The following is a 61,114-nucleotide window of genomic DNA, read 5'->3' as shown; positions in this document are numbered from 1 at the left end:
TATATATATATATATATATATATATATATATATATATATATATATATATATATATATATATATATATATATATGTATATATATACATATATATATGTATATATATATATATATATATATATATATATATATATATATATATATATATATATATATATATATATATATATGTATGTATATATATATATATGTATGTATGTATGTATATATGAAAGTAAGTCATACACTAGACTTTCTCTAAACAATTTAACTACAAGTTTTCATTAATACATACACACCTATATATATATATATATATATATATATATATATATATATATATATATATATATATATATATATATATATATATATATATATACATATACGTATATATATGTATATATATACATATATGATGATTATAATCACTTTTGTACGTGATCAGTTATGGCTGCAACATTCAAATAAGTGTTTTTATATAGTTCTTTTATCTTCATATATATATATATATATATATATATATATATATATATATATATATATATATATATATATATACATATATATATATATATAAATATATATATATATATATATATATATATATATATATATATATATATATATATATATATATATGCTATATATATATATATACAGTATATATATATATATATATATATATATATATATATATATATATATATATATATATAGCTCATGGTATTATATTTTGAATAGTTTTAACCACGTGTTTTGAAACTTTCCACTTTTATTATCATGCATGTTCTTTGTACCCAATACAACGCCTGAAATGGTTATGCTGTTAATCCTTGCCGACCATGCCCAGACTCAAGGTCATTCTCCCACACGATGATATTTGGATTGGTCGAAAGGCCGTATTGTAAGTCAGTAGTCGCTTGATAACCATAAAAACGAAACGACTGTCGCAACAAAAATCAATAAATGGAAGAAAGGTTTTGCATTGTTTTCACCAGAGGCCGACGAACAAGAATCGGAAATACTCCAGCTAGTATGAAGATACCCACAAGAAACTTATTGATGCCAGTAAAGCAATTGCTTTTAACGAATATATATATATATATATATATATATATATATATATATATATATATATAATAATATATATATGAATGTATAACTATGTACTGAAAACACGATATATAGAAATCATACAAGTTGCAAATGCAGATATCATCCATTTATATCCCCACGTGTAAATGCGCTTTACCATTATCTGTAGGAGATCTTCGAAAGGGCTTCAAATACAAGCTAAGGGACATGAGGAATCAGTTGTTTAAGTCTTTGGTATTTCCTTTTTGATAATTCACTACCTGAGATAATCCTGCTTAGGTGAGTCAAGGTTGAAACATCGTCTCTGGTCAGAAAGGAGGAACCACACACCTATTTGTTCTTTCATTTGGTAGCGTCTGTCTCTTTCAATTTATTTTACTTTTTCTTATTTTTGAAATAAGGACTGTACTCTATTTTTTCAAATCGTTGTAGTTCTCTCTCTCTCTCTCTCTCTCTCTCTCTCTCTCTCTCTCTCTCTCGTTGAAGTTATAAATGCGGTCTTTTCGACGGTGTTAGGGAACAAGGGAGATTTCTTATTGCCTGATCCTTCCACCTGGTGTGGCTGGGTGGTGTGACAGGTGCCGTAACCCTCCCCGGCAACTGAAAAATTACCACGGGCCTTTTGTTTACGGGTATGAATGGGGATGACCTGTACATTACAGGAATATGTTATATATATATATATATATATATATATATATATATATATATATATATATATATATATATATATATGTGTGTGTGTGTGTGTGTATATGTATGTGTGTGTGTGTGTGTGTGTGTGTGTTATCATATACCATAAATATTTTTTTCCTTTTGAGATGCATCGTAATAGACAGTATAGTTGGTGTAAATGTTTTTGGGAACTGCATACACTATATATAAATTTCTTATTTTTGCAAAAACTTTTTTAATTGTAATAAATTCATATGTTCACAAAGAGTGTCAAAACAAGGAATACAGTAGTTTGATCATTCTAAAAACAGACTAGCTTGAAGCCTTCTAAACATAGAGATTATATTTTATACCCTTTCAAAGTAAAATGATTTTAAATGAATAAAAGTTCCCTTTTTTCTCTTTCAGAGTGGTCTATATATATATATGTTTAATTTTCAATGAAGTATTCATTCCTCTTAGAGGTGTAAATCATAGACGTCTAATACTTTGTTTAATAATAATAATAATTTATACTAATAATAATAATAATAATAATAATAATAATAATGATATATAATAATAATAATAATAATAATAATATTAATAATAATAATAATAATAATAATAATAATAATAATATTTTAAGTACATAATAACATGTAAAGAAATGTATTTTTATTTCTAATAACAAAATAATAGACAAAGAATTTATTGCAGGATTTATAAAATTAAGTATATTTCTTTTTGTAATCTTTTTGTATGGTAAGCTTCAAAGCACTCGGGGTGCATTGCAGGTTGCCTGGTACAAGTTTTACAATAATATTTTGTTTCTTTCCGGCCACCAGGTCGTCTATCACTACATACACTACATCGACGGAATGTTTTCCTTTCTTGTTTGGCAATTATATGCAGCTTTCCATTTCAACCTTTCTCATCATCAGATGTGCCCCTCTTCTTCCATTTTGAGCCGCATTCCCTTACGTTTCCAATTAATTCTTTTACCAATTTTTTCCGGAATTGAAGATGCGTTAATACCTCCAGCTCTTTTGACTTATGAATACGATGGAGAATGAAACTGTTCACTATGGCTACCCCAAAAGAAAAAATAAACTTCCTCCACCACTTCAATGATTTTGTAAGAAACAGTATGAAGATATGTAATGATCTGCACGATCCACTCCTCCCATGTTAGAAGTATATTCGGAAACCATCACTGGTTTTTCAATAACTTGTTCCATTCCCTTTCGCAATACGGCGATGTTGGGCGGTTTTTTTTGCGGTATGGTACGTAGAGCACACAGTGACGTCCCTCTTATCTTTCCAAGCTTGAATGTGGCACCGCTTGTTTTCACATGGGACCTTACTGCTCCTTCCGATGATCTTTTTCTTTCTTCACTTGAGGGAGGAAGGCCTTTTCCTATTCGTATTTATCGTTCCGGTGATGTGATTTTTTTCTTCAGAAGTTCCGCAGCTAGAGACAGGTTTGTATAAAGGCGGTCTGTATAAACATGGTATCCAGTTTCTCCTGTGGCACGCGTAACGATGTCCACTCAGTGTCAACACGATACGAGTGGTGAAGAGATGACCAGCGTAACCAAGGCACTCGATAGTAGCTTTACCGTAATAGGATCAGACCTAGAATATATCCCGTCTGCGCATCTGGGCAATATCATACATTCTGATGCCCCATTTTGTTGGTTTTTTGCTATCGTGGCATATTTTGAATGCGGTTCTGCCTGAATGGCATATCGTGGACTCGTCAGCGCTTAGATGGCATCCAGGATGATAATAACGTAGAACCGTCCAGAAAAGTATTCATGAACTTGCTTACCTTTGACCTCCTAGATGCCATGAAGCCACTGCCAGGAACTGCTGGAGACATATGAAGTCCCCAGAATATCTGGAACCACCTGTCTCTCCTGAAGATTTGCCGAAAAAACGAACTTTCATCCACCCATTGCTTGGAAAAGAAGTCCCTCGATCTCTTATTTCTATGTAGAGCCATATTAAGTATTGTTCCATGAAAGGCCATCATTTCCTCCACGCTTATTTTTTCCCAGTTTTTCCATATAGAATATTGTTGCAGAGGCCTTTTCCTACTTATCAGTTCTTCTGTGTAGCGATTCGTTTCATCTGCAATCATTTGGAAAAGTTCACGTAAAAAGAGCATGAAAAAACTGCAAAGGAGTGTTGATAGTTTGGTCAGGACAGTTGAATTTTGCCCTTCCTTTGAAAGGAAATCTGGGTAATTCATGCCTTTCTTCATCAAACTCTTCCCAGTTATTTCCATAGGTCCAATTTTCGTCGTTTGTGTCCTCTTCTTCCTCAGGGGGCATAACCATATCGTCGGTGTATTCGTCTTCGTCTTCGTCAGGAGATACTTCTTCCAGGTCTTCATTCATGATGATAAAAGAATTATCTTCATTGCATGTGGAAGGAGCAGCAGACGGTTCATCGTTTTCACTTGAATCATCTTCCAATTCCGAAGGCAATCCTAAAAAGTATTCTAGTATTTCCTCTTCCTTTTCAAGAAACTTCCTGTGCCGGAGAGACATGATAACTCAACAATGCGTTACTAATGACAGTTCAGCGAAACAAGAAGTCTACCCAGTGTCTGGTCATCTGCGTGTTGGGTAACCGGGTTTAGAGGGGTATGGAATCGGATTAGCTGCTTATAGCGACCGTGTGATTGTCAACCCTGAATAACTCGAAATAAACAGCAAATTTGGCTGGTTTACCCATGATTTTACGCCGAATAACATCGCAAAATCTGCTATTCATTTAGCCAGTTTTTTCCAAAGGAAAATTGCTATATAAAACATGTTTTTGTTCATGAAAATAAGGTTTCTTGAATGTTAGAAAACTAAGTGTTATTCTGGGATACTTACAAGAAGGTAACCTTAATTAGCTTGCCTCAAAAGAAATTATATTAAGTGCCGGCTGGGAGCCGGGCTTCGGTCTGAACCTACCATTTGGGAAAGCCGGGTGAGAGCCGGGCTTCGATCGGAAAGGGTTAAATAATTTTCAATAAATGTTATAATACTAAAATTTTTTTTTCCACAAAATATCCTTGTAAAATCTGTTTTTCGTCTATTATGGGAGGCCTCTGTTTTGTCAACTTGTAACCCCCTTAACAAAACACTTAATTTTTATTGCCTCTTTGTGCTTTAAAAATGTACTTATGGTGGATCTCGGTAGCTTAAACTGAGACGCTAAATCAGGCACACGAGTGCCTCTTTCATACTTTTCAAAAATCTCTTTAAGTTCAATTGTGGTTTTTACCATTTTCCTTTTTTGCATGTCTTCAGTGGCTTTCTTGGGACCCATGTTTTTATCAAAATACAGTACAAAAAGCCACAAAAACTAAGGAAATAGATAAAAACACTTGAAGCACAGCTGAGCGGGGTTTAAAAGACGCCTGGGAACAACGCCAACTGAAAACATGAAACACTGTGTTTACAAATATCACATGGCTCATTGGGTCTGATTCCGGTTTTTTGTTTGAACTCAAAAGCAAATTTTACTCGAAATTTCGTTCGAAATCCGATTATGTTGAGTTCTGATATGATAAAGGACTGGGGTTCCACTGTATAAGAAAAAACAGAGTGGCAGGCAGAGTAGAAGAGAGAGCAAAAAAAGTTCCAAAGTGAGGGGAAGCCGAAAAGAAACTGAAAGACAGCGCAAGAAGAAGTGTGCAGTGACTGACTCTCAGAACATCAGACCCCTTAATCAGATGCATTAAGTCTTTCAAACCAGAATTGTAAGTCTCCAACCTGTTAAAAAAAAACCATAAGGTGGAAAACTGTAAGACAAGAAGCGCAAAATAAACCAGAAACGGGAACAATCAATCATTTTCCCCCCTAACCTTAAGTCTTTCTTAATTTAATTAGTTTCAAAGAATCACTCATTCCATCTTAACTGATTACCACACGTCACCTTCCAGACACGTTACCTTTGTGTCATGCCCTGATGAAGAGGAAAGAAATGGGGCATGACAATATATTTACCTAAAAATGTACCAATAACCAAAAATAATCGTAATGTAAACGATGAGAATATTAGGCCGTTAAGTTGGGATTCTACTGTATCTCATTGTAGCAACAAAAAATTATTACCAATCTTAGAGATTCTATTGTATCTCGTTCTGGCAATGTAAAAAATTATTAACAATCGATTTGGGCAAATAACAGAGGTTAATACACGTACCTTTCTCTTCAATTATACTACAGCTTCCTTGACACTCCACTTGACGGTCATGTTTGTCCAAATATTTTATGCAACCTTCAGGCCGTCCTGTGTGTGAATTTGGGAAATATATATAAATATAGCAAATTTTATAAGAAACTTGTATTTTTCCTAACATACAAACCTAAAGTTCTTTACATAGTATATGGCCTGCAAAATGGGGCTGGAATGGCCGTTACCTTTCAAACAAGATCGTTAGCTACCGACAGGTAGGGCAAAGCCCACCCACCTGTCGGTCTGCACTTCACCGTGCCTTCCAGCCTAGGTACGAAAGTTAAGGGTGGCTGATGTGGGACATGAATGTGTAAAGAAACTTGAGTTTGTATGTTAGGAAAAATACAAATTACTTTAAAAATTTGCAATTTGTTCCTACACAAATATAAACCTTTGATCTTTGTATAGGGGACTTATATACCCATTAGGTGGGGGAAATCTGGGTAAATCTCTAAACCGACTAGTTGGTTCTACCCATCCGAGAAATACCTTTCTGGTCTGGAAGAGCTGAGGAAGGAATCCCACACCTCTAGCTTGTTGGACATATGGGATGTTGCAACTGCTGGACTTCTGGGCTTGAAGTAATGAGTTGTGTCATTACTTTGGAAAAATGGCTTGGAAGAACCCAAAAGAAGAGTGTCGGATACATTAAAATTTGCTAAAAAGACCGACGGATTTGTTTTACTGTCTATCCCTCTCTCCTCTTGTCTAGAGAGAGGAGGGACATGTATCCAAACCATCTACACAACAAGGACATCATCCTTTCCTCTCAGCAATGATCTTGGCACTCACTTTATTAAGATCCATGGTTAAAGCTAAGAAATTTTCCAAAATACTGTAAACAAAGTGCAAAAACAAAGCAACAGCGATACGAGAGATGCTTGCATGGCAAGAGAACCAATCTCTCTCTCTCTCTTTTCTTTTTCTCGTATCTATATTTCTTGTTATTGCTGTTAATACTGTATACAGTTTACTGACCACTGCCAACACATGGCATCTCTTTGATCTGAAAACTTGCCAAAATCGGTCTAGTGACATCCCCCCCCCCCCCCCAACAACCTTCCTACAATTCTCAACCTCCCTTGAAGAAGGACAGGATATTCTCGTCAAACTCATTACTACTTCATGTCCATACATCTAGCAGTTTCTACATCCCAAACATCCAACAATCTAGGAAGGTATTCCCGGGTGAGTAGAACCAAACCAGTCGTTTCTTACCCAGATTCCTCCCACTTAATGGGTATTTAAGTCTCCTACATAATGATTGAAGGTTTGTATTTGTGTAGGAACAAATAACAAATTTTTAAAGTAAAGGCAGTCCCCACTTCCCAGCAGCATCGATAATGGAGTTTCAGTGTTACGGTGCTTGGCTAGCAACGCCATTAACTGGATTTTCAGCGCCAATCTCCAGTTAACGGAGCCGTTAAGTGGGGATTTCGGCGCCAATCTCCGGTTAATGGCACCGACATCCGGTTAACAGCGCCATGAAGTGGGGTTCTTGGTTTGCGGCGCTCGGCCAGGGACAGAACTCCCGGTGTTAACTGGGGACTGTCTGTAATTTGTACTTTTCCTAACACAATCCTGAAGGTCTCTTCATTCACACCCCATCTCGGCCAATCCCTATTCAGGTTCCTGGGCCAGAAGGCAAAGTGGAGCAAGCAAATGAGTGATTAACAATTCTATATATCTCTCTCAGGTTTATTAAAGTCTGTTGACTCTGCCTATAAGGGCTTTCAGCGAGAGAGAGAGACTCACCTGTAGAGTTAGCATCAATCTGCACCTTATTGCTCACGAAGCATTTCACGGCTGAACCTGTGGATAGGAAAAGTGACGTAAGTGTTATTCGTGTGGCTTGAAATTTTGCTACAACACTGGGTCTTTGCTACCTAACAGACTTTTTGTTAGTTATAAGAAATCTGGAAAATATTCAAGAAACATAAAATATTCAGGTGCAAGATATTATAATGCTGGATCTTTTGTTACTCTTTGTTCCTTAATAGACTACTCTATTACTTATCAGAAAGGCAAAGCTGAGGTGCTACTTTACACCAAGGGAAGGACAGTTTTGACTTAAAATACACAAGAAACACTGCTACAAAATTCTGGGATGGTTTGAGAGAGAGAGAGAGAGAGAGAGAGAGAGATTATGGAATTTAGGCCAAAGGCCAAGTGCTGGCACCTACGAGGTCATTCAGCACTGAAAGGGAAATGGACAGTAGGACGGTTTGAAAGGTGTAACAGGAGGACAACCTCACACTTACACTGTGAAACAATTGTTAGAGAGGGTGGAAACTCAGATGAAAGAGAGAATATAAACGGAGGTACAGAAAAAAGGAATGAGAGAGGTTGCAGCTAGGCGCTGAAGGGACGAGAGAGAGAGAGAGAGAGAGACAGATACTCACAAGGCTCTGAGGTAACCAAAATGGTAATCATCAACACCACAATGAACTTCATTCTGCAACACGTCAAGACCTGTAAAATAAATGAAATGTAAGTAAAATGTTTGTCTGGGAAAGTATTCGCAAGAAGGCAAATTTTTACTAAGAATAAAAATACATTGCCGAGTATAAGAAAGGTAATTCTGCTTTAGGTGAATGTAAGTATAGTATTGTGGTTATATGCATGTACAGGCAGTCCCCGCTTACCGGCGTCATCGATTAATGGCGTTTCAGTATTACGACGCTAGGCTAGCCATGTTGTTAACCAGATTTTCGGCGCTGACCTCCGGTTAACAGCACCGTTAAGTGGGGATTTTGGCGTCGATTTCCAGTTAACAGGGCCGTTAAGTGGGATTTCAGCGCCAATTTCCAGTTAACGGGGCCAATCTCCGGTTAACGGTGCTGATATTGGATTAACGGCGCCGTTAAGCAGGGTTTTCTGCGCTATTATTGCCAGTTTTGGGTTACTGGTGCTCAGCCAGGGACGGAACCCCCCCCCCATTAACCGGGGACTGCCTGTATATACTCAGAATAGGCCATGTAGTTGTGAGAGAAATCCAAAGACTTCAGACGAGGATCAATAAAAGTTAGTTGGCCACCTTCAGGTTATGAAAATTACGCAACCTGGACATAGCCTACAGAAGGGACCAAAATGTGTTTCTAGCAATGATGTGGTGTCTTTGGAGTTACAAGGTGAAACAATAATTTTGAATGGATACTGGCGCAGACGTTAAGTGTGTTGCCAAAGAACATCCTTGATAAACTAAAGGTTAAGCCAGAGTTAAGGCCTACTCTAAAGTACAGGCAGTCCCCGAGTTACTATGGGCTCAGCTTACGACACTCTTCAAATATATTCATCAAAAATTATTTCCAGGTTACAACACGTTCTGGGTTTACGACACCAATCCAGCAGAAGAAATATGGCCCCAAAAAGGGTAGAATGGTCAAAATTTGGTTTTGAGGTTTTTTATGGAAAACTCAATAAAAATGCAGTTTACGTCGTTTATAAGACATCCAAATGATTAAAAGTAAGGTTTTCTTACTATTTTCTACGATATTTCAGTTATGACGATTTTCAGCTTACAACACGGTGTTGGAACAGAACCCCCTTCGTAAACCTGGGACTGCCTGTACTTACAATAAGAAGAAACACCAATCAATTTTTCTTACTGTGGATGCAAAATTTTGCCCAATATTGAGTAAGAATGCTTGAAAATTATGGGATGTTATTAGGGTTTTGAATGAGATAAAGTAGGATTGTTCCTTAATACACAAGCCTGAGCTTAACAGTGACACTGAACCTCTTGCACTGAATTATCCTGATGTTTTGGGGGGCCTGGGTTGCCTTGATGGCGAGGTTAGGCTTGAAATTGACGAGACCATAAGTCCTGCAGCTCATCCTCCTCTGGTAAAACTAAGGTATACTTAACTTTTTTTTTGCAAGATACCAGCTGCTTTAGGACAGTGGTTCTCAAATAAGGGGGCACGCCCCCTAGGGGGGCGTCAGCAATTTCCAGGGGAGGCAGGCACAAGCCCCAGGGAAAAATTTAAAAATCTCTCATTATATTTGTTATCCTCTTAACAAAGAGCGAGGAACTAATATTCAGATGTTTATGGAAAAATGCAAAAGTATCGCCTTATAACGTCAGTTTCTTCTAATCTACTACTCTGGTTGGACTCGTTGGGCTTACCATGTTTAGTAATTATTTATCTCTCCCCCTATCCCTCAAAACCCCTTCTCTTTCTCTTTTTTTTTTTATTTTCCTTTAAATCTGTGAGGGAATTTTACTCATAGATGCAAGGGGGGCGTGGAGGGAAGGAACAACTCTTAGAGGGGGCGTGGATATAAAAGGGTTAAGAACCACTGCTTGAAGAGAACGGCTGAGGGATGAACTGAACAATATGGAAAGAAATGGAGTGATAGTTAAGGAAACAAGACCCATTGACTAGGTCAAAAGCCTTGTAGTTGTGGACAAAGGTGCTAAACTGCCCATTTGCTTAGATCCACGTGATCTTAACCAATCACTAAAAGACAGCACTTTCCACTACCAACTATAGAAGAAGTATCCACAAGGTTATCGGGTCCTAAGGTGTGTGCTGAGTATTAGATGCAACGAAGGGATTCTGACAGTTGAAAGTAGATGAGGGAACTTCAAAGCTGTTAACATTCAATACATCTTTTGGTAGGTATGGGTACATTCCTTTATCTTTTGGTGTCAGCCCTGCCCCTGAAATCTTTCAAAGGAAAATGCATGAGATTTTTTATGATTTTGAAGGGGTTGAAATTGTGACGGATGATATTCTTCTACGTGGTCATTCAGAATCTGGGCATGATGCTAGATTAGAACGGATATTGCAGAGGTGTAGAGAGAAGAATCTCAAATTGAATCCTAAAAAGATTAAGCTTAAGACTCAAAAGGTCGAGTATATTGGTCACGATCTAACAGAAAAGGGTCTGCAGCCAGACCCTAAGAAAGTAGACTCCATTGTTAATTTTCCTACCCCAGTTGACAAGCATGAGTTACAGTGCTTCTTGGGAATGGTAAACTAACTGGGTAAGTGTATTCCAAACATGTCATCGTTAAATGAACCTCTTCGAAGATAGCTTGAAAGGGATGTTGAATTTAAATGGGACTTTACACAACAAAACTGTTTCAGGGTCTTGAAAGATATGATTATCCGAGTACCAGTGTTGAAGTTTTTTGATGTGAATAAATCTGTAGTACTGTCTGTTGATGTATCTTGTTTTGCTGTTGGTGCATGTCCATATCTGGATGGACATGCTGTAGCTTATGCTGTCAAGTCTATGTCAAAGATTCAGGTAAACTATGTCTTTAACAGCCATATTTGAGAATAAAGTATGATTTTAACATTAAGTATATAAGAGGCAGTGAAATGCATGTAGCAAATGCCTTAAGCAGAATAAATAAAATGGTCTGAGGAATATCTTGATGAAGGAGAAGAATTCTGTGTTAACAGTGTTGAAGTGGGTAGTTTGGTGCATGACAGCTCAGAGGAACTTAAAAGAAATGAGTAAGAAGGGCTTTGTTTTACAGCTAATTAAGAGATTTTACTAGGAATGGTCAGCCCAACATACAAAGGATGCCCCTGTGGACATTCTGTACATGAATTCTGGACAGAGCTATAATTCCTAGGGAATTAAGTGCAAAAGTGTTGAAAGAGCTACACAAGTCACATTAAGGTTTGGAAAATTCACTTGGGTTAGCAAGAGATCTTGTGTTTTGACCTGGTATGACAGCTCAGATCAAGGATATGCTTGCTACCTGTGAAACATGTAATGCTTTTCAAAGGCAACAGACTCCCACTCATTCCTCACGAAATTCCTGAATTACCTCGGACTAGCCTAAGCTGGGTGCTGATTGGTTTGAGTGGAATGGCAAGTCGTACCGTATACTTGTTGATTATTATAATAAATACTTTGAGTTTAACTCACTGGAAAACACACTGTGTAAGACACTGACTGCATATTGTAAGTCTCAGTTCACCCGCCATGGCATACCTATGATAACCCATAATGATAATGGCCCACAATTTACAGCCAAGGAGTTCAGGGGATTTTGCAAATCTTATGGTATAAGGCATACGAAATCCTCCCCTGGTTGTCACTGTGGTGATGGTCTTGCAGAACGAGCTATTCAAACGTTGAAAAATTGACTTAACAAGGCAAATGAAGATGGCAGGGACCCTTACCTTAGTGTGTTGCATTACAGAAATACACAGCAATAGGGAATGTTAGCCCTGCTCAATTACTCTTTGGGAGAAGAACATGAGTACAAGACTCCCAACCGTTCCAAAACTCTTCACCCCTGCAGCTTAATATCCAGTACGAGTTTCAGAAATGCTAAAGAATAATCAGGAGGTGCAAAAGAAGCACTATGATAAGAATGCAAGGGATCTTCCTGAGTTAAGAGGAAGGAAGTGTAGTCTGAATGAAGGGTACAAATAATACAAGTGAGTGGAAAAAAGCTGTGGTAGTGGCACCAAGGCCTTCTGTAGTTCAAGAATTAATAATAATAAAGCCTGAAAGTTCACAATGTCTGGCTCCGACTGTGGACACAGTTATAGCCACAGTCCTGTTATACCAAGTCAGCCAAACAGAGAAAACCAAAATAAGCCTTGTCTGCGCATCTGAGTCATGCATCCCTAATCGCTAACCCAGACATCAGTCTATGGATCAGCTGAGACCTACCCAATACTCATATTTTTTTGTTCCTTTCTGGTTTTTATAAACTTTAAAATCATCTTTTTTTTATGCAGTTAGATAATGGTTGGAAGATGTAGTAATTGTAAATAATGGTTATGGATATGACATTTTTATAATAAAATAAGGTTTTATATATACTTACTAAGTAATTGTATAGCTATACCTGTAGTTTCTACTTTAAACGGCAGCTCAAGAATTGAAAATTCGCAGTAGCGCTCTTTTGTTTTGGTGCAGGCAAGTGCCCCACCCACTTTCGGGGAGGAATAGGTACAACGCAGCTGAAGAGCTCAGTTCATTTATGCTCCATGTCCATGTGCGGGGAAGAGGGACGGGCTCTGTTCATGTAATTACTTGGTAAGTATAAAGTATACATAAAACCTTATTTTATTATAAAAATGTCATTTTTATATATGACACTTACCAAGTAATCACACAGCTGAATCCCACATTGATAGGAGGTGTGAAGAATGGGCATCGTTATAAAGAAATGCATTTGAAATACAAAAGAAAAGCTAGCATTGTGGTAATGCTTGTTGTAACCTTACCTGGGGAGAGAGCAAGAGCAAGAAGATACTGACTCTTGGTCGTTGCTCATCTCGACCCGTAGGGACATGACCGGTAGCGTCAGGATTGTCACTACTTCAGTGGGAGCTCTGTGGTCAGGGAGTGCTTTATGACTCGACAAAGCTTAAACACAACAGTTGCCCTTGTCCTGGGCGAAAAATAGACATTGACTAACACACGACCATAAAATTAAATTTCCTGTAAACCATTTAAAAAACATATATTACCCATCCATTAAGCAAGAAGATTGGAGGATACTCCATGTACTGAGTACCCCCACAGTCCCAAAAACTTGAACAACCTTAATCAAGGGTATGAGACAGAGAAATAGGAGATCACTCCTACCCCTTTCCCTAGTGCCACACCAGCCGTGGAGAACGGACCCAGCGTACTGTAGTCCTCGAACAGTTTCAACGTCACGTAGATAATAGTTGGTGAAGACCGGGCAACACTTCCAACAAGTCGAATGGATTATGGTAGCTAGAGAGAGATTGCATTGAAAAGCCAACGAAGTGGCTACTGCCCGTACTTCATGTCCTTTTACCTTTAACAACGACAAATTATTCTCCGAATTCCCAAATGAGACCCTACAATAATGTCTCTCAAAAAGAAAGAGATAGCATTTTTGGAGAGAGGAAGTAAAGGTTCTTGACAGAACACCTGAGGTTACAAGAATCCCCTCTGATATTCCTGGGTCTCTCGATGTAAAATCTTAATGATCTCACTGAGCATAAAACACTCTCTTGTTCTGATGTTCCTACCAGTTCTGCAAAACTCTGGACTGAAAAAGAATGAGGTCAAGGGTTAGACGGGTACTTGTTTTTGGCTAAGAAGCCTAAAATATATGAGCAAATAGCTGTCTCTTGGGAAAAAGCAACTTGTTTGTCCAGGGCTTGTAACTCACCGACTCTTTTTGCTGTGGCTAAAGTGATTAAGAGAAGTGTCTTTCTAGACAGATCCCTAAAGGAGGACATCTGCATAGGTTCAAAAGGTGGGCCTGACAACCAATGTAGGACTATGTCTAGGTTCCAAGACACTGGCTGCTGAGACTTCCGTCTCCTGGTGTCAAAAAGACTTGACTAAGTCTGAAATGTCCAGGTCTATGGATAAGTCTGAAATTTCCCGGTCTAAGGATAAGTCTGAAATGTCCAGGTCTAAGGATAAGTCTGAAATGTCCAGGTCTACGGAAATGCTCACACCTCTATGCTTGAATACTGAGTTCAGCATGGACCTGTAACCCTTTATCATAGACATCAAAAGGCCTCTCAAAGATCCTGGGTGAAGTAAAAATTCGGCTAGTTGGGCTACAGAGGTAGAAGAAGAGAGGTTACGTTCTTTACACCATCTCCTAAAAACTGCCCACTTAGCCTGGTAGTGCTTTGAAGAGGAGTCACGTCTACATTTTGCGACTGTATTCACAACTCCTCTTGAAAATCCTTTTGCGCTAACAAGCTTCCTGACAGTTTAAAGCCTGTCAGAGTGAGAGCAGATGAACCTTGATGATATCTGTTGAGGTGAGGTTGTCTGAGATCTTTCCTCTGTGGAAGGAGCCGCGGAAAGTCCGACAGAAGTTCCAAGTCTGGAAACCACTCCTTTTGAGGCCAAAAGGGAGCTACTAGGATCATCAATGCGTGGTGATGAGAAGTCTTGAATCTGTTGATCACGTCTCTTATTAGACTGAGCGGAGGGAAGGCATACATTTCCAGGTGTGACCAATCCTGAAGTATTGCATCCGTTGCCCAAGCCTGAGGATCTGGCACCAGAGAGCAATACAGGGGGAGGTGATGGTTCCTGGACATTGCAAACAAGTCTATCGACGGTGTTCCCCACCGTTTCAAGACGTCAGTGCACACCTGTGGATTCAGCAACCATTCCATGGGTAGAATCTGTTTGCAATGGCTCAATTCCTCCGCTAATACACTTAACTTGCCCTGAACACAGTGGGTGAGAATCTGAGTATTGTTGTTGTGCGCCCAAAAAAAGATATCCCTGGCTAACTCGTACAATGACAGAAAGTGAGTGCCTCCTTGGTTTCAAATATAAGCCTGAGCCGTCGTGTTGTCGGAATGAACCGCAATCACTGAGTCTCGAGTTACTGCAGCAAAATGTTGAAGAGCCAGGTGAATTGCTTTCAACTCCTACAGATTTAAGTGCAGTTTCCTCTCTTGAAGGGGCCACTTCCCTGACACTTCCAATTGTCCTAGTGTCGCTCCCCAACCCAGGTCCGAGGCGTCGGAGAACAATGAGAGGTTCAGGTTCGGATGAAATAGGGACTTCCGTGAGTGGAACCTTCCTTCTATGAGCCACCACTGGAGATCTTTTATTTCCTGTGTGATGGGGAATATGAGGGAATCTGAAAGATTCTTCTTCTTCCAACTGGCTTTCAGAAAGAACTGCAAAGGCCTCGCATGCAGTATCCCCAAAGGAACGAACATCTCTATGGAGGAGAGTGTCCATAGCAGGCTCATCCAGTCATTGGCCGAGCAGATCTGAAGACTCAGAAAATGACGGACTTCTTTAAGTGCATGATAGTATTCCTTTCTCTAACGCATATCCTTCCTTGAGAACCTGTAGTACCCATGGTTCTATCGATCTGGCTTCCCGCTGTCTCCAGAAGTGTGGGAGTCTGGCGCCCGCAAGTAGACGGAGGACCAGTCTCACTTGCTAGAGGCTGGTCTAGGAGAGGACTTCTTGCTAACGGGGCGAACTGATCTAGGATTTGTGTGTGGGCACGAGGAAGCTCTTCCTCTGTTACCTTGCTCTTCCTCTGTTACCTCAAAAGGGCCAAGGCTGGAGAGGAGACCTTACCTTACAGACCTTACTGTTCGTTCGGGTTGCCCCAGGTCCCTCAGTGAGAGGCACCTCTGATGTCTACCAGAGAATTGCTAATGCATCTTCTGGTATATTTTGCATCTTCCAATCTTGGATGGTCTGGGATGCATCTTAGATATTTGTCAAGCTTATTCTTAAACACATCTATGGTCACTCCTGATATGTTCCTCAGATGAGCTGGTAGCGCATTGAATAGACGCTGCATTATCGATGCTGGTGCATGGTGGATTAATGTCCTGTGTGCTTTCCTTAGTTTTCCTGGTATAGTTTTGGGCACTAGTAATTTACCTCTGCTTGCTCTTTCTGATATTTTTAGCTCCATGATGTTTTCGGTAATTCCTTCTATCTGTTTCCATGCCTGGATTATCATGTAGCGTTCTCTTCTCCTTTCGAGACTATATGAATTTAAGAATTGTAGTCTTTCCCAGTAGTCAAGGTCCTTAACTTCTTCTATTCTAGCTGTAAAGGACCTTTGTACGCTCTCTATTTGTGCAATATCCTTTTGGTAGTGTGGGTACCATAATATATTGCAATATTCAAGTGGACTACGTACGTACATTTTAGAAAGCATAATCATGTGTTAGGCTTTTCTTGTTTTTAAGTGCCGGAACAACATTCCCATTTTTGCTTTGCTTTTTGCCAATAGTATTGCTATTTGATCATTGCATAACGTATTCCTATTCAACATCACACCAAGGTCTTTAACTGCTTCCTTATTTGTGATTGTCTCATTATTAGGTCCTTTATATGCATATAGCATTCCTTCTTTATCACCATAGTTTGTTGATTCAAATTTATCGGAGTTAAATACCATCCTATTTACCTCTGCCCATTTATATATTTTGTTTAGGTCTCTTTGTAGCGAGTTCCTATCTACATCACACGTAATTTCTCTACTTATTCTTGTGTCATCAGCGAAACTTCTCACTACCGAGTCCTTAACAGTACTGTCTATGTCTGCTATCATAATCACAAACAGCAATGCAGCTAACACCATACCTTGTGGCACACCAGATATTACCATAGCTTCATCCGATATCTCGTCGTTTGCAATCACTATCTGTTTTCTGTTTTGCAAAAATTCTTTTATCCACCTTCCTACTTCGTCCACAATGTTATGTTTTCTAATTTTTTTCGCTAATATATTATGGTCTACCTTGTCAAAAGCTTTTGCAAAGTCTAGGTAAACCCACATCTGTATCTTTTTCGTTTATCATATTTTTATATATACTTTCATGGGTTTGTGTACTTTTTCCGGGTACAAAATCATGTTCTATATTAAACAAACTATTTTTCATTAAATGTTTCCTTATATTTTTTTTCATTACCCTTTCATAAACTTTCATAATATGAGATGTAAGACTCACAGGCCTATAATTACTTGCCTCTAGTCTTGATCCACCTTTGAAAGTAGGGGTAATATATGCTAATTTATGCTCATCATTAATCTTGCCTGTATCTATACTTTGTCTTAATAATATTGCTAGCGGCTTTGCGATTGAATGAACCACTTTCTTTAACAAAAGGGCAGGTACATCATCTGGTCCTGCTGCTGATCCATTTTTAATTTCATTAATAGCCTGCACAATATCGGCTTCGGTAAAATCTATGTCCGATAAATATTCAATATTTTCATCTATTTCTGTATCATCTTCATTATCAATTCTAGGTGTAAATTCACTCTCATATCTTTCTGCTAATATGTTACATATTTCCTTTTTTCCATTCGTTAATTGCCCTTCAATTCTTAGAGGGCCTATTTCTACTCTTATTCTATTAATCTTTTTCGCATATGAGTAAAAAATTTTGGGGTTTTGCTTGATATTTTGTAGGGTATTTTCTTCTAGGACCTGTTTTTCATTTTCTTTTGACTGTATAATCTTTTCTGCATTTTCTATCTTACTTTTTAGTTCCATCACTTTCCATGCATTCTTTTCTTTTGCAAGACTTTTTTTCTACTTTCTGATTTTCTGGAACAAGATCCTTCTGTCTTTTGGTATGCGTGACTGATGTTTACTTTTCTTCTTCGGTATATATTTTTCCACTATTTCCTCTAATATTTTATATAATACATCCATATTTACCTGTATATTATCACTTACGAATATGTTTTCCGTCTTTGTTTAATTTTTCATTTATTTTTTACCAATTTATATTTTTACTATAGAAATTGTATTTTCCATACCCTTCCCATTTTTTCATCTCTTGCTCACGGACCGTTAATTTTATGACATTATGGTCCGAAATACTCGTATTATACACTATTATTTCTTTAACATAGTTCACCTCGTTCACAAACATTAGGTCTTAAAATATTATCCTTTCTTGTTGGCAGGTGATTTATTTGCTGGCTGAATGTTATGTTCTAGTAACATATCTAATAACTTTTCAAATTGCCTCTTATCTTCTGCGCTACTATTACTCTTTTTTATATGTATAAATACAACCACAGTCTCCTATTCGCTCTTTCCAATCTACAAAAGGAAAGTTAAAGTCTCTGGATAGGAGTATGGTTCAGTCTTTGTAATTTCTATATACTGTTTGTAATTTCTATATACTGTACATCATCCAATTTGTCAATTATTATGTCAAACTCTTTAGTATTAGGGGGTCTGTATATTACAATGTTCACTAATTTTTCAGATTCAAATTCTACTGCTAGTAATCCACATTCTGCGTTACTATATTTCTCACATATTTTTCCTTGGTTTACGTCTCTCCCTTGATTCCTATTTTTTCTATCTGATCTATAAGTTTGGAAACCCTTTGTCTGATCATCACTACCAGTCTCTTGTGAGTACCTGGTTTCACTTATATTCATTATATCTATTTTTTCAGTTTGGGTTAGTTCTTCTAAGAACTCTTATTTTTCTTTTTGAGTTACTCGAAACTAAACCCTGTGCATTCATCACTATGATGGTTTGCGTTTTATCCCCATTATCTAATATGGGTAATAATAAGGATTTTCCCATGTCTCTTTCCTGTTCTGATATGTTGTTCTTTTCTTCATTTCCATAACTTTGGTCATTAAAAAAATCCAACTTTTCCAATATAGTTGATCTTCCATCTTCATGATTATTCATTTTGTGTTTGTACCTGCATCTACCTCCATATCTGCACCATCCATTTGCATCGTAGATACATTGCTTTGTTTCACTGTACCTGGGTGCTGATGCCTCATATCGTGGTGCTGATATTTCATAACGTGGTGCCAGCTTGCTTTTTCCCTTCGTCTCATACTCTTTATTCCTTTCTTTATTTGTTTCATTTTTACTTTGATTTTTGATATGTACTTGATTTTGATTTTCGTTCTTCATGGCAACAGGATGCATATATCTGCATTTTTTGCTGAATTTGCACACTTTTCCTTCTTTCAGGTTTCTACATATTTTTAGATGTAGATCGCTGCATTCAATCTCATAGCCATCTAGATATGCACATTTGCCATAAATCTCATAGTTGTGACATATCTTGGGATGTTTGTAGTGACATCTTTCACCGAATCTGCAGTTTCCTCTTTTCAAAAGAGTGCAGACTACGTCTTTCTTTTTTTTTTTTCTTGCTCTTTCACTTCAATATGTATATCAGGATACAACCTCTTTGGGATTTTTTTTTTGTGTTGTCATTTCATAGTTTATTTCTTCGTATGTATGCTGTTGTATTGCCTCATATGTAGAGTCCATGAGTTTCTCTGCATCCATACTCTTATCCTGTTCTTTGTTTTCATTATTGTTTTCATCTCTTCAGTCTTATTTTCTTCTATTTCGTTTTCCTCTTCTTCCAAGGATTAAATGAAACAGCAGGTGTTCAGTTAGACTCCATCGTTCGCTTGGACGACTGTGCAAGCAAGTCGTGAGTATCCTTTTGCAATTCCATAGCTACCCCCTCTAATGTCGTTCAAGGAAAAAGGCTGGTACTGTCCAGATGAGCGAAAAGAAGAGCAGATCTCTAGGACAGTGTCACTCCTTTAGTGGTGAAAGAACACCACGTCTCTTTTCTTCAGTGTACATGACGAAAAAAGAGCAGCTAACTCCTCTGCCCATCTCAATCGCCTTGTCCGCACACGACAGTACTCCGAGCCAGTCTGCATGTACGAATATAGCAGAAACTCCCAAGGAAGGAGCTTCCCTGGTTATATGGAATACATACCTCCTTTTGGAAAACCGAGAAGGAGGAGAACAAAATACATCTTTTCCCAACTCCCTCTTCTCAGACTTCCAAGAGTCAATCCCCGACAACACTTTCTTGGACGAAATAGAGAGGGCCATCTACAGGATTGACGTAACAAGAACGCTGATCCCGAGGAAGAAGAGGCCGCAGTGGAGAAATATGTCGGGAAGCAGAACAGAAAATAATTCAATAATGAGGTATAAGCTGATGGAGGCTGTTCTGGTTCAGGTTCCTCCTCTGCTGAAGATACAGTAAACCCCCCATACTCGCGGTCTCACGATTCTCAGACTCGCCTATTCGCGGATTTCTCTCTGGAACACATACAGTAAACCCCCCGTAATTGGGGGATGCGTACCAAATGCCCCCGTATTCGTGGGGGATGCGTACCACACCCCGTATTCACGGGGGAAGTATACTACACCCCCCGCGAATAGCTACAACCCGCAAATACTTAGAGCCCTTCTAAAAACACTTAGTTCACACACACAAAAACATTACTGCTATTTTACACCAATAAACAATATGTAAAGCTCGTATTATGATGAAATCATGTGAAAATAGCGAACAAATTTTTTTTTTCTTTTACACAAAAACATGCCCCCAAATGGCAAATGTCATCTATTAACGAAAAAAAAGCTAATATTAATTTCACGAGACGTATTTAGGTTATATTTCGACTTAAAAACACTTCATATAACGAAAAACAACCTTTGCCCTATATAAATAGAGTATCTAGAGATTCATCTACGCTAACTAGAAGGACGAAAAGCGCTCTGAACTGAGTTAAATACGGCGAAATAAACTTACCACGTAATCGATTTCCAAACCAAAACACTGATCGCTATGATCACAATTTATAATACAAAAGCAATATAAGAATATATACAATATTATGGGATACAGTGAATTAAAGCATAACATTTTAAAAGATCCATGGAAAGGATGCATATTCGTTATGTTGATGTTTGCATAATACAATATTAATATGCGAATATAGAGTATAGGATAATGTAGGCGAAGCTTACCGCATATGTATATGATATACCAGTGTAGTCTAAGCTAATTCTTGTTTGTTATTCAGTTTCTCTTGTGTTGAATTATCATAAGTCAATCAGCATGAACCTCCAGAATTAGCTGATATTAATAATTACTATACCATACAAGTATAAAGTATACTTTATAGTGTAGGCTAGGCTACCATATACCGTATATTTGCGTGTATAAGACGACCTTTAGATAAGAGGAGGTAAAAAATTAAGACAAAATTTTCATGAATTTATCTCATATCTTTAGTATGAGACGACTGCTAAATTCCAAAACCATCTGTGTATAGGTTAGCTTTTGCAACAACAGGTATCTTATAAAATATTGGTTATGTAAAGATGACGTTATTACAAATGCTGTTTTACTTACTGTATCCTTAAAAATTCAAAATACCATATATACTCTCTCATGTCATGCGACTTTTGAAGACCTAAGTTTGAAGCTAATTTTAAGGGGGTCGCACCATACATGAAATATGAAATTAACGTATGTAATATTCACATATTAGTATCGTATCATAAAATACAAACATAACGAATATGCATCTTTTCCATGGATCTTTAACAAGTTATGCTTTACTTCACTGTATCCAGTAATATCGTATGTATTCACATATTACTAATTGTAATATAAAGTACAAACAGCGATCATGTGTCACTTACTTTGTTTAGGTTTTTGTGAACATGGACAATGATACGTTCCAGGAATTTTTGTTTCGGCATCAGTTCAATTTCAGTTTAAAGATAACTATGGGGGAAGGTTTCATCCTATTTGGCATACACGTTAAAACAACAGTAAAATGTGTGCTTTCTTGCCCAGCAGTTTTGATTAAAATACTTTTCTCCCCAATATTATTTACGGTCTAGTTTGATGGCATATCGAAGTTTAGGAGTTTCATCCATGTTGCCAATGCACAATAATTTATAGTCACTAGCACTTGAACTTTGTTTGTTTTCTCAGCTTTAGCTACGACTTGCAGCTTAAACTTAGCAGTATATTTCCTTGTGATCTTTTCTCCATAGTAAATAAGGGTATATAATGTAAAATGTATATCAGTCCTATTCTCCTTAACATCATTTGTAACACGACTACAGTAATTGTTTACTATCATACAATGGTTGAAATACAAGCAAAACAGCTGTTATCTGATTTGGTTGGTCATAGCCACGGCCTAGACTGTTTTGCTATGAACATGGCCTAGACCATGTTAATAGCAAAACAGTTGTTTCTCGTTCGGTTGTTTATGGTTGTACTTGTTTACTCGAGTATAACATGAACTAACGAAACTTTTATCATTCACTTTTACTTTTTCAGCCAATTTAACTAAAATATGGAATAAAGAGATGAGTAAATGAGGTTAGTCCATAGTAATTTGGTCTCTTAACAAAGGAACTCGCATGATGCACGATACATACAATAATTTATTATGGGTGAAAATTTGGGGGTCTCACATTGCGCGAGATAGCATGTTAACGAGTATATACGGTAAACAGAATAAAGTCGATTCTGTCATGTTTTTCCTTCACACGTCGCCTAAAAGGGAAACATTGTTTTGTTTGCGTTTCATCGCCAATTATAAGCAACACCTACCAACAATACGATAAAGTATGATAATTATCGTTCGTATGACTGAATTGTTCTACACAGTTACAAACAGCCTGAATTTTTAATGAAAAATGAATATTATGTTATCCTAAATGTTATTACTACCGTAATTACACTATGTTACCGAACGATAAAGGTTGCTGTGAGCGCAACCATAACTCGATATTTAGGCTACATTTTGTCAGCTGGGCTCATACAGATAAAAAGTTAATTTCACTGATATGGAATCATTCCTCGAATAGGGTATTTATTATGAAGATATGGCAATAATACATAAGGTAAAAATGGTTTTATTACCTTTATTATCAGTTTATTTCATAATGTGAATCTTTGCATGAATGTTGGTGGTTATCACACCAAGGCCGAGGCTAGCCTACTGATAAACATCACTTAGAATTCAAAGTTTGATATTTAGAATGGTAGTATAAGACGAATGGTAGTATAAGACTACCATCAATTTTTAGGGGTGAATTTTATGATTTAAAGGTCGTCTTACACGTGGAAATAAACGGTATGTGTACATGGTATAGAATACCCTAGTGCAGGCTAGGCTATATTCGAGATATCTTTTCCAACAAACAATGGGTTTTTCCGAACCTAATCCCATCGTAAGTAGGCTAATACCTGGTAAAGCATTTTTTGAGTAGTTTTGTGTGTTTGATCTAAAAATTTAAATGAAAGCGCGATACAGGCCTAATGACATGTTTTAGATAATGCAGTATAACTAGCCAAGAAAGTCACGTGATATAATATATTGCCAATAGTATCTTGGGTATTTGTAAGTATCACCTCTGCACAGACTGTATGGAACAGTTCCGCAAATATGAGACACATTAGGGAGCCATATGTTCAAGAAGGGACTGGCTAAGGAAATCTATTATAAATGGAACCATTCTAACCTAACTTACCCTACCTAACCTAACCTAGTAGGCTGTGTACCCCCTGCTGACAGAAACGCCACTTTTTACCACAAGTTTCACTATAACACTATAGCAAAAATAAAATCAGTTGTGAGGTTAATTACAGGCTAATTACAGTCGAACAATAAAAATAACACTAAAATCTTGAAAAGCAACCAAAATACCATAGAAAAAGTCAATTTCCAAGGCAATACCCAATGCACAGCTTATACTGAGATCTACCTCAATTTTTGCTAAGTGTGAAAATTTGGGTTTTTCAAGTAAATTAATTATGTAAGTAAATTTTCGTTTGTGGCTGGTGGTATTGGGGTTCAAAATGTTAGTTCTGAGGAGCTCTACACAAATGTATAGGTTATAGAGCTCTACCGTACATTGGTCACTCATAGCCTACACCAGTAGCTGTCAACCTTTTCGTGCCCACGGCCCATTTTCGTCATCCCAAAGTGCTCAATGATGATAACAGAAGTATTACAAAGCATTTTAGGACACTTTATCAGTTTTGCATTTTCACTTATGCAATTATTTGTCAGAACACGTTACTAGCTATACATTTTCCCTTACGAAAGAAAGCACTGACCTGCAATTACCGTAACTGATTTCGGAGCGCCTGCTGTCACGCTGACGCGGGTGCCGTCTGCTAGTTTTCTAGTCGCGGAGGGGTACTCCAGCCAGCCATTTCCAAAGGTGCCAGCTAGCCATTTTTGCATGAAAAACCATTTTGGATTTTTCATGCAAAAATGGCCAGGAAATGATAAGGTAGTAAAAGAACCTAAAAATACCAACCTAACGTAAACTAGGGGTGTTTACTGGTTACAATTTTGCCGTATTAGTTATGGAGGGGGGGGGCGGCTGGTATTGTCTTACCTTACAAGTCCTTATTTTTCTCTGCTATTAGGCATTTGCGAAGGTTATGTATTGAGAAGAAATTTTTTGTTTTGATGTGATTTACCCAAGAAAAATATAAATTATAAAGCGGGAGGTGGCTGGAGTCTAACGAAAAATAACCACGCCGGGTTTAGGAAGGGTAACGCCACAATTCTTGCTTATTTCAGCTTTATTTAACCGTTATATAGGACTTATTTAGCCTTCGAATGACAACATTAACCGTTAATTAATTTATATTTGCAATACATAACGTCTACTCACTTATTTCTTGGTTAAAAAGGTGATTTTTCGGTGAGCTGTTAGTGTAAGGGGGGATACATTAGCACATCTCCCAGATGTTAACTTTACGCCTCTCAGGGTTAGGTCTGGTATTTAGAGTAATGTTTCGTAAAATATACCAACTTAAATTGTTATTTTTTCCAATATATACTTCTAATAACTTACTAAAAAGTATCAATAAGCATATTAAGTAACACTAAAAATATCAATTTACATAAGAAATCCATTAATGATGCAATAGAAATTATACTTAGAGTTATAATGCGGGACATTACCGTGAACCAGCTAACATTACCGTGAACCAGCTAATTAAGTATACCTTAGTTTAACCATAGAACCAAACAAGAAGCGACATGCCATTGTGGAAATCTGTCCCACACACGTGAAAAGCGCCATCTATGAACAAATACGGTCAGCGCACAACCAGCGATAATAAAACTACTCTCAGCTCCACGTGACATTCAGACTTTAATTTGGCGTTTTGATATAATTCTAAAAGTAAATTAGACTTAATGCATGTTAAATCGTTTTATAACCTTCTGAGTATTAAATAAAAGGAACTATTCCTGACATAAATATATACGTGTATTGTGTAACATGGTAGTACTGTAGGTGTAGAACAACCTTTTTTCTGTTTTTCTTAAGAGCATCATTCTATGTTTACTATTTAAAGTAACAAGTGACAATAATAACAGAGTTAATGTTTCACTTCCAACATATTCTATTTGCATGGTAAACAAAATAAAATTAATGTTTAAACATATTTTATCAAATTTAAATAAAATAGAAGTACATATTGTATTGTACAAAGATTCAAAATATATATTTGTCTTCAAATGTGTTGCAGCTTTAGCAACTTACGATTTTTTTAACAAATGATTTGTTAAAAAAAACTTTAGAGAATAATGAATAGGCATGGTTATGTAAAGTTTAGTCATTCTTTCTAAGTGAAAGCAGCTGTTAGCAGATGGAATCCAGGAAGTATCTGCGTTTGATAGAATTTTACACATCAACCTTTGACATAATTTGTTAACGTGCATCATATCAAAAAATGAAGTCACAAAACCATCTTCCCAAAGCTGAATGTAATTGTAAAGTTTAGGAGAGGGAAAGGCAAGACCATGATTAGTTGTACCTAATCTAATGACTCATAGAAAGACTTGAATTTCATAAATGTTGCACAAGGTTTGTTAACAGCTGTAGTGTTTTGGTAAGTTCAGCACTTGATTGACACTTATGAGAATCCGAATGCTTATTTGCAGCATATCCTGACACAAAATACAAAGCATTGTCATTAAAATTTTCAACATTTTGTGAAGGATTAGAGACATCATTAACATGTGACTGAGAATCAGAGAAAGTTTCAAAATCCTCCTCAATAATTGTACTAGTCTGAACTGAATGATCACCTAGTGTGCTTTTATTAAAAATTTCGATCAAGAGAGTATTCAAATCGCTTTCACAATTTGAAAATTCTGACTTTGTCATACAATACTTTATCATGGATTGTGTATATGCAGACCTAAATGATTTGACATCAGGATTATCAGCTCTGATGGAACTAAAGAAATTTTCCAAAGGATCCTGATTTAGTTTTCTAGCTAGAAGATAGGAAATGCCTGGTATTTCACTAACCTTATCAAGCAATTGTTGCAAAGCATTTATGGATAAAATCCATCCCTTTACACATGAAGGTTGGATCTTAAGATCTAGAACTTTGACATGACTCAGTAACTACTTCATATACTCTAAAAATTCTAAGGCTGGTGATTTATCATTGACCTTTAACGCACATCTGAATAGGTTTACATCTTTAACATTATCGCTGTTAAACACATCAAATAAAGTCTATATTCTTGATAAAAGTAGTTGTTGAGATAGCCTCCCTGGGGAGTTTACCAGTGCAGATGTAAAATAGTGAAACAGACATTACTATCTGGCCAACAAGGTTGGGGGTTGTGATTTATTGTTATAACATATAGGAAATTTGCTTATTTTCACAGTAAACATTTACACGTCTAGACTAGAGATCTCTAGACTACTAGACTACTTCAGGCTTAATATGGCCAAGATTAACTACTGTAGATTTCACTGAGACATCATTATATTCATATTGACACTAAAAACTATTGTAGTAACGTAATCAATAAACATGACTTTAATTTGTTCACCATATGAAAGCCAAGGCAAAGTCGTTACAATGACTGTAGTTTGATCAGTAATACAGTATAGGATCCAAACTTTCATCATATATTACATGGTATTTTCAGTGTGTGTAGGGTGAATTTGCCTGTCTACTGCTTTCTTTGCTTCTTCTCCAACATTTTTTCCTGGGTTTGGGAAACAAAAAAATGCCAGCTCTGGCTTTTTGTGTCGGGGATTCTGACAGTCTATCGCTGCACAATATTGAACATGTGCGTCGACGGACATATTGTCCTAGAGAATAACCGCAGTTGTTCACAGATGTCACTGCTGGGCTCGCTGGGACAAAACAGCCTATCCAATCAGCGCTTATGTCGCTTCTTGTTTGGTTATTCGATGGTTTAACCAGACCACTGAGCTGATTAACAGCTCTCCTATAGAGGGCTGGCCCGAAGGATTAGACTTATTTTACGTGGCTAAGGACCAATTGGTTACCTAGCAATGGGACCTACAGCTTATTGTAGAATCCGAATCACATTATAGCGAGAAATGAATTTCTATCACCAGAAATAAATTCCTTTAATTCTTCATTGGCCAGTCGGAGAATCGAACTCGGTCATAGGACAGTGCTAGCAGAGTACGATATCGACAGATCCAATGAAGAACTGAACCCAGTGGTTTAAACTAAATTAATAGAATCCATGGCACTGCTTTTCCCTTTCACAAAACTAAATTAATAGGATCCATAGCACAGTTTTTCCCTCTCACAAAACTAAATTAATAGACTCCATGGCACTGCTTTTCCCTTTCACAAAACTAAATTAATAGAATCCATGGCACTGCTTTTCCCTTTCACAAAACTAAATTAATAGGATCCATAGCACAGTTTTTCCCTCTCACAAAACTAAATTAATAGACTCCATGGCACTGCTTTTCCCTTTCACAAAACTAAATTAATAGAATCCATGGCACTGCTTTTCCCTTTCACAAAACTAAATTAATAGACTCCACAGCACTGCTTTTCCATTTCACAAAACTAAATTAATAGAACCCATGGCACTGCTTTTCCCTTTCACAAAACTAAATTAATAGACTCCATGGCACTGCTTTTCCCTTTCACAAAACTAAATTAATAGAATCCATGGCACTGCCTTTCCCTTTCAAAAAACTAAATTAATAGAATCCATGGAACTGCTTTTCCCTTTCACAAAACTAAATCAATAGAATCCATGGCACTGCTTTTCCCTTTCAAAAAACTAAATTAATAGAATCCATGGAACTGCTTTTCCCTTTCACAAAACTAAATTAATAGAATCCATGGCACTGCTTTTCCCTTTCACAAAACTAAATTAATAGAATCCATGGCACTGCCTTTCCCTTTCAAAAAACTAAATTAATAGAATCCATGGAACTGCTTTTCCCTTTCACAAAACTAAATTAATAGGATCCATGGCACAGCTTTTCCCTCTCACAAAACTAAATTATTAGAATCCATGGCACTACCTTTCCCTTTCACAAAACTAAATTAATAGAATCCATTGAACTGCTTTTCCCTTTCACAAAACTAAATTAATAGAATCCATGGCATTGCTTTTCCCTTTCAAAAAACTAAATTAATAGAATCCATGGAACTGCTTTTCCCTTTCACAAAACTAAATTAATAGAATCCAAGGCACTGCTTTTCCCTTTCAAAAAACTAAATTAATAGAATCCATGGAACTGCTTTTCCCTCTCACAAAACAAAATTAATAGAATCCACGGCACTGCTTTTCCCTTTCACAAAACTAAATTAATAGAATCCATGGCACTGCTTTTCCCTTTCACAAAACTAAATTAACAGAATCCGTGGCACTGCTTTTCCCTTTCACAAAACTAAATTAATAGGATTCATGGCACTGCCTTTCCCTTTCACAAAACTAAATTAATAGGATTCATGGCACTGCCATTCCCTTTCACAAAACTAAATTAATAGGATTCATGTCACTGCCTTTCCCTTTCACAAAACTAATTCTTTGGAATCATGGCACAGCTTTTTCCCTTTCACAAAACTAAATTAATAGGATCCATGGCACTGCCTTTCCCTTTCACAAAACTAAATTAATAGGATTCATGGCACTGCCATTCCCTTTCACAAAACTAAATTAATAGGATCCATGGCACTGCCTTTCCCTTTCACAAAACTAAATTAATAGGATTCATGGCACTGCCTTTCCCTTTCACAAAACTAAATTAATAGGATCCATGGCACTGCCTTTCCCTTTCACAAAACTAAATTAATAGGATTCATGGCACTGCCTTTCCCTTTCACAAAACTAAAGTAATAGGATTCATGGCACAGCATTTCCCTTTCACAAAACTAAATTAATAGGATTCATGGCACTGCCTTTCCCTTTCACAAAACTAAATTACTAGGATTCATGGCATTGCTTTTCCCTTTCACAAAACAATTATTAGGATTCATGGCACTGCCTTTCCATTCACAAAACTAAATTATTAGGATTTATGGCACTGCTTTTCCCTTTCACAAAACTAAATTAATAGGATCCATGGCACAGCCTTTCCCTTTCACAAAACTAAATTAATAGGATTCATGGCACTGCTTTTCGCTTTCACAAAACAAGTTAATAGGATCCATGGCACTGCCTTTCCATTTCACAAAACTAAATTAAGAGGATTCATGGCACTGCCTTTCCCTTTCACAAAACAATTAATAGGTTCATGGCACTGCCTTTCCCTTTCACAAAACTAAATTAATAGGATTCATGGCACAGCTTTCCCCTTTCACAAAACTAAATCAATAGAATCCAGGGCACTTCTTTTCCCTTTCGGAAAACTAAATTAATAGGATTCATGGCACTGCTTTTCCCTTTCACAAAACTAAATTAATAGGGTTTATGGCACCGCCTTCCCCTCTCACAAAACTAAATTAATAGAATCCATGGCACAGCTTTTCCCTTTCACAAAACTAAATTAATAGAATCCATGGCACTGCTTTTCCCTTTCACAAAACTAAATTAATAGGATCCACGGCACTACCTTTCCCTTTCACAAAACTAAATTAATGGGATTCATGGCACTGCCTTTCCCTTTCACAAAACTAAATTAATAGAATTTTCCCCTTCACAAAACTAAATTATTAGGATTCATGGCACCCTTTCCCTTTCACAAAACTAAATTAATAGGATTCATGTCACTGCTTTTCCCCTTCACAAAACTAAATTATTAGGATTCATGGCACTGCCTTTCCCATTCACAAAACTAAATTAATAGGATTCATGGCACAGCTTTTCCCTCTCACAAAACTAAATTAATAGGATTCATGGCACTGCCATTCCCTTTCACAAAACTTAAATTAATAGGATTCTTGGCAGAGCTTTTCCCTTTCACAAAACTAAATTAATAGGATTCCTGGTACTGCCTTTCCCTTTCACAAAACTAAATTAATAGGATTCATGGCACTGCTTTTCCCTTTCACAAAACTAAATTAATAGGATTCATGGCACTGCCTTTCCCTTTCACAAAACTAAATTAATAGGATTCATGGCACTGCCTTTCCCTTTCACAAGACTAAATTAATAGGATTCATGGCACAGCTTTTCCCTCTCACAAAAATAAATTAATAGAATCCATGGCATTGCTTTTCCCTTTCACAAAACTAAATTAATAGGATTCATGGCATGGCCTTTCCATTTCACAAAACTAAATTAATAGGATCCATGGCACTGCCTTTCCCTTTCACAAAACTAATTTAATAGGATCCATGCACTGCCTTTCCCTTTCACAAAACTAAATTAATAGGATTCATGGCACGGCTTTTCCATTTCACAAAACTAAATTAATAGGATCCATGGCAATGCCTTTCCCTTTCACAAAATTAATTTAATAGGATCCATGCACTGCCTTTCCCTTTCACAAAACTAAATTAATAGGATCCATGTCACTGCTTTTCCCTTTCACAAAACTAAATTAATAGGATCCATGGCAATGCCTTTCCCTTTCACAAAATTAATTTAATAGGATCCATGCACTGCCTTTCCCTTTCACAAAACTAAATTAATAGGATCCATGCACTGCCTTTCCCTTTCACAAAACTAAATTAATAGGATACATGTCACTGCCTTTCCCTTTCACAAAACTCAATTAATAGGATTCATGGCACAGCTTTTCCCTCTCACAAAACTAAATTAATAGAATCTATGGCACTGCTTTTCCCTTTCAAAAAACTAAATTAAAAGAATCCATGGCACTGCTTTTCCCTTTCACAAAACTAAATTAACAGGATTCATGGCACTGCCTTTCCCTTTCACAAAACTAAATTAATAGGATTCATGGCACTGCCTTTCCCTTTCACAAAACTAAATTAATAGGATTCATGGTACTGCCTTTCCCTTTCACAAAACTAAATTAATAGGATTCATGGCACAGCTTTTCCCTCTCACAAAACTAAATTAATAGGATTCATGGCACTGCCTTTCCCTTTCACAAAACTAAATTAATAGGATTCATGGCACTGCCTTTCCCTTTCATAAAACTAAATTAATAGGATTCATGGCACAGCTTTTCCCTCTAACAAAACTAAAATAGAATCCATGGCACTGCTTTTCCCTTTCACATAACTAAATTAATAGGATTCATGGCACTGCCTTTCCCTTTCACAAAACTAAATTAATAGGATTCATGGCACTGCCTTTCCCTTTCACAAAACTAAATTAATAGGATTCATGGCACAGCTTTTCCCTTTCACAAAACTAAATTAATAGGATTCATGGCACTGCCTTTCTCTTTCACAAAACTAAATTAATAGGATTTATGGCACTGCCTTTCCCTTTCACAAAACTAAATTAATAGAATCCATGGCACTGCTTTTCCCTTTCACAAAACTAAATTAATAGGATTCATGGCACTGCCTTTCCCTTTCACAAAACCAAATTAATAGGATTCATGGCAGTGCCTTTCCCTTTCACAAAACTAAATTAATAGGATTCATGGCACTGCTTTTCCCTTTCACAAAACTAAATTAATAGGATTCATGGCACAGCTTTTCCCTTTCTCACAAAACTAAATTAATAGAATCCATGGCACTGCCTTTCCCTTTCACAAAACTAAATTAATAGGATTCATGGCACTGCCTTTCCCTTTCACAAAACTAAATTAATAGGATTCATGGCACTGCCTTTTCCTTTCACAAAACTAAATTAATAGGATTCATGGCACTTTCACAAAACCTTTCCCTTTTCACAAAACCAAATTAATAGGATTCATGGCAGTGCCTTTCCCTTTCACAAAACTAAATTAATAGGATTCATGGCACTGCTTTTCCCTTTCACAAAACTAAATTAATAGGATTCATGGCACAGCTTTTCCCTCTCACAAAACTAAATTAATAGAATCCATGGCACTGCCTTTCCCTTTCACAAAACTAAATTAATAGGATTCATGGCACTGCCTTTCCCTTTCACAAAACTAAATTAATAGGATTCATGGCACTGCCATTCCCTTTCACAAAACTAAATTAATAGGATTCATGGCACTGCCATTCCCTTTCACAAAACTAAATTAATAGGATCCATGGCACTGCCTTTCCCTTTCACAAAACTAAATTATTAGGATTCATGGCACAGCTTTTCCCTCTCACATAACTAAATTAATAGAATCCATGGCACTGCTTTTCCCTTTCACAAAACTAAATTAATAGAATCCATGGCACTGCTTTTCCCTTTCACAAAACTAAATTAATAGGATTCATGGCACTGTCTTTCCCTTTCACAAAACTAAATTAATAGGATTCATGGCACTGTTTTTCCCTTTCACAAAACTAAATTAATAGGATTCATGGCACAGCTTTTCCCTTTCACAAAACTAAATTAATAGGATCCATGGCACTGCCTTTCCCTTTCACAAAACTAAATTAATAGGATTCATGGCACTGCCTTTCCCTTTCACAAAACTAAATTAATAGGATTCATGGCACAGCTTTTCCCTTTCACAAAACTAAATTAATAGGAAAAAAAGCGGCTTCATTTAATGAAGGAGCTTTTCCCACCTTTAAACTACAATTGAATACAGGACGGATTTTAGTGGTGGCATTTTCATCCTTTCTTATGACAGGACGATGGGAAATGAATACTTGGCCTGCGGCTCTATTTTTAACAGGCTCAATAATGCCAAGCTGCTCCTGACTATCAAAAACTTCCTCATATTTAGAGGATATATTCTGATCTTCTAATTTAGAGTAAATCCGCTCAGCAACTGCCAATGAAGTCTTTAAATTGTTAGGGACTTTTTCAATTAAATCCTTTTTCCATGGTAACTGAACGTGATAATGTCCTTCATGATAAGAAATTGATTTAACAAATTCAGCAACTTGTTGATCTTCATAAGGAAGGGAATTTTCATCTTTAATCCCAATCGATTCCACGTTGTAGAAACTGTCGAGTCCATACTCGACACAAGAATCAGGAAAGATATCATTCAATGGATCGAACTTATAGCCTACTGAATTAACTGCAAAATTTACTAATAACTTCTGTTTTCCAAGTTGCTTAGGAGGAACAAATTCCAGAAGTCTAATCTTATCAGGCTTAGAAGTCTGTTTAATCTCCAAATTAAGGGAAGAATTATAAAAAACTCTAGATTCTCTGTTACATTCAGGTACATATTTAATCTCCTTATTAGGAATAAACCTAACAGATTCAGTTTTACCATTACCTCTTGGTCTATTTTCCAAGATTTTATTACTATCAACTATAGGACAAGACTCTACTCCCTGACTGGTTTATCTCTAACACAAGGTTCATAAGAATCAATTCTCTCATAAAAAAGCTTCCTTTGTGAAGGATGAATAAAATTGACTACTGTACCAAATGGAATAACCCCATTGGCCACCTTAATTACTCTAACCTTAATATTAAACTACTCTACGGAGTCTAAATCTAACTGACTAAATTCCTGAAGGATATCATTCCCTAGGATACCTAATATATTTACAATTTCAGAATTCCTTCCTGGGTAATTATTACATACAGAATAACCTGCAGATTCCAAATTTTTAACTACAGAAGGCAACATAGGAATTTGGAGGGAAAGACTAAAATTTTCCAATGCAAAAAAAAATACAACTAGACTTTCTCCCACAAGGCATTGTTAAATCAGCTACCAAATGAAATCCCTCACTAACTCTAGCTGGCAACCTAAAAGAAGAAACTAACCTAGATAAAGGAGCACCACAATAATCTCCTAATTTACAATCAACAATTTGTTTATTAATAACACTAAACTGGGCTCCAGTGTCTAATAGAAAACAACATTTAAAAGATTTCCTACCCCTACCAACTTTGAGTGTAATAAAGGAACAAATATTTCAGACCCTGATTGACAACTTAATACTTTTTACCAAAATCCTTAATAGCATGAGGACACATTGCTCCATGATGTTCAGATTTATTGCAAGAAAAACATTTATAAGGTAACAATGATTTATTTCCCGGACATTCCGAGGCCCTATGCCTATCACTCAAGCATTTAATGCATAAAGTTAGTTCTTCAGCTTGCAAAGTATCAAACCTAGTACATTTAGAAGAGTTATGACCTGTTTCTTTACAAAATTTACATCTACCAGAGGATAAAGGTTTACTGGTAAATTGAACTTTATTAGAATCATTACTAGCAGTAGATTTATTACTATACTTTGATTGTTGGAAATTACGGTCTTTACCTTCATATTTAACTTTAGGTTTTGCACCAGAATTTTCATTTAGACCTAAACTAAGGCGTGCAATAATACTCTGATAATTATCTAACAACTGGTTAAAATTAGAATAAGAAGATCCTGTAGTTTTAGAGAGTTCTACCAAAAAATTTCTAGGAAGTTTCCTATTTACAATTTTGCTAATTAGCAATAGAGCAGCCGAATCGACTTCAATCAGATCTACACCAAGTCCCTTCAAGTCAATGAATTTATTATTCAAAGACCTAACCAAAGATTCTACTTCACTAAAGATTTTACTTCAGAAGTGTTCAAAACTTCACCTATTACTTGATCAATTATGTTGTCTTCATCCAGAAAATTAAGATCTAATTGCTTAAAAGCCAAATCAAAACCCTCATCATTTACTGTAATGTATTCTACTATACTTAACGCTTCACCTAACAAATAACCCTTTAAATAAATAAACTTTTGAGCATTAGTTAAGTTAGGCATACCAGCCAAAGCATTATTAAAAGCCTTCTTAAAGTTAAAATAGGCAAATGGATTAACTGCATTGTTTTCAAACTTCTGAATTTGAATAGGGAGGAGAGGTAATTTTACAATTTTACTAGAACTATTTTGAGGAGTATTCTTATCTCCAAACAAATTATCAAATTTTACTCTAAATTCTGACAGTTTTTTCTGTATTTCATAATGATAATCTCTTGCTGCTTGCATAATACTATCTAGTTCATCTTCAGCAGCAATTTCACAAATGCTTTCATCAAAATTCCCAACTATTGCTAAATTAGCATCAATTTTACGAATAAATTCTTGTAACAAATGACTATTAATTTGATCGTCCTTTAAAGAGTCCACCTTCTTAATATCAAGAGTTATTAAACCCTTAACATAAGCCCTCCTTTTAATTAACTTTTTTATTTCAGAATTAGTAATCTTGAACAATGCTATTAACCAACTAAATTACCCAAAGAAAAAATCTAAACTTAACTTAATCAAGTCAATGCAAAGCAAGTTATCATCAATTACTCCCTAATGAGAGAGAAAAAATACAACATACTATGCTAACAGCAAAACTACGCTAGCTTACCTGAAACTTGATCAAAAATAATTTAGATTACACTTAACATCAGCTAGGCCAATCAACAGGTTATTTAAATGAAAAGGTTACTAACTTAACCTAAATAAACTTAATCTAAGCTTAAATTAACACAAGTACAAATAAGGACCAATACTGCTCCTTTCCTTATAAGGAATAACAACAGTATACAAAAAATCCTAACATTACAAAACCAAATGAGCCTAGAGAAAAAAAAATATATACTTAGACACTAGAACAGCTTTTCAGTAATTCAGCAAAAGCCTCACAACACTTCTACTTTCCATACCTCCGCAGTACTGTGGATAGCATCCAAATCATTGCTGCCCAGGAACACAAAGATGCGACTACGCCTAGACCTCCTAGGGTTAGCGAAATACCGCTCTACTTCAACCTTGATGTTTTCAAAGGTTGCGCCCCCTTTGCAGATGTAATTGAACCCGTCACATTCTCTTAAGCATAACTCGGACAACCTACACACCCAGCTATGCCCAATAACAAGAGTCATGGCCACATAAAAACAAAACAAACCAGACGAAAAAGTAAACTGAAATCTTACGGAGTGAATCTTTAAAATTCGAATATGTTAGAATTATCTAACTCAAATCAATTTTAGGCAAGTCTTTATCTTTCAACTTACCTGCACCGACTTCAAGATCAATTTCTTCATATTCTTCGAATTTTAAAATTCTTGAATTCACTTTTTAAGCGAAAGAACACCCGTTCTTTTGTCCGACTGGTACCGCAAGACTAAAGACTCCTTGTCGGACCAAAACCGTCAACAACTCCGTTTTCTTTCACTTTGTCCGAAACTCTCGAACAACGTTGAAAAATAAAGACGGGAAAACAAAACTGTTTCCTTATTAGGAATACATTTAACATTAAATGAATTAATTCAATTAAAATACAAAAAGGGGAAAGTTAAGAATTTACATTTAATATTAACAAACGGCAATCAATCAGTTTACTTTCCGTCCATAAACGAACACCAAAAATGGGGACAAAAAGTAAGAACCAAACGAACTAGTCAATTCGACTATTCTCCCACGAATGAAATTACCATTCTCCAATCAACTATTTCTACAGTTTCTCCTTGGAACTTATTTCATCCTGGAACTTGTTATATCACCCTGGAACTTGTTATATCACCCTGGAACTTTTTATTTCTCCCTGGAACTTATTATTTCACCCTGAAACTTATTTCAATAAAACTTTACAATAGTTGCGTGGCCTGATTCCCACCAGTTGTCAACCAGGATAGGTTTCTCACACATAAATAGACCTAACCTTTCCTATAATGTCAGGTCCTGACCTAACTAGGCCTTACCTACCTAACCTAACTTAGGGCAACCGGCAACCCCAGAAAGGCGGTAACCTGTCCAGTCAGCAACTGGGAGAACCAGGCCGCGCAACTAATGTAGAATTTTACCGTTATTTCACCCCGGGAACTTGTTATTCCACCCCATAATGTGTTGCCTGAGAGGGAAAAGAAAACTCTCAGTTCACCTATACATCAATTTGACTAGGCCAGCACAAGGGGCCTAAAACTGGGTATGACATTTGTAACAAGGACAAGAGGCAGGAACGCGATTAAACGTTCAAAAATTATGTTACGGCATGATTTTGCTTCGTTCTATGTGGCACATAGTTATTTGGCCTTGGTACTTGGACAAACGAAAGGTGCTTCGTCACTCTTATGCCCTTGTGGTGTCCATTATTTTCGTCCATCTCTCTCAATCGTTATCCATTCGTAGCATCGATTATCTCTCTCTCCTTATCCCCTCATGGCGTCGATTATTTTCGTCCATCTCTCTGCCTCTCAGGGCATGGCAAGGTAGGGTAGAATATAGGCATTCGGGTCGTTTCGGCCGTAAGTCATTTAGGCCGTAAGCACGTTGACGTGCAAAATTGCCGCCGTGTTTAGTACCAGCCCCTTGGGGATGTACGTAAAACATGAAATAATAATGATAAACACGATACACATAACGGTAAATACCATAAACATAACGTCTTACATTGTTTTGGATGTTACGGCCTAAAGTGACTTACGGCCGAAACGACCAGGACCGGAATATAGGATATATGAAATTGGCCGAAAGTATGTATCAAATTTTAAACACACAGACGCACATATACACATAACGTTATGTATTAATATACACATATAATATTAAATATTTAATATGGAGGCAGATCACACAAAAGGAAGTGTTATCTTAACGCATATCCTACCGTTTCCGACAGACGTTTTCTTACGGAAGCCGCTCTGCGCTGATTAATGGCGGTAGACAAGGATTTGTCTAGTCATAGTGTCTTGTCCAACACATCGTACATTGCCCTCAAAATTATCAGATTTTAACAAAACCATCGTACAATTACTGTATATACAGTACATGGTTCTTCATCGACAATTAATTATCAGTAAATACTCCGAAGTTCCTCACTGCTGCTACAATATTTATTGTTGACGAACCAATAGTTATTCTTCCGAAGTGTTCATATTTTCTTAGTGCACACTCAGATCCAAATAGCATAAACTCAGTTTTGTCTTCATTAAGTTTCAATTTCTTTGCTGACATCCATTTTTTTTATATCTTTCATTATTGCATCAATTTTACTAATGGTGTCTTCTACCGCTTCGACAGGAAAATAGGACCGAGTATCATCTGCATACAGCTTATACTTAACCTTGTGCTTATTTAGAATTCTAGATAATTCAATTGTGTAAATGCCAAATAGTAGTGGACCCAGAACGCTGCCTTGGGGCACTCCTTTTGTTAGGCCTTTCTTTTCTTATTTCCCATTTGATATAAACACTGTAACCTTCCTATTTTCTAAGTAGCTTTGTACCATTTGTGTGCGCCATCTTCGATGCCTACTGCTCTCAGGTCTTCAAGCAGTAGACTGTGGTCAACTGTGTCAAATGCTGCACTTAGGTCAAGCATAACCAGGATGCCACATTTTCCATTTGCTATAATTTCTACCATATCATGTATAATTGCACACAACGTAGCCTCTGTTGAGTACTTTTTTCTGTATGCTGACTGATCATCAGGAATAATGTTGAGTTGTTTCAAGTGTCTCCATGTTTGTTTGTGAACTTCCGCTTCTGTAAGTTTTGATAAGTACGACAGGTTCGATATTGGTCTATGGAAGCTTAGATTTTCTTTATCACCTTTTCCTTTATAGGCCGACTTTATACAAGCAAGCTTTTCACTGTTTGGGAAGGATGACTGTGCTAGACTCATGTTGACAATATCAAAATATAGCTTCCGCAACTGATCTAAGTTTTTTGCCTCTTTACATCACTTATGGGAAACTGGTCATTTTCACAATAAGTGTTTTTTTACCTTTCTCATCGTTTTGTCAAAGTCATTCATGCTTAGTTCCTTAAACTTACTGAATTCGCTATTTCTCATTGCGATCACTGGGAGATCAGGAAGGACCTCCTTATCTAAACTACTGTATGACATTCTTTCAATTTTTTCTTCAAATTAGTTCACAAATTTATCGGCCAGGTTTTGTAGTCACTAGTTACGTCAGGTAGAACTTTTTCTTTCTTGAGTCCCAATATTCCGGCTAAATTGCCATGGATTTTTGGGGGGATTTTTCTCTACACTAAACATTTTATTGTAATATATTTTCTTGGTTTTCATAATCAAGTCGTTGTAATGATTTCTAGCTGTTTTATACAGTGACCAATTTTCACTACTTCTTGATTCTTTCGATCTTTTCCATAGATCTCCCATTTTTCTTTTCTTTTTCTTAGCTTCACGCAATTCACTGTTAACCCATTTGGCATTTTCTGTAACTATTATTTTATTATTTGCCTTGTTACTTCTGGACATTTATTGTGTGTGGACTCGACTCGAGGACGACGATCCACTGTAGCACTCAGTCGCTTATTTTTGTGAAGGGACGGTTTTATACCTCTCCAGTTATGGATTAGTATAGTACTAAAGTATGTTTTGTCATTGTATTTGTTAATAGTTCAATTAGGCTTAAGGATATTTTCTATTCTGTTTCTCCTTCTATCGTGTGTCAGCGTAATTTGCGCCCAAGTGCAGGTTGTTGTTCCTCTGTCCTCTCATTTCTGTCCCTTTATCTTGAGTGAACGCGTTCGTTAATTCGCCTAGCGTGTTCTTGACACCTTTTCCTTTTTTAGATTTTTGCCTTGAATTGGTTATTTTCTGGCAGTGTCCTACCGAGTATCATACTGCTACGAGCTAATAATCACGAAAAAAGAACCTGAACAATATAAATATATATATATATATATATATATATATATATATATATATATATATATATATATATATATATATATATAGAAATCATCAACACACAATCACGTGTGGAACAGAAATAAATTTCTGACTCACGTCGGGATCGAACCCAGGTCTCTCAGGTGGAAAGCAAGGGCGTTATCCACTAGGCCATACAAGTCTAAAAGAAGTTGGAACCTGAGAGCAACTGCACCCAAGGAATTACCTGGGCAAGCTAACTGCTTGCATACCAGCGAGTTTTCCCCAACTTCCCGACTCAGCAATGACCCAATAGACAACATTTCATTCGAATTATCCCTTCTGAGTGAATAAGATAGAAATCATCAACACACAATCACGTGTGGAACAGAAATAAATTTCTGACTCATGTCGGGACACTTGTATGGCCTAGTGGATAACGCCCTTGCTTTCCACCTGAGAGACCTGGGTTCGATCCCGACGTGAGTCAGAAATTTATTTCTGTTCCACACGTGATTGTGTGTTGATGATTTCTATCTTATTCACTCAGAAGGGATAATTCGAATGAAATGTTGTCTATTGGGTCATTGCTGAGTCGGGAAGTTGGGGAAAACTCGCTGGTATGCAAGCAGTTAGCTTGCCCAGGTAATTCCTTGGGTGCAGTTGCTCTCAGGTTCCAACTTCTTTTAGACTTGTATGGCCTAGTGGATAACGCCCTTGCTTTCCACCTGAGAGACCTGGGTTCGATCCCGACGTGAGTCAGAAATTTATATATATATATATATATATATATATATATATATATATATATATATATATATATATATATATATATATATATATATATATATATATATATATATATGCACTTTTTAGAACATTTTCGTTTTGCTGTTATTAATTCTAACAGCAGATCTTTCAGGTTAATAAAATGAAAAGTGGTTCTGACATTTAACTTTTGCATGGAGTGAAAATGAGTATTGTATATGGTTTCAACTTGCCTGTTAACTAGCTTTGGAGTCCCTCTCTTATGAAATGAATGCAAAATTTACATTTTCCAAAAATCTATATAAAGTTTGTCTTCATAAAATCCGTATGTTATTGATTACAACATTCCTTGGCCCTCGAGGCCATGTGACAAGTACACCTTGTACAGTACACAAGAAATTCAAGGAAAATTGTTTAGACTAGAAAATCTCCATGTAATACTTGCAATAATGGCACTTCAGGTGATTTATCAATCTTCAACTCTTGTTTCACTTTAAACCAAAATGTACTGATTGTATGGTATTAAAACTTCAAGCAGTAAGTGTTGGATTTAGTGCTTTAAGAAAAACAGAAAACAAATCTACGAAAATATGCTGTGATTATGCCATAAAACATTTTCTGGTTGCAAAAAAATTGAAATATTAAATATTTTTATGAAATGTTTTGATAATGTGTGTGGTAATTAAAAAAAATTATGATTTGGGTAATATACATTTTTCAATTCCCAAAGGTTGAAATTATCGTATGTAAGGCATCCCTGCGGCAGCCTTGACACTTGGTATCTCCCAAAGTACATCGCCATAATGTATCCCATGCATCATAACGTATCCGTATGATATGTATCACATTACTGTATCACAAATAGACGACTTTAGGTAGGCCTACATTGGTACGTAATTATATAAGCCATTTTTCATATGCGGTCGCGTACGGCACCTTCCCCCGCCACGTCAAAGCGCATGGCGAAACGATATAAGGATATACAATATATTTCCATCAACTGTAATGATACATTTCCAAAAGCTGTAATGTTGTTATCATTACTGTATGATTATCGGCCATGCTACTTGAAATTTTTGGAAATTTGTGCGCGTTTTGAAGCCATATAAGCGCTGTATTAAGAGACCAGCAACAGGTCTGCCACACCCACCCATTATTTCAAGGGCTAAAAGGGTGGAGGCGCGCGCGCGCGCGCGCGTGTGTTTGTGTGTGTGTGTGTGTGTGAGAGAGAGAGAGAGAGAGAGAGAGAGAAAGCCAGCCGTCACTTCAAGTCCTCGCGACACGCAGGGGACGATAGCGACTTTCTCGGGGGAATGTCATAATATATTTAACATTTAATGGGCTCATTGCATGTCGTCACTTCCCCAGCCAAGCTGTTCATTTGTAGTCAAGAGCCGGTTCATATAGTTTGCTAATTTAATCCATTTGTATTTTTGCAATCCGAGGTTTGATATAGTTGATATTCGGCTAAAGTATAGTAAATTGTAACTTTCGGAAGCCGATGTTTTGAGTTTTATGGGTTTTGCGTAACTTTTCTTTCTCAGAGTTGTGCGTCTTGTGTAACCGACCGCGTGGTCCTTATGGTTACATTAAACGCTTTGGTTTATTGTATGTTAAACGCTTTGGTTTATTGTATGTTGAATAAACGACGCGTATTTAAGTATTATTAATATGTGGCTACATGTATTATATATTGAGGAACAATATCGAGTTAATTATTTCATATCTTTAATATATACTTAAATCAGCAGTTATCTGAATGCCTCTCACAATCTCATTTGTGTACTTCTTTCAGACTGCTGCGTCTAATTTGGTTTAGATCGTGTTAAATCATGGCACCAAGTAAAAGGAAGATTATAATTAGTGCAATAATGACGAATACGAACATGAAACTTGCCAGAAAAAGCTGAGTAAAGTCTGGGTGAAGGAAGTCATGGCTGAGAAAGAGAGCAAAGAAATTATTTAAGAATGACTGATGATGCTTTCGGAGACATTTTGTTCCATTATACCCCTTTGTACTGTACCACTGTATATCCATTTTTTTCTAGTATATACTCAGTGACATTTTATTGTGCTGTATTTCAGTTGGTTTTGTTAGCGTACCGTACAGCGAGATATTATATGTCAAAATGGAGGCAAATACAGATGTACAGATATGCGCAATGAGCCTTAAACGTACACATTTATAAGTCTGTCATTGAACAAGTGAGGAACTGAACATTATATTGAAAAAAGAACAGTGATTTTATTTTTATCCTTCAGCGTAGGTCTTCATAAAAAAAATGTAAAACACGCTTTTATTAAAATGCACTATAAAGCAAATAATTTTTTGAGACACACCAGGATTTTCTTACAATTAATCATGTCTAACAAAAATAAAAGCGTGGGCGCCAAACACAAACGCTGTTAATTGTTAGACATGGTTAATTGTACAAAAATCCTGGTGTGTCTCAAAAGATTAATTTTTACTTTATAGTGCGTTTTAATAAAAGTTTTGACAGAAATTGTAACCGATGTATGATTGCAGTTGAGGAAGAGAAAGGGGAGGGGATGGAGGAGTAGATTGTGCCCTTGAATCACTGGACAATGATAATTACCGTCTGATATCGTCAAGCGTCTTCACCATTCTAAAATTAAACTCAAAGTTTTCTCAGACTGGTATTCCATATTGATTTCTGGAAATTTTACTACATTCTAACAGTCGTAAAATCGATTTCATTGCAATCGTTTACACATCCGGAGGGATGACAAGCAGTGACTGGACTCTACAAAACCAGAATATGCCTACGTTTAACTTAAAGTTGCAGTATGATAGACTAGCCTATACGAGTCATATTGGATATAATTTGCTGCGATTTTTCTTAAGGACATTATCTCCTTTCGAAATGACAGGATCATAACAATGGACGTAGACCTATAATGCCCTATGGCTTTTTTCGGTTTAGCAGCTTATGGTGTTTGGATTATAGGCCTATCTTATACTCAGTCGCTTTGTTATGGTTATTCTTCTTTTTGTTTTTGTTGTTATGGTGTTGTACAGTAGTTTTGTGACTTCGAAAATTTTTCATATGGTGACCTAACATTGCAGAATAAACATAGACCTATTCATAGAATACTGGTGTAAGGAATTATCTGCCTACTCTTGCTAATTGAAATTTAGTCATTTGTTTTAATTAAAAGTAATCGAGATCTTTATGAATATAGTCTACGCTAGAATATTCTCCTAACAAGAGAGAGAGAGAGAGAGAGAGAGAGAGAGAGAGAGAGAGAGAGAGAGAGAGAGAGAGAGAAATTTACTGACTTCCATGTACCTTTTGTCCAACAGGGCAATCTACAAGAATGCCCCCAAAAGCAAATGAATCATGGGCTACTCGCAGACTGGTTTGGATCATCTCATACATAACTTTTTCAGCTATCATTTACTTTTTTTATTTCGTTAAGTATCTTAGGATGCCGTCGTTACCATAACCTTCATTTTCATAGAAATGCTACAGCAACCTTATATTTACTATCACAGTAATATAATTTGTTATCCCTTTTGTAAATATACTTTCAATTTAGTTCACTGAGAGCAGTCTGACAGTTGTGTGTGAGGCTGAGACCGTCCTATGATTGATCTGTGTGTGCCATCGGCTACGTGCCCACAAGTTTTACTTTCATTCTCTGTGGTATAAGTGGCGTTACAATTACTATGGCCATCCACGCATGTATGTGCATGTGCACTTGCTTATACGTGTACATTCCACTTTATATTATACATTATATATCGTGGTGCTGAAACTAGTATCATATATTAATTCAAAGTTACTCTACTTCCAACAGATAGGGAAGAAAACTATTTGCGATAAGACACAGACGTGTAGGCCCATGCCCTGTCATGCCTCAAAATATAAGAATTTAATGTGTAGTCCTAAGACCAGTCATTGCCTCAATATATATATATATATATATATATATATATATATATATATATATATATATATATATATATAAAAGAAATTGACGTGTAGGTCTATGACCTGTCATGTCTCAAAATATAAGAATATAATGTGTAGTCCTGTGACCTGTCATTGCCTCAGAATATGAGAAACTGACGTGTAGGCCTAATCTCTCAATGATATTAACATTTGACATGGTGCATATATAAGTCTATGCTTCATTTCAGAAGCAAGATGCTTGTGTATTTAGGCTCCGCATGATAAAAAAAAAAATCTTCCTGATGATACATAACCTAATATATGTTTTACCCGAGATATCAATTGCAGAACTTCACAACTCCGGGACCTCAGACCTGTGGCGCCATGATTCGTGCACGCTCAACATGACCGAACGGAGTCAAATCCGCACTGGTAATCCTTTGGACCGTTAACTAGTGTGACGTCATTCCCCCTTCGAGAGTTAGCCAATCACTGGCGTGCAGTGGGCGGGGTTTAGCTGCAGGGGCGTCATTTGGGGGGCTGGGGGCGGTCAACTGGCCCCCCTCAAGACTCAGCTTGGCCCCCCCCAAGACCCAAGTTGCCCCCCCAAGACCCAAGTTGCCCCCCCCCCAACCCTCAACTGGGCCCCTCACCATCAAGCCCCAAGAAGTAACAACATGCTTTCTTTTTAAATGTGCAATCAGAAATATATAAAATTTCTCTGAAATATTATGTTTCTTGATCTTTGTCTGTCTACTAGCTACCAGTAATGATGAGATAAAACATATAGTAGTGGGAGTATATAATTTTTGCTGAAATACCTTGCTCATGTGGCTTCAAAAACACATAAAATAGCTAAAAAAAAAAAAAACTACTGATTAGGCTCACTTCGCTGGCCAAACCGTCTTAGCCCCTCCCCCCCCCCACAACAAAAATCTGAAATGACGCCCGTTTAGCTGCAGGGATCGGTTAATGAAATAAAATACACCACGATACTAAAAATGTATAGGTAAATGTATTGGTGTATCAATTAAATGTATGGTGCATTAATTAAATGTATTGGTGTATTAAATTAAATTATTGGTGTCGCTCTGCATACTGACTAAAATGGCTTATGTTGCCTTCACGTGACGTCACAGCGTCATAAAACCAAGTCAAGAAAATATAATTAAACTAATGAAAAGGCACAAACCTCCGTTATTAAGATAATCCTCGTTGTTTCCACGACGTAGCATCTCGTATTTCCTTATTGACGACGTATCGATTCAAGACGTTATTTATACTACGTATTTGAGAACCACAGTTTCAAGGCCATAACTAACAGATGGCGTTCGCACGGGTCCCGAAAAATAGAAAGTTTCGTATTTTTCTTATTTTCACGTCTTTCCTGCCGCCTCCGACCGTCGTTTTGATAACGAAGTTGTTCCTCGAAAGTCGACGATTCATTCGACTATCCATGGCTGGCGATAGTAGCCGATCAATCGGCAATAAGCGGTTAAAATAGTACGTATCAGTTCGACGGAGTACGTAACGGCCACTAGCAACTGAGCACAGGATGACTAGCATGTCATGGAGCTCGGCTCGCGGCGGGCTGAGGAAGACTTTAAATAGTTGAGCCGGCGCCGTATTGCCACAACCCCACACCCAAAGACCACACTCTCTAGCCCCTGTTATTTATCTCTTATTGTTAATTAAAAAATATAGTAACAATTTGACAGGCTATATAGTTTAATATTGTTTATTTGCAAAATTATAATAACCATATTTTATATATTACCTAATCACTATCATCATAATCAATCGTTAGGCCCGAGTTCGAGTCTCCGGCCGTCTAATGAAGAATTAGAGGAATTTATTTCTGGTGATAGAAATTAATTTCTTGCTATAATGTGGTTCGGATTCCACAATAAGCTGTAGGTCCCGTTGCTAAGTAACCAATTGGTTCTTAGCCATGTAAAATAAGTCTAATCCTTCGGGCCAGCCCTCTCTCTCTAGGAGATGTTAATCAGCTCCTCAGTGGTCTGGTATACTTAACCATCTGCCCAGATGTCATCGCACTCTGTTGCAGGACTTACAGGCTTATCCTTACAGTTACAGTCGGGGAAATGTATATATATATATATATATAGGTATATAATGTGTATATATATATATATATATATATATATATATATATATATATATATATATATATATATATACTGTGTGTATTGAGGGAACAGAGAAAACTTACTTTTTTGAAGTGGAAATATCCTATTTCCATTGGGTCAGTAGAAGGGACCATAAACTCACACAAATCTTTCCTCCTGCCACAACAAGTCGCCAACCACAACTTCAGGAACACACAAGAACCAACTAGGCGCTAAGAGAAGTCGCATCTGGCCGAAACCGAGGAGTCCTTCGAGGGGACAGCTGGGAGCCTGGGAAGCAGAACGTGGGAAGACACCCCTCACCCCACCCCCCACGCCTTCGAAGGAGAGTCCAAAGAAATAAGCCACTCCCACAGGTTAGGCCCAGTTGATTTGGCCAATCAAATGCCATCAGTGCCAGTGACCTAAAGGAGCCAGTGCCCAATAACCAACAGGAATTCCTTAAAACACCCCTCCAAGAGTTGGAATGAAGCAAGTGGAGGAGGTGCGTCAGAAACACAATACCTGCCCAGAATATGACGTCATGGTTGACAGCGCATGTATTTATTGCTTTAATGGGCAGTATGGCACAGAAGAAGAGGGAACTTCGTGACGCCTGGAGAGCTGCCGAAGCCTATCAGCCATGGCTCACAAAGGTAGAACAAGACCCCAGCAAAGTAGTATGCAGTTATTGTAAAAAGATTTCGTCAGCGCATCTGACCACCACCAAGCGCCACAGTGCATATCACAGGTCAGTGGGGTCTGCCCATGGTATATACTATGGGTTGCTTATCTAGATTTAGGTTTGACGACCATTTTTACCTAAAATATAGGGTTTAGGGTCCCTTAACGAGAATGATGGGTCCAACTAATTATATAGCACAGAAATCTGTAGTGTCAACAATTGCAGTTAATTACACAAATGCTAATAAATGACAATTGTCATAGGTATACATATAATATAAAGTGCACATGATACAATCTTTCAAATTTTAAATTTGAAAATTAAAATTTTCAAAGGGAATCAGTGGCCCCTGAGTGGCTTGGGAAATTTAAATTTTCCAAGCTACCCCGGGGGCCCCCCGGTGGCTTGGGGGCCCTAGGCAATCGCCTAGTCCGCCTATAGATAGCAACGGTACTGCCAACAAAGTTCAAAGGATAATAAGGGCAATCACCCTTTCTAAGTCCACACACACATCACTACACGACACTGGATATTATCAGATCTACTCAAAAGTTGAGCCAAGAAGCTGTACGTTCCGTCCTGCATTCGGGTTTTATTGCGGAGAAAAAGAGACGAGTTATGCAATAACCACGAATAATAATAATAATAATAATAATAATAATAATAATAATAATAATAATAATAATAGTAATAATAATAATAACAACCAACGTGGTATACTGGTACTCATGCCCCATCCGAGGATGCCTCGGTTCTTACATCGGTACGACCACCATGCGCTTCTCTAAGAGGATTTCCTGCCACGCCCAAGAGGGGGCCATCTTTAACCATGCCAGGACTGTCCATAACCAGAGAATAGCAAGAAAAGACATAATCACGAACATCGAAATAATTGACCGAACTACCGACCACCACCGCCTGAGCCTCTTGGAAGCATTGCACATTGGGAAGGAGAAACCAACCCTCAACATTACGCAGGTAACCTTTCTCCTCCCCACGGCCACCAGGAGATCTGCACCGAGCGACCCCCATAGCGGACGAGCGAATCAAAATTCGGCATCTGAGGATCGAAATTCTCCCATTCATCCCCAGCACTACAACGCCGCTCGCACGCAAGACGAGTCCTGAACATCGACTTGGGACTTGGGAGAGAAGGCTCCGCCCGAGATTACCTGCCCAGGGCAGCCAATCATAATTCAGCACCTATCAAGACCCGCCCTATAAATAATAATAATAATAATAATAATAATAATAATAATGACAGATTCTGGAGATGACACTTCACAATTGCACAAATAGAGTATGTCATTTAAGGAACAGACACCTCATTATACCATCTTTCCCACAATTTAGATCTTCTTCTTGCCTCACTGCTTAGGATGCTTTGCATGAGCGAATTACTGCTGTTTCTCAGTCGGGTGATCAGACTGGACATTGTTCGCCTTGCAGTGACTTTCAAATTATCCAGGAGGTTTTCTATGAACATCTGCGTGGCGGGGTGATAGCGAGGAGTGTTTGTGAGGCGTCTCAGAATGTCATTGTGAACAACAGTGATACATCTCATGGTCTCTCGGGTATAGTTTGCCCAAAGTGAGCACCCATATACACTGTAGCAGTACGAGAGGAAGAACAACAGTTTTGTGTCTCGGTGACAGAAGGCAAACCTCCTTGCAATCATGTTGCCAGTTGCACATAGTTTACGACGCCTTTGTTCTATGTCTGCCGTATCTTTTAGGTCGTCCTTGATGATGTGGCCCAAATACGGAAATTCATGCACGAATTCCAGACGACGATTTCCGAGAAAAATTTGCGGTTCTGCAATATGCTTAAGCGATCTCGGGAGCAGCGACATACACTGGGTCTTGGTTTCGTTGTATAGGATATCAAATTCCTCTGCATATTGGCGGCAGGTGTCGATGAGTCGCTGGAGACCTTGCACTAATGGGGAGATCAGAACCATATCGTCGGTGTAACAGAAGTTGTTTATTGTTGTTTCGTTGATAGCGCATCCGGTTGGGAGTGAGTTCAGTTTGACATTCACGGTATCTGCGTACATGTTAAACAGGTATGGAGAGAGAATGCCCCCTTGCCGGAGCCCGTTTAGGGAGCCGAAGGTGTACGACAGTACATTACCCCATTTGGCACAGAATTGCAGTGTGGAGAACCAACAACATAAAATGCCAATTGGATATAGAGGTGTGCCTCGTTTGTGCAGCTTCAGGAAGAGCTTCTGTCAAATGCTTTTCTCGCATCTACAAAACACAGGAAAACAGGAGAGGCTGACGTTAGGTAACAGTTCAGCAATTCTTTCAGGATGTAGATGCAGGTGACGTTTGAGTGGTTTGCTTTAAAGCCGAACTGGTTGTCAGTAGTGTGTAGAAAGGGGAGAAGTCTCACTAGAAGAACAGACTCAAGTATCTTCGACGCAATTGTGGTAATTGCAATCGGGCGGTAATTGCCAAGGTCAGCTGCGTCCTTTAACTTGTATTTTATTAATGGTATTAAGTGAACTAAGAGTAGGGAGTCTGGGAGAAACTGATGAATTATGCACGCATTGAATAGAGCAGCTAGCAAAATGTAAATTATCGGATGGCAGAATTTGAAAGCTTCAGCAGGCAGACCATCGCAGCCGGGCGATTTATTATTAGGTAGGTTGTTTATGGCATCGCTGATGTTACCTGGCTTAATACGATCGGCGAAATGAAACTGAATATTATCAGTAAGGAGGTTATTTACATTCCTGTGGGAGTATTGATCGTTTATGCAATTCAGGATAGTGCTGAAGTGATTGCCCCACATTCTTGCGATAGCCTCGTTACCGACGGCTTCTCCTATACTCTCTCTGATAGCTTTATAGTTTTGGGATTTAGGGATTGAATGTCCTTCCAAAGACGGGGATAATCGCCAGATTCTAATTTCCTAGACATTGCATCAGCTCTTAGTTGCTTTTCATTCAGTCTGCAATGCTTAAGGGCAAGCTTGAACTGCACTCTCACCTGCCTCATTTAGCCTCGGCTACCATTTTGCCTCCACAGTAGAAACATTTCTCGTGAATGTGTATAAAGATCTTTAACCAATTCATTCCATCCAGGTACATTACGAGAGTTGCCTTGGTGAGATCTAAAGGTATTCCTGCGGGGGCGAACATAGCGGAAATTATATTCGAATAGAATTCTTTCAGATCTCTCCTGTGATGATCGTTTCTACATTTTGGGTTAGTGCATAGTAAGGCGTCTGTCGGTTGGGCTATTGACTGCAGCCTGGTTTCCGTGGTTTCCCTAAAGGATCTGGTTTTCTGTTGGTTTTTAAAATCCCAGTTAACAGCAGGTGGGGGATCAGTTAGGGGGTTCACGGTAGGGAGGGATGGGGTACTGAATGGCACCTGTAAGGGGATGTGATCATAGCCCATTGCAAGATGTAGCGAATGTTGCAGGTCACAATTGAGTCATGAAGTTGAGGGTACGTGATGCAGTGGTCCAGCCAGAAGGTTGTAACTGTGCCCGTTCTGTTCTGTACATAGGTATAGGAGGAGGGAGGGAGGGGCATTACATCGCTAATTTGGAGAGCGTGAGTTTGACAGAAGCGAGTAAGCTTGTTATAAAACTGTTTTGTGGGGTGAGAATTAAGGTCCCTAATTATACAAATAATTATGATGAGCAGTAGAATCGTGAATAATACTGTGTAACTCACCTAGGATCATGCAGTATAGATCAAAATTATGGTTCTTTTCCCAGGGCATATAAACATTAATTATTAGGATCTTAGAGTCCCCTACTGTCACTTAAAGCCCCAGCAATCTATCAATCCTATAGGTCATCACATTCACCATATTGTCTAGCGATTTGTGCCACAGGAAAGAAAGGCCCCCCTCCCTTTCGGGCGACCGGCTACGATGTGATCTGTAACTTGCATCGATGAGGTCGAGAAAGCTCTGAAGCCTTCATGCACTGAATCGCAGATGGCAAGGTCATGAGGCCAGAGGAGCGTTTCTTGTAATGCAATGATGCCTTTGAAGTTTTTGCAGAACATGTTTAGGGGAGGAATGTTCCGCTTGAGGCCAAAAATATTCCAGGAGATTATATCTAGTGTATCCATGGCAACTCACGAAGAAGGGAAATGAATGAGTTGATCAGCTGGGTGGGTGGGGGGTTGCCCATCTTGGGTGGGCATTCACTCGGCTTGGGAGGATGGCTGGCTGGTACTTGTGGTAGAAGGCGAGTTTGTGCCTGAACCCCTACTTGGGGTGTCAGTAAGTTCCCCTGGGGGAGGTTTGTCCCGGATTAGGTTGTATCTTGAGACTTTTATATTAGGACCGAAATTCTCTCCTTTAAGAACATTGAGGTGTTGAAATAGGCAGGTAATCCTGTAGGCCACTTTGTTTAATTTTGCATGGGATTTCATGGGAGATAAGAGGGTCGGAGCCTGTGAGAAACTTGACTCTCTCTACTATGGTGTCTATAATAGCTTCACTGATGAGCGTAAATTGTGAATCCCAGCGTGTCATCTCTTCTCAGGTTTCGGGCCAGGTGATTCACAAATGCTGGGCTTCGGTTCAGAGGATAGACACTCGAAATGTTCTTTTCTTTTTTCTACTTGTTTGTGTCTGCCAGCCACAACTTTCCTCATGATCAGTCACATCTTCATCCACGACGGGGGATTGTGGGGGTTGGGGGAGAGATAGGGTCGGGAGACTCACGAGGGCTGGTGGTCGTCGCTGAGGATCTGTCTTCCACCGGAGGCACTGGGGAGGGAGGGAGAGGATGTTGGGGGTTTGTCGGTCCTCTCCGATAGGTCTACAGGTGGCGTGGGCGCTTCATCTGAGGGAGGGAGGGCAGTTCCGTCACGGGAGGGTCTGGCCATCTTGACTTCGTGTCGCACCCTCGCTTGTGTTGCACTCCTTTGATCGCATCCCAGATCCGTGAAAGATTGTTATTTGTTTCCACAGTTTTAAGACTGTCGAGTGATTCCTGCAATCCTTTGATCACGCCCCAGATCTGTGAAAATTTGTCATGTGCTTCCTCAATTTTTTCTGAGGTTTTGTCATTTTTTTCTGAGAGGGATTTTGCTTTTAGGAGGCCATTTTCTGCCGTATGGTACACTGCAGGTAGGGTTAGATCAGCAGGCCCCTTTCGAGGCAGATTGTAGGCTAAGGGTCATCGGCGCAGATTTCCACCGAGCAGGTCCTAAGCCACTTAGTGATATATGATATTTTCTTGAGAGAGGATAAGCTTTTCGTTGGTCGCACCTGGAGAATGGTATTTGGTATCAGGTCTTTGCATTTTGTATATGCAACGTTGATTTCCTCATCGGAGAAGGCTGCGCTGACCGATTGTATAGTAGATTCGACATCGGAACGGTTCGATTGGTATTGTATAAAGTAAAGACAATTGTGCGCGAGTACAGGACGTGTGTGGGGCACAGGTATCGTGGGTCACTGGCACGACGGTTGGAAGTTGGTCAGATGACATTTTTGTGGTAAAGGGAGGGCCAAACACTAACACATACACGGCACTCTATTACCCATTTCCCAGGGCCAATAGGCTTCGAGAAGTTGGAACTTGAAAATTCTGAAGGCACTAATTGGGGCAGAATGTAGATTAATATATCTGCAATTACACAACGCTAACCGGCTTACGCGTCTGGCTATTACGTAGAGACACTATTAATACATTGCCTTCTATGAGAGGTGTAATCACCAAGAGCGAAGAGCCCTTCTCTTTTGGTAAAAAACGCGAGGGAGACCGCCAACACGTCCGCCCCCGACACACACACACACACACACGCACGATTATTATTATTATTATTATTATTATTATTATTATTATTATTATTATTATTATTATTATTATTATTATTATTATTATTATTATTATTATTATTAATATTATTATTATTATTATTTATATATATCAGACTATGCAGAAGAACAATTAATTTCAACAGGTGTTCTACAAAGTTAAAGTCACGATAGGTGAGATAATGTCAGTGTGCAAATATTAACAGAGGAATATGCATCGAGAGAATAGAGAAAAACGTATTTTTTCGAAGTGGAAATATCCTATTTCCATTTGGGTCAGTACTAAAGGACCATAAACTCTTAAATCCCCCAGCCTGTCACAACGAGTCGCCAACCATATCTTCAAGAACACACCAGCACTAACGAGGCGCTAAGAGAAATTGCATCTGGCCATGCCTTCGAAATCCATGAGGGTCCTGCGAAGGGAACGCCTGGGAATCTATGGTTAGCAAAGTGTGGGAAAATACCCTCATCCCCCTTGACTTTGAAGGAGAGCCCAAGAAAATAAGCCATGCCCACAGGTCAAGCCTAGATGTTTTGGCCAATCAAATGCCATCAATGCCAGAGACCTAGAGACGTCCTACAAGGAGCAAATACCCAATAATCAACAGGAATTCCTTAAAACACACCTCCAAAAGTTGGAATGAAGCAAGTGGAGGAGGTGCCTCAGGAAAGCAGTACCTGCCCAGAATATGACGTCATGGTTGACACAAGGGAAAATGGGAGATATAAGGACAGGCGGACAGGAAAAGACAGAGTCGAAAGGGGGAAAAGAGCAGAGTCTAAGCAGAGTGGGAAGATAGAGAGAGAGAACTATTGCGTAATGAGGGGAAGCAGAAAAGAAACTGAAGGACAGAAAGAGAAGAAGTGTGTTAGTGAAGAATAGACTCTCAAACAATAGTCCCCTTAATCTGATTCGTTTAGTCTCTCGAAACCATTAATTTAAAGTCTCGAACCATTAAGAACCAGTTAAGAAACTATAGGTGGAACTGTAAGACAAGACGTGCAAATAAAGAAGAGACGGGAACAATTAATCATTTTTCCCTTTAACCTCAGTAATTTATAATTTAATAACTGTCTTTAAAGAACCACTTGTTCCTGCTACAAATAACTTCCACGCCGCTACCCCGGGTGCGCTACCTTAGAGTTGGGCCCTTTGAAGGAAAGAAACGGGGTCCGACAATAAATATAAATACCAAGAGTAAAATACAGAAAAGACTTACAAAGTTTACATGAACATGAAAAACTTGAAGATAATTCTCAAGTTCGTTATCAAAAATAAATTCCAAATATAATATCGCGTAATTTCAACATATTGGTTAACTGTAGTGAATTAATTGGTGGTGTGTGACAAGACAATTTTGGGCGACGTCACACCCATACAGTGCACGCACATACGCATACACGCCCATAGAGGGGCGGACAACTACCCTTCCTTTCTCCTCCCGATCTCTGGACCTCAATTAATGGCTTCCCTGGCGAGAGGTACAACACCTTCAACTATTACTATACGTGGTGCACTAAGAGTTATTTCATACATAAAAATGAATTATTATAACTACAACAGTGCTCTAGACTTCATGCTAGAATCATATTAAAAATCAGGCAAAATAATGTCAGAGTGTCATTCTCGAATTAGATGTGGTTCTTTCATCCTTATAATGACATGCAACAGAGACGTAAATATTTATACAAAATCCGTAAGCATGCGATTACATTTGGATTTCACATGAATGCAGATATCAACACAGTGACATAGTTCTTGTCTGTCGATTACCTGACAGACGGCAATTCACAACGAAAACTCAAATCAGTAATTTCTTATGAGACAGACATATGGTCCTAACAACTTTACAGTAAGAGGCAGATCACACGAAAACAAGCGAATAAACAAAAACACCAGGAAGGAATTGTTGTGAGAAGAATTTCTCACAGAAATATTGTTAGCCTGTTTCCCAGCACATCATCTTAACGGGTGGAAGTCTAGTCCCGCAGCCCGGACCATTCAGATGCAATGAACGAGATACCGACTGTGACCCCTACTGATATTTAGGAGCAGACTTGTAAACGGTGAAACTGACCGTTTGCCGAAAGTATATGGGTGGCTTACTTAACAAGCACCACTAATTGCTTGTTAGATTTTGGGTCTAGATCCAGTATATGAGATACCAGATGAAACTGATATACCATATATCCTTGGACTCTCCTGATTATAGAATGACCAGTGACAGACACACTAGAGGGTGGGTTCCCCTGACAGACACACTGAAAGGTGTTAATTGGATCTAGATCCAACTTAGGAGATACCAAGTAAAATTTACACTACAATAGCACTGCACATCCTAGAGTACTATGGTGGTCATGACAGACATTTTAGTGGGTGGTTACCCCCTGACAGACACCCCACAATGAGTGGGGAGGGGGAGACAGGATCTACATCCAACATTGGAGATACCAAGTAAAATTTGCAATACAATAGCACTGCATATTCTAGAGCTCTGTGTTGGTAATGACAGACATTTTAGTGGGTGGTTACCCCCTGACAGACACACCCTAACGGGTGGGAGAGGGAAGGGCAAGCCCTGATAATTACTATATAGACTACGTATAGTAGGCTGCTATTCACCAGTAATATACATTATCGTTATATAATAATAAATCTTTTTTCTCCTTTCTATATACTTTGTATTTATTTTATACGAATATCATTTGTTTGTTTCATATAAATAACATTCATCTGTAGGCCTATAATAATTCGGTCATATTATTTTGTCAAGCAAGCAACTGACTTCACAATTACATTACTCGCTTTATGTTATCTTTGTTTACGAGATGAACGTTGATATTGACAGGATTTATTAAAGGTAAATTCTACAACAGATGTGTTCGTATTCATCAAATCCTTGCCTGTGTCATGGAAAGATTATTGTTCCAGAGATTTCTGTGCACTCTTAGTGAAGAAGCAGGGACTGACATATCAAATGTTCTTCAGGAAGCGCCATTTGAGGCAAAACCAACTGAGGAGTATCTTGCAGTGAATGGTAGTTTCCATGGCCATCTGAAATCCTACAACATTTTTTTTTAAACAAGTTATGGAAGGGCAGCTAGGACCAACTGCGGCATATTGGAGTACTTATGTGTACATGCTAAACAGAGTCTACAGACAACTACAACAAGCCATACACACAAATGATGTAGATCTCTGCTTATCAGTTTTACCAACTGTATTGGACATTTTCTTTGGGTTAAATCGACCCAGTTATGCTCGCTGGGGATGTTTGTTTCTGCAGAAGCTTCAATCCCCCCAACCTGAGTGCCGTGAACTTCTTGATCTTGGTGCCTTCTCCATTCGTAGAACAACCAAAAACTATGCTGGGACTGAAGTCGACATGTGTCTGGAACAAACAGTGAACAAAAATGCAGCATCTCCACTGAAAGGTATTGTTGCCTTTAGGAACTCTGAAAGCACATTTCGCAGATGGAGCATTACAACAAGTCAGAGAGGATTGGCTGTTTCAGAATTAAGAACTATAATGGGCATAGAAGGAATTGTGCAACCATCTGTTCAGCTTCGTCAGTGGCGAATCAAGAAAGATAATGAGAGTATAGGAGTCCTAAGTGCATTACTGAAGGAAACTTGCAATCCCTTTGGTGACCCTGCCTGTAGTTCACCTGACCTCTTGAATATTTCATCTGGAAAAGCTACTGATCAAGGAACAAAGCTTTATCTGCTTGGGTCACTTTCAAGAGGTCATGAATGTCGATTGACATTCCCGCAAGAGTGCAGTGTTGACAAGTCTAGATTTCTAAAGACCACGCCAAGAACAAGAGTTAAGAGCTTCGCCATGGAGAATAACAATAAAAGAAAATCGATGGTTGCTACTCTCAAGTCAGCTGCAGAAGAAGTAAGAGATGTATTTGCACGTATAATCCAGGTTGCTTCTCATCAGAATACTAGCTTGGATCTGAGACACATTCTGTCATTCCCAGCGATAGAAGTTCCCCTTTCATTGGCGCACAGCGATGGATCTCCTCTAAAAACCGAAAATTCAGCCCTACTACGGTTACTGGAAATGAATCTAGACAGCTCTTTATCAACTGTGAGTCACTGTAATGTGGCAGCAACCATTTTCGATGGAGGCTTATTAATCCACACAATCTTTCAGCAGACAAATGGATCTTATGGAGTAATAGCAAAGGAACTTTTGATAAAAATCTGCTCTTTTCCAGGAAGCCAAATTCATGTTCTCTTTGATAAGTACATCAACTCTTCACTTAAAGATAATGAAAGGAGATTAAGAGGTGACGATAATAATAATAGATTTACAATCACCGGACCAGAACAAATTCCACGACAAAGAGGCTCCAGTTATTGACAAATGGAAATTTCAAAGATGAACTAGCAAAATTCCTTTTCGTGGAATGGTGTAAGAATCAGTATGGTCCAATCACTGGAGGTAAGATTTTAGTAGTGTCACATGGTGGTTACTGCTAGAAGTATTCCTTTAACAGTGAACAAGAGTATATGATCACTGATCAACCAGAAAATCTCCAAGGTCATCATGAGGAGGCAGATACTTTGGTTGCTCTTCATGTATCCAAAGTGCATGGGAATATAATTGTTAGAGCTTCAGATACTGACATTGTAGTAATTCTGATAGGTTTACCGGGAAAGATGAGTGAAAAAGAGCAAGGAAAACGAAGTATCATAATGGACTGTGGATATGGAAACAATCGCAGATATATCAACATCAATGAGCTGTTTCGTGTTTTGGAATTCAAAAGAGCTGGAATATCAGCCGCATTACCAGCATTCCACGCCTTCACAGGCTCAGATGTCACAGCAGCATTTTACAGGAAAGGAAAAATAAGACCATTTAACATCATGGCAAACGATGAAACAGGAAAATTTGTAAAAGTTTTCCAGGACCTCTCATCCACTCAGGATCCAGACATAGAGCATTTGTCTTCCTTTGTATGTGCTCTGTATGGCCATCCACACCTTAGTGATCTTAATGAAGCCAGGTGTGTCATGTTCAATAAAATGACTGGATCTGTTAACACAAGAAATCCTCTAGCGAATGTGAAGCGCATCAACTGTGCACTCCTGCCACCTTGTGCAGCAACTCTCAAAAAGAAAATTCAACGTGCTCAGTATCTTAGCATTCTTTGGCACCGAGGTGATGAGCAAAATTCCAGTGACGGATTAGACCCAACTCAGTTTGGTTGGAATAAAGATGATCAAGCTTTTATTCCGGAATGGTTTGAGGGAAGCTCAGTGCCAATGGTCCTCATCCAGAACACTACTAATGTGGCAGAAACTGATACCTGCACTGATATTGATCAAGATGAAAGTGATGACCAATGGACAGATGATGAAAGTGCAAGTGATGAAGGCATATATTAAATGCAGATATTTGTCAAGGCAGTGTATTTTTGCAGATTTTTATCATTATGATGCCATGATAATATAAGTATAAATATATCATGAACATTATAGGTTTTAATGCGTAATTTGTATTTATTTATTTTATTTTTACAAAGCAGTGGGCAGTAACAACTGGTAATGAAATTTGTTTATTATATGTTAATCTGAGTTAAATGTATATGACTATTTTTTGTGGTAAATGTATTTGGACATACCGGTTGTATACCTTTAATGATATTGTGCACATATTTATTTGTATTATACATTTGTTTACACTTTCTAAAAGGGGTCTTTATTAAATGTTACGGATTTCTTATTTTCGTAGATGCTAATCCGTAATATATTGGAAAGTACCATTAAGTTGGTATATACTGTTATGAACAAATACTGTTTATTATTCCCATTTCTATGTGGAAGTGAGACAAACAATCTTGAAATGCAGACATTTATTTGGTATATATACTGTTATGAATAATTATATACTTTTTATCCTTCCTGTTTTATATTCAAGTGAGACAAACAAACTTGAAATGTAGACATTCAGTAAGGCATTTTGTTTTATAAATTTTTACTATGGTTAAAATATGAGATTATACACTTACACATAAATATGGACAGATTGTTTTCATGATTGATTTGTATTTATTTTCAAAGAGAATTGGTCAGTAAGTGTTAAGGAAATGTATTTATGCTATTAATTAAATCAGTGGGTAAGGCATAAGAAACTATAATACCTTCATGTATGTTCAATCTGCAGCAAACGTGTATAGGAACACTTGTATCGATATTATGCTCAAAGTTCATATGTTAGTTTTTTCCTCTTTCTTTTTCAAGAATATTTTCATTAAATGTTACCGATGTATGATTCTTCCAAAGTCAAATCTCTGACAATACAACAATACTTGTAAGTACGTACATATCGCACAAGTTTGTTTTTTCTCTTTCTTTTTCAAAAGCAATTCCAATAAATATTACGGATGCATGATTCTTCCAAAGCAAACCTCTGACAATGCAGTGGAACTGTACTCGTACGTATGTACACAACATACAAATAATTTTATTTTTGTTTTTGAGAATCAGATATAAGTGATTGTTGTAATGGGGCTATAGTTGGTACTTGGATGTAAGGCATATTTCGTTAATAGTGATTATATCTTGTGAGTTTTCCTACCTGGTGGAGACACATCCGAAATGTGTTCGAAGTCACTGAACCTAGTATAGCCTATGTGAATAATAAACCTTATGAAATATTTTTGCCTTTTAAATTTTATCTGGCTCACGAATTGAAGAAAATTACCATTTTCTTGTTGAATACTTTAAATATTAATATCGCCTATGATACATATTGAATCATTTCAAGGTGTCCCATCTCTCACCTCCAGTCGTTGGTTATGTCTGGTCACGGGGTAACCACCCATTAAAATGTCTGTCATTACCATCACAGCACTCTAGAATATGCAGTGCTATTGTAGTGCAAATTTTACTTGGTATCTCCTAAGTTGGATCTAGATCATTACCACCCCCCCTTTTCAGTGTGTCTGTCAGGGGACCCACCTTCTAGTATGTCTGTCACTGGTCATTCCATAATCAGGAGAGTCCAAGGATATATTATATATTAGTTTCATCTGGTATCTCATATACTGGATCTAGACCCAAAATCTAACAAGCAATTAATGGTGCTTGTTAAGTAAGCCACCCATATATTTTCGGCAGCCGGTCAGTTTCACCGTTTACAAGTCTACTCTTAAATATCGATAGGGGTTACAGCAAGACCACCGAGAGACAAGGCCTGTTGCATATGACGTGATGACGTCGACCCTGGTAGTCCGAAGCTAGCGATTCCTTCTCTCTCGATCTTCCATCCCTTACATCGCTTGAGTTCGAGGTTTTCTCGAGGTTCCGTTGTTTTATTTTTTAATTGGACCGTAAAACTACAGGCCGTAATGAAGTAGCGTGCCACGGATATGTCTTGTGTGTTTTATTGGACGAACTTACTATGGTAAGTAGGTAAACTCAACACCAAGTTCACTGCAACAAGTATTTGACTTTTGCCTCTGGATAACATGACGATAACTAGCGCTGAATAACCCTTCGGATTCCAGTGCTTGGCTTCAAGCCTAAATTTCATTTTCCATTCCATTCCACAGGATAGCTTTTGGCTGCAATATAGTTGTATTCATCACACTGAAACCAACCCTACGTCAGGAGTGCAAACAAACATACAGTTAGGTTTGTCCGATAAGGTAACATAAGTTAGGCCTGT

The 61,114-nt window shown here is 37.8% G+C and overlaps 1 long non-coding RNA gene across 1 annotated transcript; it reads right to left on the bottom strand.

The window, feature by feature from the left end:
• Positions 1–2,485: 2,485 nt before the first annotated feature.
• LOC136852272 (uncharacterized) lies at positions 2,486–46,394 on the bottom strand. Its single transcript, XR_010857093.1, has 4 exons — positions 46,005–46,394; positions 8,375–8,444; positions 7,728–7,784; positions 2,486–6,026 (listed from the first exon to the last, which is right to left on the bottom strand). It is a non-coding gene; the product is annotated as an uncharacterized lncRNA (long non-coding RNA).
• Positions 46,395–61,114: the final 14,720 nt, after the last annotated feature.

The sequence above is a fragment of the Macrobrachium rosenbergii genome, chromosome 25 (assembly GCF_040412425.1).
Source record: "Macrobrachium rosenbergii isolate ZJJX-2024 chromosome 25, ASM4041242v1, whole genome shotgun sequence".
Lineage (NCBI taxonomy): Eukaryota > Metazoa > Arthropoda > Malacostraca > Decapoda > Palaemonidae > Macrobrachium > Macrobrachium rosenbergii.
The sequence above is the reverse complement of the archived record's forward strand: the minus strand, read 5'-3'. Positions and strand labels throughout refer to the sequence as shown.